The sequence below is a fragment of the Heteronotia binoei genome, chromosome 14 (assembly GCF_032191835.1).
Source record: "Heteronotia binoei isolate CCM8104 ecotype False Entrance Well chromosome 14, APGP_CSIRO_Hbin_v1, whole genome shotgun sequence".
Taxonomy (NCBI): Eukaryota; Metazoa; Chordata; class Lepidosauria; order Squamata; family Gekkonidae; genus Heteronotia; species Heteronotia binoei.
This window is the reverse complement of record NC_083236.1, coordinates 46,262,851-46,330,403: the sequence shown is the minus strand read 5'-3', so window position 1 is coordinate 46,330,403 and position 67,553 is coordinate 46,262,851. Positions and strand designations below refer to the sequence as shown.

Genomic DNA, 67,553 nt, shown 5'->3' with positions numbered 1-67,553 from the left:
TCTGACTGTGCAACCCGTGCCCTGGCCGCTATCGCGTTTGCATTGAAATCAGTGCCCCTGGGATCTGTGCACTACAGCTGCGCACTGCGATTCTGGGCATGTTTCCTCGCAAATATAAGGCCCGCTGCTGCCTATGGACAGATCCAGGTTGTTAGCTAGCGGGACTGAAAGGAAGCAATTGAACAAAGTTTGAGCCCAGGCAGCAGCACTTTAAGACCGCCAAAAGTTCAGTTTTGGGTATAAGTTTTCATCTGCCTAAACACTTCTGCATCTGAAGAAGTGTGCATGCACACAAAAGTTTATACCCAGAATCAATGCCGGATTAAACCCTGCGGAGGCCCCCTAGGCCGTCAAAATCTCAGGGGGGCCTTTGCAAATTATCTCAGAGTTGGAATGCCTGCCCTGCTGCCCGTGCCCCCCCCCCCCCCCCCCAGCCTGCAGGCACCTTTTCAAACGTCTTTGGGCTGACCCTATTTAGGTTCCAAGATCCAATGCAGGGCTGGCCAAACTTGCTTAACATAACAGCCACACAGAATAAACATCAGATGTTTGAGAGCTGCAAGAAATGAACATCAGATGTATGAGAGCCGCAAGACATGAACATGAGATGTTTGAGGAAGGAAGGAAGGAAGGAAGGAAGGAAGGAAGGAAGGAAGGAAGGAAGGAAGGAAGGAAGGAAGGAAGGAAGGAAGGAAGGAAGGAAGGAAGGAAGGAAGGAAGGAAGGAAGGAGCTATGGAGCAGATGGTCTCAGAACCTACCAGGGGTGGGGCGATCCTGGATTTGGTCCTAAGTAATGCCCAAGACTTGGTGAGAGATGTAAAAGTGATTGCGCCGCTTGGGAGCAGTGACCATAATGTTATTGATTTCACCGTTTGTATAAATAGGGAGTTGCCCAAAAAGACCGCCACAACCACGTTTAACTTTAAAAGGGGTAAATTCTCTGAGATGAGGAGGCATGTGAGGAGGAAACTAAAAGGAAAGGTAAATACGGTCAAAACCCTTGGGGAAGCTTGGAGACTATTTAAAACTATAATCCTAGAAGCTCAGATAAAATACTTACCACAAGTTAGGAAAGGCACAAACAGGTATAAGAAGAGGCCAGCATGGTTAACAAACAAAGTAATGGAAGCTGTAAAAGGTAAGTAGGACTCCTTTAAGCAGTAGAAAACCAGTCCAAGTGAGATTAATAAAAGGGAACACAGGCTGTGGCAAATCAAATGCAAGACTGTGATCAGGCAGGCAAAAAGGAACTGTGAGGAGCATATTGCAAAAAACATAAAGACCAACAATAAAAATTTCTTCAAATGTATTAGAAGTAGGAAACCAGCCAGGGAAGCAGTGGGGCCCTTGGATGACCATGGGGTAAAAGGATTACTGAAGGAGGATAGGGAAATGGCTGAGAAGCTGAATGCATTTTCTGCCTCTGTCTTCACCGTGGAAGATGAGGTTTGCCCACCTCAGAACCACTAATGTTGGAAGGGGTGTTGAAAGACCTGAGTCAGATTGAGGTGACAAAAGAGGAGGTCCTACAACTAATAGACGAATTAAAAACTAATAAGTTACCGGGTCCGGATGGCATACATCCGAGAGTTCTGAAAGAACTCAAAGTTGAACTTGTGGATCTTCTAACAAAAATCTGTACTCTTTCATTGAAATCTGCCTCCGTTCCTGAGGACTGGAAGGTAGCAAATGTCACCCCCATCTTTAAAAAGGGTTCCAGAGGAGATCCAGGAAATTACAGGCCAGTCAGTCTGACTTCAATACGGGGAAAGTTGGTAGAAACCATTATCAAGGACAGAATGAGTAGGCACATTGATGAACACGGGTTAGTGAGGAAGACTCAGCATGGGTTCTGTAGGGGAAGATCTTGCCTCACTAACCTGTTACATTTCTTTGAGGGGGTGAACAAACATGTGGACAAAGGAGACCCGATAGATGTTATTTACCTTGACTTCCAGAAAGCTTTTGATAAAGTTCCTCATCAAAGGCTCCTTAGAAAGCTTGAGAGTCATGGAGTAAAAGGACAGGTCCTCTTGTGGATCAAAAACTGGCTGAGTAATAGGAAGCAGAGAGTGAGTATAAATGGGCAGTCTTCGCAGTGGAGGACGGTAAGCAGTGGGGTGCTGCAGGTGCTGGGTCCCATGCTCTTTAACTTGTTCATAAATGATTTAGAGTTGGGAGTTGGGAGTGAGCAGTGAAGTGGCCAAATTTGCGGATGACACTAAATTGTTCAGGGTGGTGAGAACCAGAGAGGATTGTGAGGAACTCCAAAGGGATCTGTTGAGGCTGGGTGAGTGGGCGTCAACGTGGCAGATGCGGTTCAGTGTGGCCAAGTGCAAAGTAATGCACATTGGGGCCATGAATCCCAACTACAAATACAAGTTGATGGGGTGTGAACTGACAGAGACTGACCAAGACAGAGATCTTGGGGTCGTGGTAGATAACTCACTGAAAATGTCAAGACAGTGTGCATTTGCAATAAAAAAGGCCAACGCCATGCTGGGAATTATTAGGAAGGGAATTGAAAACAAAGCAGCCAGTATCATAATGCTCCTGTATAAATCGATGGTGTGGTCTCATTTGGAGTACTGTGTGCAGTTCTGGTCGCCGCACCTCTAAAAGGATATTATAGCATTGGAGAAAGTCCAGAAAAGGGCAACTAGAATGATTAAAGGGCTGGAACACTTTCCCTATGAAGAAAGGTTGAACCGCTTAGGGCTCTTTAGCTTGAAGAAACGTCGACTGCGGGGTGACATGATAGAGGTTTACAAGATAATGCATGGTATGGAGAAAGTAGAGAAAGAAGTACTTTTCTCCCTTTCTCACAATACAAGAACTCGTGGGCATTCGATGAAATTGCTGAGCAGACAGGTTAAAATGGATAAAAGGAAGTACTTCTTCACCCAAAGGGTGATTAACATGTGGAATTCACTGCCACAGGAGGTGGTGGCGGCCACAAGCATAGCCACCTTCAAGAGGGGTTTAGATAAAAATATGGAGCACAGGTCCATCAGTGGCTATTAGCCACAATGTGTGTGTGTGTGTGTGTGTATATATATATATATATATATATATATATATATTTGGCCACTGTGTGACACAGAATGTTGGACTGGATGGGCCATTGGCCTGATCTAACATGGCTTCTCTTATGTTGGAAGGAAGGAAGGAAGGAAGGAAGGAAGGAAGGAAGGAAGGAAGGAAGGAAGGAAGGAAGGAAGGAAGGAAGGAAGGAAGGAAGGAAGGAAGGAAGGAAGGAAGGAAGGAAGGAAGGAAGGAAGGAAGGAAGATAGATTGGGAGTAGGGAGGGATATAGAGGCGGAAAGAAACCAACTTTAACTTTAGCTGCTTGGCTTGGCGAAATGATTTAAAGAGAGAAATGCCTTCTTCAAGCTGGCTGATGGGGTGGTGGAGGCTTCAAGACCCACACAAAGAGCTACCTGATATAGAGTTTGACCTCTGAAGCTGCCATTTTCTCTAGTAGGAACTGATCACTGTATTCTGGAGATCAGTTGTAATTCCAGGAGACCTCCAAAACAACCCTAAAATTGCCCAGAGACTAGGAAGCATAGCAGGGGGGAAAATGGGAATTGTAGATCATCCTCATCCTAGATATCACAAAGAAGCAAATCTTGCCCTGGCACCCCCTCCAGCTTTTAAGCTACCTGGGCACGTGGTCCTTCTGGGTCCTGGCAGGTGGCAAAGATCTGACTGCTTTTCCCCACCAGCTGCCTGGCAGTCTTCAGGCCGATTCCTCAGTTGGACCCCATCACCAAGGCACTCTCTGCTTGCAGCATTTCGGTGCCTTATCTGCGGCTGCCTGGAGAGTTGAGCCGGGCCTGTCTTTTTCACCTGATGGCAGCCCCCAGTTCCCCCTTGCATAAGGAGCTTGGCTCTCTGACAGCTCACATGCTGCTGCTGCTGGCTCAGCTCCCATCTATCGAGCTGCTGCCCACAATACTTCAGAAAAAGAAGTTTCTTGTGAGTTGCATACGCACACTGCCATGTCTGTGTGTGTGTGTGTGTGTATGTGGTGATGATGATGATCCACTTCTTGCCAGTTGAGGAGAGGACAGGAACGTAACAGACCGTGGAGGCAAAGAGAGGAAGAAAAGCTGCCTGGAAGCTATAGGTTAATGATTCCCTTTTCCAGTGTACCCTTTGGACAGAACCCAGCCAAATTAATAAACTCTGGGTAGATGATTGTCTCTGCAGTGCTAAGGGTGGGGGTACAAATAGGTCTTGAACAAAGACAGTTGCTTGATATCATCGGACTACCCCCAAAACACACACACAAACCCCAATATATAAACAAGCCCTGTTAATTCTCAGTAAAGCAACTGCATGGAACCAGTCATGAGTACTGATCGTTCTCCTCTGTTTCATTTTTGTTAATGTGCAGTGCTCAGGGGTAGTATTGGGTGTCAAATGTTAATTGCTCTGAGCCACTTTGGGAGTCGTGTCTGAAAAAGAACAATGTGGGGGGGGGGAGATAAACACACATGCACTAAATAAAAAGGACTAGTTTGCACCTGGCCACAACATGGAAGGCAGAGAGAGATCGGACATTTCAGCAAGTCATGGTAACTTTATTACAGACAAAAGCAGTTAGTTGGACATTCACCTCCCTCATCATCCTCTCTACATATGAGGCACTTCTGCAAGATGTGGCAGGTTGTGGTCTCACCAAGGCAGGATGGCCCCCTCCCAGTTCACAAAAGTCCCATTGTCTTTCTCAGTGAGATGGACAACGGTGTTCAGGATGGCTTTAGGGTTGCCAATCCCCAGGTAGGGGCAGGGGATCCCCCAGTTTGGAGCCCCTCCCTCCGCTTCAGGGTCATCCGAAAGCAGGGGGAGGGGAGGAAATATATGCGGGGAATTCTATTATTCCGTATGGAGACTTATTCCCATAGGAAATAATGGAGAATTAATTCGTGGGTATCTGGGGCTCTGGGGAGGCTGTTTTTTGAGGTAGAGGCACCAAATTTTCAGTATAGCATCCAGTGCCTCTCCTCAAAATACCCAAGTTTCAAAAAGATTGGACTATGGGGTCCAGTTCTATGAGCCCCAAAAGAAGGTGCTCCTGTCCTTCATTATTTCCAATGGAAGGAAGGCATTTTAAAAGGTGTGTGGTCCCTTTAAGTGTGATGGCCAGAACTCCCTTTGGAGTTCAATTATGCTTGTCACATCCTTGCTCCTGGCTCCACCCCCAAAGTCTCCTGGCTGCACCCCCAAAGTCCCCAGATATTTCATGAATTGGACTTGGCAATCCTAGATGGCTTGCATGCCTGTGTCCAAAGCCACTGGCATTTGTCCCTTTGAAAAAAAATAGGGAGTCACCAAGGCTGGCTAGCTTCTATGTGGGACCTGGAGATCTCCAGGAATTATAACTCATCTCCAGACTCCAGAGATTAGTTTCCCTGAAGAAAATGGCAGCTTTGGAAGGTGCACTCTATGGCATTATGCTCTGCTGAGGTCCCTCCCTTCCTCAAAGTTTTCAGTCTCTAGGTTGGGAAATTCCTAGAGAGTAGGGGAACTGATCTCAGTAGTCCGGAGAGGAGTTGTAATTCCAGGAAACCTGCAGGCCCCACCTGGGAGTTGGCACAAGCACTTTCTACGAAAATTGAAGAAGCGGCAGAGAAGACCTTAGCACTTTGAAAGTTGGGAAGATTGTTACATCTTGAAATCTTACAGAATATTTACTTGAGTGCATATTCATTCATATAATGATTTGTGAATAGAGATAATAGAAATTTTGATTTATTGTTATATTGCTATTAGTTATTTCTTCATGGTTGTTTCTCTGCTTTCACCAACCTGGGAGCTGGCAACAACCTGCATCTCGCGTCTTACCCCTCTGATTTTCATGGAGTCTCTTTGAATTCTGAGCATGAAAAAGTCTCTGGAGCTGAGTGAGTATATTCAGAGCTGATTCTTAATCTAATGGTGTTGCTGAGCTGGGAAAGATATACTGAAAATTTTGTTCTGTGGTAGACTATGAACATTTTGAATAAAACCACTTAATGTAAATCTTTAAAGAAACACTAAATGAATCAGCTAGGGTTGTCATCTCCAGATTGAGAAATTCCTGGAGACATTAGGGGTGGAGCCTGGGATGTGAGAGGTTTGGGGAAGAGGGACCTCAGAGTCCACCTTCCAAAGCAGCTATTTTCTCCAGGGGAAGTGATCTCTGTCATCTGGAATTCTGTTGTAATTACAAGATATCTCTTGGTCCCACCTGGGAATTGACAACCATATTCAGACCTATTCAGAGCCTGAAGTTTTTGCCTTGAAGCTGCCAATGCAAAAAGAATTGTCTTTTATGTAACAGCCGGGCCTTGAATTCAGCAGAAGCTCACAGGAGCGCAGCTCCTGATCCTTTCCGAGGGTTCCCCCTCCTCCTCCCCACCTACCTTGTCCATTGAATAGTAGGTGCAGTTGCATAACAATCCCTGGATTAGGAGAGCAGGCAGCCAGCCAGCCCCCAGGAGCTTTGCCACACCCCCAGCAACCCTCATTAACCCCTGGAGAAGCCCACGGCACCCTTTCTCAACTTCTGATGTGATTTTGGGTGGCGGGTGGCTTGCTGGCCTTTTGACAGGGAGGGGGAGTGGCCAAGGAGAGTCCCAGGTGAGCGAGGCCTGCTTGGGCTGACTGGATCTCTAGCCGGCCCAAGCAGACCTCACTCGCCTGGGGCTCTCCTTTCTTGCGTCGAGCTGCTTTTGGCTGGTGGGGGGTGGCATATGCTGAGTTATGCTAATGAGCTCTGCCATCTATTTTTCTACAAAACAACCCCTGGAAGAAGCACATGCACACTAAATAAAAGGGGCTAGTTTGAACCTGGCCTCAGTGTGAAAGAAGAGAGAGATCTGACTTTTCGGCAAGTTATGGTAAATTTATTGCAGACAAAAGCAAAGGAAATCACACATTTGCTTCCCATATTTTCCTTGCATGCAAGATGTTTCCCCTGCAAGGTGGGGGATGGAGGGTCTCACCAAGGCACAGGTGCCCCTTCCCAGTTCACAAAAGTGCCAGTGTCTTTCTCAGTGAGATGGCTGAGGGCTTTCAGGATGCCTTGCACGCTTTCCTCCACTGTCAGTGGGGCCAGTCCCTTTGGAAAGAGAATCAGCGGATCACATGAGGACTTGGCACTGAATGACTGACCAAGAGCGTAAATTGCATAATCTGTGTACAATGCTCAGATACCCAATGCAAAAAGGAAAGCAATATCAAATGCTGCCTCCTGTTGATAGAACTCAGTTCCACTGCAGTTCACTTCAACACATTTGGAAACAGCCTCTGATCTGTGCAACTGGGGCCAGATAGTTCTTGTAGCAAAGTAACTTGTGAAAGTTATTGCTGCAAGGTATGCTGATGCCCACTAGCTTAGATAGTCTTTCAAAAAGGTTAGACAAATTCATTTCACTTAGACCTCTGAATGGCTATTATCTACATAAGTCATGGACGGAAACTTTTGTCATGGATGAATGGGGTGGGGGTAAAATCCTGAGAGCTCACACCACCGCTCCCTGTGTAGATGGTGGCAGGAGATGGCCATGCTCCCCAAGCTGAACTTGCTTCACTATTCTTTCTTTCTCTTCCTTTCCCCCAATTTATCGTCACTATAGGGCTCAGAATACTTGTCATGGGTGATCAGGTGTTCTGGGAATAGAAAACCCATGGCTTTTTTTGAGCAGGAACTCACAGAAATGCAGTTATGCCTGGCTTGGTGTCAGGGGTGTGGCCTAATATGCAAATTAATGGTGATGTCAGGGTGTGGTCTAATATGCAAATGAGTTCATACTGGGCCTTTTCTACCAAAAAAGCCCTGAGAAAACCCAGAAGGAACTCAGTGGGGGATGGGGAAAAGACAGTGTGTGGTACATTCTGAGTATGTAGTTTAGGATTACCAGCCACAAGGTGAGTAGGTTTGCCAGGTCTAACCAGCAGGGAATGTGGAGAGAATTATCAGGAGCTGTGCGGAGGCCCAGCCAACGTACACCAATATGTCTATTTCATTGTCCATGTGACCCAGAAGTGACATCATGCCAAGGATGTCTAGGCAATGTTTTGGTATTTGAGCAAAAATTCTATGGTAAATCTGGCTTCTACCATAGAGTTTTTGCCTGAATACCAGAGTGTCACCCAGACATCCCAGATGTGATGACATAACTTCCAGGTCACATGGGCAATGATGTAAACACATTGCTGCACATTGGATGGATCTCCCTCTTTTTCAGGGCAAATTCTCCCCACCTGTCAGCCAGCAGATTGGCAGCAGAAAGAGAAGGCCTAGCAGTAGGGGAACCCTGCCCCCACCAGGGGCTCTAGCAATCCTGGAGTGAAAACTCTCCTAGAGTTATAACTTACAGCATCTCCATTTGGCAAAGATCAGTGCCTCTGGAGGAAATGGCAGCTGCCTCTATGGCACTACATCCCTGCCGAGCTCCCGCCTCTCTCCAAAATCAACTCACCACTCACAAATCTTCAGGAATTTCCCAACCTAGAGTTGGCAACCTTAAGAGATCTATGCACACCTGCTCATTGAAGTCAGATGTTCTCAGAATAAAATTTTGAGGATGCACTGGGGAGGTGGAGAAGGAAAGAAAGATGGAAAGATGACTCTTCAAGGATTTTCTCTCCCCTTGGCCATCTCCGACCACCAGTGTTGGTCCTCATTAAATGGGAAAGATAAATTGGTGTGGGCTGGCCTGGAAAAGGAAGAGGGGATTCTTCTCTGGCCCATGTTTTCCACAAATGGCCTGGCTACCTGTTAGTATAATTTACTTGTAGCCTCCTTGGGACTAGTACACAGTCTGATATGCACTGCAATTTTCATATTGGGAACTGAAGTATGTAGGGTTGCCAGCTCTGGGTTGGGATACTCCTGCAGTTTTGAGGGCAGAGCTTGGTGAGCACAAGGTTTGGAGGGACCTCAGCAGGGTAGAATGCCATAAAGTTCACCCCCCAAAGCAGTCATTTGATCCAGGGAACTGATCTCTGCAGTCAGGAGAGCAGTTGGAATTCTGGGAAACCTCTAGGGCCACCTGGAGACTGGCAACTGAGGCACACACAGGCATAATTCAGATCAGGACCACACAAATACAAGGAGGACACTAGGAAAATGTACCATGTAGTTAGGCCCTCAGGGCTTTTTTGTAGCAGGAACTCCTTTGCATATTAGGCCACATCCTCCTGATGTAGCCAATCCTCCAAGAACTTACAGGGCTCTTATTACAGGGCCTACTGTAAACTCCAGAAGGATTGGCTACATCAGGGATGTGTGGCCTAATATGCAAAGGAGTTCCTGCTACAAAAAACCCCCCTGTAACTCTTGGAAGGCATCTTTATTAGACTATTGTGGGTGGACTGATATAACATGGATCCATTCTCTTTGATCTTTGGCTTTTTCTCCATGTGTTTTTATGCTTAAAAAGCAAACCCATTCATAAATGGGAACAGGATGGGGCATGAGAATGTCTCCCAGCTGAAATTCTAAAGGAACATGGTAGAAGACATAGCTAACACTTGGGAGGAATTACGCTATACCGGCTGCAACTTAGGTCTGTGAAAACTGGGAATGCATCATTGATAATTCTCATGGTTGAGAGAAAAGGACTCAAGAACATGAAAGGTTAATATACAACTTAAGGGCTAAAATTAAGAGCAAAATATAAAATTAAATATTGAACAAAAATACAAGTATTTATTATAGAAAGTTAAAAACATTTAGGGTTCCATCACTACCCTCCTTCCTTTGTAAAATCTTCAAACAACAATGGTAAACCACTTGACTTGATGCATTTCAACTTGAAATGGGCTTCTTCAGAGATCAAACAAATATGGGAAGGTGACTCAGTGGCAGAGCTTCTGCTTGGTAAGCAGAGGGTCCCAAGTTCAATCCCTGGCATCTCCAATTGAAAAGGGACCAGGCAAAATAGGCATGAAAAACCTCAGCTTGAGATCCTGGAGAGCCGCTGCCAGTCTGAATAGGCAATACTGACTTTGATGGACCGAGGTTCTGATTCAGTATAAGGCAGCTTCATATGTTCATACATGTTCATATACACATACAGACTCAAAATACAAAATACAGTAAATCGATAAATCTGCTGGACCAAAAAGAAAGTTGTTTAATAAAAATGTAATTGAGGCCTCTTATACTGCAGCCTTATGTCCTGGTCAAGGGCATACGTGTTGCATCATGTTGCATCTGTATGTTTCACCAGAATGGTCCAGAATTGATCAAAGTCAGTGCTAGATCAGACCCAGTGTGCCAAGAGTTATGTGTGATTATGGAAATGGATCACACTGCCTTTAGCACTTGCCTCCGGTCCTCCTGACTATATAGGCATGCTTTGTGTTCAATTTAGCAGAATTACAAGAAAACATTATGTCTGGGTCATCCTCAGCTATGAGAACAAAAATCTTCAAATCATTTTGGATGGCTTCGGAATGAATTTGCACTATGAAGCACTTACCTCTGTGTTTCCCATGTCCGTCTGCACCCATCCAGGGTGCAGTGCAATGCATAGGATTCTATCTTCTGCATATCGCAGGGACTGGCACCGGCTAAGCATATTTAGAGCAGCCTAGGAAGGATAAAGTTCGCTTATTTATCTAAACATGTATTAGTTGTCTTCCTTATAAAGCTAAAGGTGGCTTGCTACATAGATAAAATGCATTAAAAATCAAAATCAACATTTAAAATCACAATTCAGGACTGCTTGAAAACTTAACCAAATAGAATCCTAAGTAAAAATGTCTTCAATAGCCTCCTAAAGAACTTAAATTCACACACACATGGAAGGTTTTTTCATAATTGTGGGGCTGCCAGTGAAAAGGCCCTCCCTTCATACCTACCCAATGAGCTTTGATTGATGGGGCAATCAGGAGGGCCTCCCCATATGACATGACAGAGGTAAAGAGACAAATGATGCATTCAGTTCTTACTTTTAGTGACATGAACTGAGTGAGCACTTCCGCCTTTTAATGACATGAACTGAACAAGTTCTTCCACTTTTGCAGAGCATGCATTTCCTTACCTTGCTGCAACGGTAATTAATGACGTGTCCATATTCCCACGCAAGGAGGTTGGTGATGGAACCAGCTTCACTGGACATGTTGACAATGGCAGCTTTGCTACAGCTCATCCCTTTCTGGGGGCTTTTCTGCGACGCCTTCCTCAGCAAAGGCAGGAAAGCCTGGAGAAGGAGAGAGAAGAATCAAGGTCAGCAATGCAACAGAGGCCCGGCTGTCTCTTCAGCAGTGTAGAAGTCCCACCTTCTAGATGGCTCATGGCCTTATTATCAAAACGGTAGATATTTATGATCCTGGTTCACTGAGTACAATTCCCCCCTTCGTCTCCTCCCCTACTCAACCAGAGATGATGCACCAGTTGAATTTCTGTTATCACAATAGAACTTTCAACAGGCAGCATTCAACAACCAAGAACCGCCTGGGTGCATCTAAGTATCTTCCAAGTAGTCTTCCTCCAGCCAGAGGAGATTCCCTGCCACTCTAAGTTGCTCTTCCTACAAAAGAAGATCCACTTCATTTGGAGGACAGCTAGATTCCAGTAGTGCCTTAGAAACCAACTAGATCAGGGGTGTCAAACGTGGCCCAGGAGCTGAATCAGGCCCCCGAAGGGCTCCTATCAGTCCCCCGAGCAACTGGCTGTCATCTGCTTCCTTCTCCCTCTCTCTTCCTTCCTTCTGCATAACAGCTTGCTTTGCAAAGCTTGCTCAATAGCACAGGAGCTATAGAACAAAATCTCTACTTTCTCCATTGACTGAGGCTCCTCCATTGGGGAAGACGAGGGGAGGCAAAGCTTGTTTTGCCAGGATCTCTGAATTGCACAGCAGAGTTAGTGAGACAAGTCTATCTTACTTCTATTGGCTGAGGCTTCTCCCCCTCCTGGAGAACGATGGAAGGAGCCAGAGTTTCCTTAGCCCAGTTCCCTGGATTCCATGGGAGAAATACAAAGAAAGCACCTTTAAGACTGAGTGCTAATGTTTTAAGTATGTTTTAAGTTTTTCAAAAATCTTTAATTGTGTTTATCTGTGTCCTTTATAAAGTTTGTATCTCTGCTACCTATTCTTAAATAAGTACACACACGGCACGGCCCAACAAGGTCTCATTTATGTCAGATTTGGCCCTCATAACAAAATGAGTTCGACACCCCTGAACTAGATTTTGGGGCTTTCAAGAACCAAAGGTCTCTACAGATAACTGATGAAGGGAGCGTTAACTTCATGCCCCCAAAATCTTGTTCATTTCTAAAGTGCTCCTGGACTTGAATCTAGCTGTTCTACTGCAAGCTGACATGAAACTATCTCAGTTTGGAGGAAGGTTCCTTAAGTTGATGGAAGACTTCAAACTTGAGCCAAAAGGAAAGGTGGGATATAAATATTTTAATTAATAAATGTAAAGTACTGGGTTCTGAGACGTACAACAGCAACCATTCTTTATTAGTGATCACATAACAAGAGAACATGGCGGGGCCGGGTCCCCACTGCACCCGGAACAACCCCCTCCCAAGTCCAGTCCAATCCTGACCGATTAAAGTTCGCTCCACAGTTCTTAATAGGCGATCCAGTAAAGTCCCTTCCTAGTCAGGTGCAGTGTTCCCTCTAAACTGAGTTAGCATGAGCTGGCTCACAGAATTTTAGCCTCCAGCTCCCACATTTTTGTCTTAGCTCACGGATGGCCCCCCCAGAGCACACTAATTTATGCAGTAGCTCACAACTTTAATGCCAGGAGCTCACAACTTTAACGCCAGGTTCCCCTGAGTGCGCGAGGCAACGCTGTGTTGTAAATTCAGGGACCAAAATGCAGTACACAACAATAAATGAGGACATTTTGGTCAGTGGAAGAGCAGGACACACACCACTCTCCTTAAGCCATGGGCAATGCAATCCTAAACAGCGTTATGCCTGTCTCAGCCCATTGATTTCAATGGACTTAGACAGCTGAAACTGTGTTTACAGCTGAACTGCTATACAGAATGATGAGGAGAAGAGACCCCAGGATGTCCTTACCTGGGTCACCAGCATGGACCCTATCACGTTGGTTTTGTACACTTCAGACATGTCTTCTGCTGTCTCAGATTCGAGGGTGCCTACCCTTACAATGGCAGCGTTGTTGATGAGGAGATTGAGCCCATTTCCTTGCAGCTTTTCAGTTACTTTGGTGGCAGTGTTCTTGATGCTGGATGGATCATTAGTATCTAAAGCAACAACATTTTATAGGTCAATAAAGGTGAGCCATCACCAGGTAGGAAGCAGTTCAGCAAACCTCCACAGATGCTGCCTTTAGACTAGAGCATATACTCTTTATTTCACACAGTGCTTTGACTTTTCCACACATGTAAAATATTTAATGTAAGAGGCTTGCCAGCCCCCAGGTCTGAGAGGGGGATCCCCTGGTTTTGCAAGCTCCTCCTCACTGCCAGCCAGCTGGCCGGTGGGGAAAGCCCTGCCCCAACAGCCATGATGTGCTTTTAGATCTCAGCAGGTTTAGAAGAAGCTTGCAAACTGCGTTTTGTAATGTGTGTGTGCCTTTAAATCTCAGCAGGACGTGAAAGCTGCATGGGTGGATGAGCAGGAAGAACCATGTGGCTCTTCTTGGCTAGTGTGTGAGAGAGGAAGAAAACATAGTCCCTCTGTTTATTTTGCATTCATTTCAGAAGTTGTGTGGTATAATACAATGACTAGTAAAGAGTTAACTAGAACCTGATTATGCAATGGAGGAAAACTCCACCTTCTAGACCTCTCTCTTCTTTACTTTCATTTCCCTGTGTCTGAAGAAACTGGTTCAAATATAGCAGATTGTTACATTCTGCAACTCCTGTAAGTAATGCAATTTATACCATTGCCCCAGTGAAATCACAAAAGTGTGGCATACTGTTTATTTTGGCTGCTCTCTGTGTGTGTTCTCTTACATTTAGTGGAAGTACAGCTGCTGGGGGACCTTATGAAGGCAAAAAAGATGATAAGGAAATTAAGATTGTATTCAGGGGAACTGTACTACTGTGTGTTTTTGTTTTTGGGGGAATGGGAAAGTCTCCAGGCTCACCCCCAAAGTCCCCAGGTATTTCCTGAGTTGGACCTGGGTACCTTATGTAGACAGATTAAAAATATGTAACATATGTGTGTATAATCAGTCCATAATTGCAAAGCAAAATGGTTAATGGCCATCAGGGCCCAGGATGCTGGTGTCCTGCCTCTAAACTGCAAATGAGGCACAGGAGTTTATTGCTTGGGCAGGTCAAAGATCACACCATAGAAGGGGCTTCTTGCTTGGGAGGAGGAATAGAGCAAGGGGAACTTTACTAATGAAGTATCATCTCTTCTGGATGATTACCCTGAAATATCACACACAGGCCCCTGCACATTTCCTTTATGATGGAGACCACAGAGACTGGGGAAATACCTAGAGCATTGCAGACATAGCAGATGGAAATGACATTGCTCTGTCTATAGCATCTTCCCTTCTGAACATTTTCTCCCTCTTAAGTGCAGGGAAAGGAGGGGGGGATTGCTGGGGGGGGTGGGAGCCTAAGAGCCTTAGACTGATAAGCCTAAACTCAGCTAATTAATATTAACCAGCTCTTTAATCCCCATGTGGTCTTCCTGTGTCTTTATTTGGGGAACAATGCTGAGACAATTATTGTACATGCTGCGGCCTCTGTACCTGCAATGCCAAACACTTTCCCTGCTATGTACTGTGTCCAATTAAAGAAAGAGCTCTGTTGGAAGATATGTAAAATGTTGGTATTTTATAGATGAGATCTAAGCAAGTAGCAGCATAAATTGACTCCATTTGTTCTTATCAACCTTATGCACTTTGAGAGTTGCACTCTTCTAACTCATCGATTTCAGTGGACTTAGAAGGGTGTGACTCTGGACTCCAGAGATTTAGAAGGGTGTGTAACTCTTCTTAGAATGACCCTTCACCATATAGGCCTTGCTTCATTCTTGCATTCTTATCAGTTTTCAGAATTATTGCTTTTTGGTTTGCGTCATAGTCACATAGAGCGATCTCACATCACCTCCATTTGACTCAGCCCTTAACGAGAGTATTTAAAGAACTCCATCAAATTGAGGTAATGAGTGATGAAATTCTAGCACTACTAAGTAAACTGAAAACTTATGAATCTGCAGGGACAGATGGCACACACTCAAGGGTTCTTAAAGAACTAAAATCTGAAATTGTTGGTCTACTAACTTGTTGCTAAAATTAGCCTATATGCCAGAGATGACTAAAAAAATAGCAACCCCCCCCCCCCCACACTTTTTAGTAGGCTTTCCAAGCTTCTGCTGGGGCGGGGGTTCCCCTGGTTTTGAGGCCCCCAACCCGTCGGCTCTAAGCAGGCTGCCGGGGGATCCCCACCCTCAAAGAGCCCTGTCATGCGTGGCAGCGTGCAGCATGATGATATCACCTGGAAGTTATGTATCATGCTGGACATGTAATGTGGGGACGCTCTAGGAATTCGGGGGGGGGGGGGCTCTATGATTGTTTACAGGGGCCACTCTAGCAATTTGTGGGAAACTTCTAGGTGCTATAGCGTCCTCCCCATAGAGTGGCCCCGCATTAAACCATAGTGTTTCCCCAAAGGCCTAGAGCATTCCCATGCTACGTGCCTGGTGTGATATGTCACTTCTGGGTGACATCATCGTGCCAGGCGCACAAAAAGAAAAAGTTCCCCACCAGCAGCCACTGGGGACTTGGCAACCCAACTTTTTAGAAATTGGAACCAGGAAATTACAGGCCTGTTGGACTAGTATCTGGCTAAATTAGTAGTCTGTTGAGGAAAAATAACCATGGCATCTGCAAAGGGAAGTCCTGCCACACCAACCCCTTGGAGTTAATTGATCAGGTTAAAAAGTATGAGGATGAAGGCAAACATGTTCCAGGACAAACTATTAAATCAGCAAACGGAGTACAAAGTCTGAGAACAATATGAGAATCTAACACCAAATATTTCCAGGAAAAAAGAAAGAATGCCATGTAGCTGGGAATGAAGGACTCTGAAAGAAGTAAAACTGGGGCAGAACGCACATTGATGGAGTACTGGAAATGAGGAATGAATGTGCATTTAAACTATAGCACGGCAATCATGTGGAATGGCCCTGAATCTGAAGGAAGAGGGCATTTGAGGGGCTCATCACTTACCCATTTGGAGGATTTTGACACTTTGATATTTGGCAGCCAGGTTCTTCAATTCCTGAAAGAGACCAAAGGCAGAGACTTGAGATGCAATAGCAAGACTGGTGTATTTGAGAGAGTGGAAAGTTTAGGGATGGGTTTTTCATTAAGGAGTAATAACTTTGTATTGAAAGGGTCTTGGAGAAGCAAAAATGTCCTGAGACTGGGAAAGTGTCCAAGCCTGATCAATGAACCTGAAGTTCCAATCCCCTAGGCAGAATATCTTCAGCATCCAGAGGAATCTCTTGTTATGCATCTGTCCCATGGTACACTTAATGCCACCATGGCTCTCACCTGGGCACGTGGTCCCTCTGGGTCCCGGCAGGTGGCAAAGACCCATTCTGGCCCTTTGCTTTTTCCCACCAGCTGCCGGACCAGCTCCAAGCCAATGCCTCGGTTGGACCCCGTCACCAGGACGCTGCGTGCACTTAGCATTTTGGTATTGTGTCTTCTGCTGTTGCTTGAGTAGCAGAGCCAAAGATCAGCTGGTGAATTACAATCCCCACCCAGATTTGTATAAGTCACATGGTTGTTGTGTCAACACATGTCATGCCAATGGCTTCATTCCAGGAAATTGCCTCTGGAGTCCTATATCTCTGCACAGCTGCTGAAGCTATTTAAAAAAAAAAGCAGAGGAAGGATGGGGGGGGGGGGTTTCAGCTGCCTGATACAGCAGCAGCCTATGCTGTGTCTCTAATTATGCTAATTCCTCCAATTAATTAGGAGACATCCCATTTGAGTAAAATTTTATCCTTATGACAATGTGTTAAAAAATCACCTAGTCAATATGACTTTTGCTATTCTCAACTGTAATAAATGGTGCATTTTTCTTCTTGGCCACATTGATCTCTTGTGCCCCTGAATTAGTTGTACAGATTAATTATACAAAATACAGTATTTCCTCCTTTGGGATCTGTCTACAGTTTTCCATGAGGTGTCATGATCTGGGGCCTAGAAGGTAAGGAGAGGCCTGCCTAGTGAGGCCTAGAGGGCCTGAGGAAGCCTTCCTCAATTGGCTAGAGGGTTTACATCTTCCAGGATCCCGTCTCTCCCTCTGATTGGGTGAAAGCAGTTTTGGAGGGAAACTGAACAACAGAAGAATGGGACCTGGGAGGAGAAGATAAATGGACCTGAGCTGGAGGGAGCTTCAGCAAGAGAGTTTTCCCCCTCACCTGGAACTGGGGTGAATTAATATAATGTTACTAGAAGTAAGGAATGCTAAGATGAATGCTAACACAGTCACACTAGGGCTGTTTATTTGCTTTCTACCACCTTTCACCATCTCACCAAAATTATTGTTTATAACTAGGGTTGCCAAGTCCAATTTAAGAAATATCTGGGGACTTGGGGGTGGAGCCAGGAGACTTTGGGGGTGGGGCCAGGAGACATTAGGGGTGGAGCCAAGATCAAGGCTGTGACAAGCATAATTGAACTCCAAGGGAGTTCTGGCCATCACATTTAAAGGGATCGCACATTTTTAAAAATGCCTTCTTTCCATAGGAAATAATGAAGGATAAGAGCACCTTTTTTGGGGGCTCATAGAATTGTATCCCCTGGTCCAATCTTTTTGAAACTTGGGTATTTTGGGGAGAGGCACTGGATGCTATACTGAAAACATAGTGCCTCTACCTCAAAAATAACTCCCCCAGAGCCCCAGATACCTGCGGATCAATTTTCCATTATTTCCTATGGGAATTAGACTCCATACAGAACAACAGAGTTCCCAGCAGACATTTCCCTCCCCTCCCCCCGCTTTCTGACGACCCTGAAGGGGGGGAGGGCCTCCAAACCGGGGGATCCCCTGCCCCCACCTGGGGATTGGCAACCCTATTTATAACCCACAATTTGTGTGAGAGGACATTAAAGACAAGGCTAAGAAATTAACTGTCTGAGGAGAACTTGGAATCACATTATGTTGCTAATAGCTATCCATTGTAAAGGAATTGTTAGATGAATTAGATGTAGAAGCAATTATTGACAGATTCACACAATCTAGTGAATTCAAACAATTGCTCTTAATATAGTGGACTGCATGAAATATGCTTTTGAACTGCCTGTTAATGTGTAAAATGTTCAGTACAAGCAAATACTGAAAAATATCCACCATTTACTTAAAAAATGTTTTTTAAAAATTCAATTATAACAATCTATATTTACATTTATTATCTACTATATACTGCCAGTAATATTTACAATATATGTACACTATAATTACTAAAAAATATACATTTATTTTGCAAACATTTTAATTGTACCTTTTTCCACTTATGTTTTTTTAAAATTTATTTCTTATAAAAAATTAAATTATAGCCTTATAGTCATGGGTGGGCCCTTTGCCTCCTGGCAACCAATATTTTTAAACCCAGTCCAATACTGCCTGGCAACCATAATGCCTGACTGGAGTAAAGTCAGCATTTGTCAAGATAAACCTGGATTTGAGTGATTGTTTGCTAGCCAAATCTTGATTTCACATAAACAAATTGATGTTGAAATAAACCATGGTTTCACATTGTATTTAAACAGAACAGGCATCAAAGGAAAACAGTTCTCTCCCCTTTGAAAGCTATTCCATAGCAAGGTGATTAAGATTTATCAGTAGAGATCTGACAAATACCGCATTAAAACTTATCGCCAAGAAAGGGGAAATTGGTTGCTCCATACATGTGGAATGACTCCTTTGATCTTTGGAAGAACAGCTCTGTTTTATGTGGTTCCACTTTTAAGGAAGGCCTAGAAGCCTTCTTTCACACCCTAACAATATTAAAGATCTGAAACTCTCCAAATCTAGTAAACTCTCCAAATTTGCTCCCTAGGAGAAAACAACAAAATGCCATAAAAGAGGTGACTCTTTGACAGTAAGATGGCTTTTGGTTTCTTGTTGCCACATTCAGTTGTTATTCACTTTACATATATGTGCATGAATTTAATAATCTCTAACATTTTTTTTAACCTGGGTGCAGACTGCTAACCCAAGAACATATCTCTTTGTGGAAGTGGAGGGTTATTGTGAAGAAGAAGACTGCAGATTTATACCCTGCCCTTGTCTCTGAATCAGAGTCTCAGAGCCGCTTACAATCTCCTTTATCTTCTTCCCCCACAACAGACATCCTGTGAGGTGAGTGGGGCTGAGAGAGCTCTCACAGCAGCTGCCCTTTCAGGGACAACCTCTACAAGAGCTATAGCTGACCCAAGGCCATTCCAGCAGCTGCAAGTGGAGGAGTGGGGAATCAAACCTGGTTCTCCCAAACAAGAATCCACTTACTTAAACACTACACCAAACTGACGTTGTGTTGTCATGAAAGACTGTACCTCTCCAGGGCACCTAAAAAACTTTCCTGGAGCAGCATTTTATGTGGTGTTTTTCATACGCCATTACTTTACAGGAACAAGAGTTTAAAAAAACAAACCTACCCCAATGGCAGAATGTGTTCATTTTCTGGGGTGGTTTTTCCTAGTCCAGGTTGTTTTTGTTTTATTTTTCTACAGAAAGAAAACTAAGTGGCTGTACGTTGAGGATGCAGTTTTACTACTATAGATGTGCAAATGTCCTAAGAGAATGCATATGTGCACAAAAGCTCATACCTTGAATAAAACTTTGTTGGTCTTAAAGGTGTCACTGGACTCTAACTTTATCCTAAGAGGAAAAGGTTCTAGATCTACTTTTCTCTGCAGCCTGCCCAAACTGGAACAAGTGGGATATGACAGACCCCTAGTACTTCCCAATTATCAAGCAGGCTTCTCTCCAAAAATTAGTTCCCAGCTGTGACTGATTAGCCCCAAGTAGTGTGGAATTAGTTATTGTTTAAAATGTCTGTCTGTCCCACCCCATCATGAAGCTCTAGTTTGTCTTTTAGCCCAGCTCTGGAATTTAATGGGATAAGCAGGAGCCCTCTTGTTTTTCTCATTCAAATGGCATTTGAGGCCATATGACATTCAAACAGAAGTAACAATTTTATTTAACAGGCAGGGATTGAATTGGTGTAGTCAGGGGTTGGAAATTCTGAGGTAAAAATTATTGCTAATATAGATTATACTTCTTTTAACAATCAAAATAATGTTGTTAAACCTTATTTTCATATATTCTTGGATCTTAACAGTGAGAGGCATTTGGCTGAGCATTTAAGTTAAAATTTTCTTCATATAGGGTGCGGTCATATGTCACATTAAAAGCGGGCATGTAGTGCTCAAATGTGAACCGCTGAATATTGATTTGATGCAGGGCCGATCAGACGAGCATCCAAGAATGCAACTCATCCTATTGTTGAGCGATCAGACATCCAATACTATCACACTCTTTTCTTGGCACATGCATGATCAGATGGTGATTACCGGGGGTGGGGTGGGTGGGTGGGATCCATTGAACATGCACCCAACTGTTTGGAGGTGGCGGCGGGGGGGAAGGGGGGGAAGTTTCCGGAATTAACGTTGCTGATTCAAATCAAGGGACTGCCAGGAACTACTTTCCTGGAAATTAGCAGTGACAATGATATCTGGAAATCCTCTACACTGAAAAAAAATATTTTTTTTCCTTTTCTGAATAGTGGGATAACGTTCCCTCCCCCCTCTGATCCTGTGTTGATCGGAGAAGCAGAAGCGTCACCTCAGATTCCCGGATGATCTGGCAATGCGCATGTCTGCTGTGGCTTTAAAAAAAAAAAAAGGTGGGAGGGGTGGTAAACATTCCAAGGGGCAGTATTGCGTATGAGCTGTCCAAACAGGAAAAAACCGATCATGTGCCACTTCTTTGAAAAAGGTCTGGACTTTCTGCACTATCAAATTAATGTGGCATTGATCTGGAGCAAGCTGGGATGACCCCAGATGATGCTCAATTGCCAGATGTGGATGTCTGGATGAACATATTTAATCCGTCAGCGAGAAAGAGCTGTGTCGCCACTAATGGTACGTCTGAATGCACCCATAGTTTCCTGTGACTCTTCAGGTCTCCTGGAGACCATCTCTTTATTTGTCTACCTAAACTCTCCCCTTTTGGAAACCACAGTTTATTTCAATATCCCAAGGTGTCTACATTTGATTCCCTTCGTGACAGACCAGGGCCTCCTCAGAGCAAAATCCACTGTGTAACTGGGCAGGAATTATTATATAACCCTTTTCTTTTGGCCTGAATAGGAGTTTCAGCATACTACCCAATCACCCTTGCCAAAATCTCAATCCCAGTTCAGGTGTCTGTGTAAAACAGATTTCAGCTTAGAATGAGACATTCAGCTGTGATACTTCTTCCTCAGAATTGATAGAAACAATTAAGGCAAGGAGTTATTTTCCTTCACTCTAAAAGTGAACCTACAACTGACTCTGTCAGACTCACTTCCAACCGACTCTGTCAGAAGCCAACTGACTAACTCTGACTTCCCAAAGACCAACTGGCCAAATGACTCCAAAAAAGACCATGCCCTCAGCTAATCATATAGTTCTCCTCAGCTGGCATTGGTCAATATGAGCAGGGAAGGAAAAAGGGAGCATCCTGTCACTCAGGCTTTCCATTTCACTTAAATCCGAGTTCAGTGGCACCTATAAGACCAACAAAGTTTTACTCAAGTTGCGAGCTTTTGTATGCAAGCTTGCACACGAAAACTCACAACTTGAATAAAACTTTGTTGGTCTTAAAGGTGCCACTGAACTCTAACTTTTGTTCTATTGCTTCAGACCAACATGTCTGCCCACCTTGATCTATTTACCTCCCAGCTCTTGAAAACAGCTACATTAGGAAACCTGTTGTTAAAGGCAGTCCATCATATGGGATATGAAGGAACCAGCGTTCTCTCTAAGCTAGCTCAGTTTTATAGCCTCTGGCTCACTCATTTTTGTCTTAGCTCAGGAAACATGGTCCCAAAGCAAACTAATTTATGCAGTAGCCAGATCGCTCACTCACAACTTTAGTGCCAGTAGCTTACAAGTTAGAATTTTTGCTCACAAGACTCCACAGTTTAGCGGGAGCGTTGGGAGGAACTCCACAGGGTGGTTAGACAGGTAACCCATCATGCCCTATCTATAAACGATAATGTGTTTTTGGTTGTCATGAAGGAGAGGCTTTGGCTCAGTGGTAGAGCATCTGCTGTGAACGCAGAAGGTACTTGGTTCAGGCTCTGGAATCTCCAGTTTAAAAAGGCTCGGGGATTAAGTGAGCTGAAAGAGTACCACAGGAGATCCTGAAAAGCCACTGCCAGTCTAAGTAGACTGTTCTGACACTGATGAACCAATGGGCTAATAATTTAATAGAAGGCAATATGTTCATGTGATCTATCTGGGCTTACATTGACCCCTGGTGATCAACTTGAATTATTTCACATGCTCTACTACTTGGGGTTTTGTACTTTGTTCACTATGTAGTTCATTAATCTTCTGTGGTTTGCATTTACAGATTATGGAACTCATGCCCATCTCTTTTCTTCCTGTTCTCATCTTCTTTTGAAATATTGTGATCTGTAAAGAAGATAAGTAGTAGAAAATCTGAATAGTAATGTTTAAAAATAATACAGAAAACCAGGGCTTTTTTCAGGGAGAACAAGGCAGAACAGAGTTCCAGAACCTGTTTGTAGAAACAAAATTCTCAAAAAAATGTTTAAAAGTTCATGAGAGGCACCCATATGTTTCTCCTTCATTTCCCTCTTGAGAGTTCTGGCACCTCTTTTTCCAGAAAAAAAAGCCCTACAGAAAACGAGAGAGACTAAGAAAAAAGGAAGGACAGAAGGTATAACCTTGACTGAAGAACGGCACACTCCTAGTCCTCTTCTACCAAGTGCATAGCTTCAGGTGCAATTTAGATGGAGAGGTGAGGGAGGCTGAGGATACCTGCCTAGCCAGCCAGATCTGCTGAATCAACCCTGGCAATCAATGGAGTGATAGATGTCGCAGCCAAATTGCCCTTGCATTGATGATTCCTTCTCTACAAAAACCACAATTCCCCTTGCAGATCACAGATACGAGGGGCAAGGGTTCAATGAACATGTGGCAGGCCTTAATGCTCGGGTGGCCAGCGAGACCAGGCCAGAAAACCCCTGCAGGCGAACATCACCTCTCCACTGATCCCCAGCCCCGGACTGCAGCCGGGACCTTCACTTGTGTGCGCCAGCCTACCCTACCCTGCCCTGTCCGCAATGGAGCCATCCACCCCCTACCCCCGCCACCCCACTTGAGGGCCAGAACGGCCTCTTCTTGCAGGCGCCCTCTAGCCCAACATCAGCCCAACGTGGAGCTTAACTTTCAGTCCTGGGCGCTGAAAGTGTCCCCTTGTTTCTGCTTGCTGGGGGGTCAGAGATTTCTTCCAGCCCCTAAGGAAGCAGAAGAAACTCGGAGCTTAACTTTCAGTCCTGGGCGCTGAAACTGCTCCGTTGTTTCTGCTTGCTGAGGGGTCAGAGATTTCTTCCAGCCCCTAAACAAGCAAAAGCAACTCGGAGATTAACTTTCAGTCCTGGGGGCTGAAAGTGCCCTGTTGTTTCTGCTTGCTGTGGGGTCAGAGATTTCTTCCAGGCCCTAAGCAAGCAGAAGCAACAGGGAGCTTAATTTTCAGTCCTGGGCACTGAAAGTGTCCCGTTGTTTCTGCTTGCTGAGGGGTCAGAGATTTCTTCTAGCCCCTAAGCAAGCAGAAGCAACAGGGAGCTTAACTTTCAGTCCTGGGCAGTGAAAGTGTTCCATTGTTCCTGCTTGCTGAGGGGTCAGAGATTTCTTCCAGCCCCTAAACAAGCAGAAGCAACTCGGAGATTAACTTTCAGTCTGGGCTCCAAAAGTGCTCTGTTTTTTCTGCTTGCTGAGGGGTCAGAGATTTCTTCCAGCCCCTAAGCAAACAGAAGCAACTCGGAGCTTAACTTTCAGTCCTGATCTCCCTGTTGTTTCTGCTTGCTGAAATCAGAGAATTCTTCCGGCCCCTAAGCAAGCAGAAGCAACTGTGTATGGTGCCCTAAGCAAGCAGAAGTAGGCTTCCCAATCCCCAGGTCCCAGCGGGGGATCCCCCGTTTTGACAGGCTTCTCCCCGCCCCCAGCCAGTGGCTGGCGGGGGAAGCCCCGCCCCCAGTCACCATGTAGTTTTAGAGCTGCAGATTTAGAAACCTGCAAAGAGGTCTGTTTTTAAAATGTGTGCCCTCAAGGCCGAGCAGGAAACAGGAAGGGCTTCATGGGAAAGGATCAGTAACAGCTTCCTCAGAGAACGGTCCCTCCCTTTCTTTTGCTTTCGTTTTCAGAGTAAGTATCTGCATTGTTCAGATACTGGCTTACTCATAAGTGGTCCTTTTGATAATTATTGTTTTCTTTTTTTCCCCCCTTAAAAAAAACTTACGTAATTTCAATAAACAGATTAACATTCAGGATCATAGTCAAAATAATAATCAAAATTATGATCCAACAAAGTCAGCTAGTCACCAATAAACATATGAACCACAAGTACAAACAGTGCATAATCAGATTAAAACAAATTAATGATACACCAGTATATTATTTGCAGTTGAACCAGAATTCCCACAGGAAAAATAATCCAGAAAAGGGGACCACTTAGCTAAAATAGTTGACCTTCGATGTGAAGTATGCCTCCCTTCTAAACTATGTGTAATTTTGTTCAAAACAAAATACTCTAGCATTTGCTTAACCAGGCCACCAAGGAAGCAATTGAATTCTGTTTCCAATGTAATGCAATAGCATACTTAGCCTTAATTCAGGAAGTTTAAAATCATCCCAAATGTTTAAGAGACAAATTTTAGGGGATAATGGAATCCTTACTCCCATAATATAAAAAATTTCCATAATGACTTGTGACCAAAATGAAGAAATCAGTGGACATGTCCACTACATACGTAAGCCCCTTTTTCACCACATCCCCTCCAACACAGAGAACTGAAAACATTAGGAGTGGAGTACGATAACTGGACAGGTGTCAGATATCACCTAGACAAAATTTTAAAAGCTTGGGCTCTAATATTAAGGGACTTTGTAGAATTGATAATTATCAACACCTGCAGAGCAGTTTTCATTTCCTAGAGATTCGACCTTGGGAGCCAGTTTTATCCTCCCTAGTTTTTTTTCCCCCTCACAGCTGAAGCACAAATTAACCATTTGGTTCTGACTGACAGTTAAGTTGCTGTGTGGGGCATCATTTTTTAGGGAAGAGGGCTTCTCATGACATATAGATTACTCATCTTTTCATTCACCCTGGCATGCCCACATGCTATACCTGTTGAGCGTGGAGAGGCCCTCATATTCTGTAGGATGGGTGACATGGATGACTAAAAGATGCTCTATGTCAATAAAGGTATTTGGACTTGGACTAAAATATGCTATCTGGGATGCTTGAAGATAGTAAGTTTCTTAAATCTTATAGGCAGATTTTTAGATAGGAAGAACTTATTGCCTGAATTTGAGTGATTTATGCTGTGCAACACTCCTTGATCTAATAAACTGGATTTATATTTAAGTTGAGTCTCAAGGCACACCTCAAGGAACCTGAGGGTGGAAAACTGAGGCCTTGGAAGATAAAGCTTTCACTCTCATAAAATTAAAGGGAGTACATCTTGCTTGTCTGACTGCTGGAGCAGCTGTTTTCAACACCCAGAGTAGCAGGCCTAGGGCAGTTTGTCATTATATCCCCACCTTATCCTGACCTTTCCAAAACAGAATTTAGTGCAAGCTTCCTGGCAAGAACTCAAGAAGTCCAAGCATAATAATAATAATAATAATAATAATAATTTTTATTTATATCCCGCCCTCCCCGCCGAGGCAGGCTCAGGGCGGCTTACAGACATGGAAAGTGCCATGATTACAATAAATACATTATACAATAAAATACATTTAAATAATTTAATTAAAACCACGACAGTTAAGGTGCTATAAGCATAATCACACATTGCCATTTTTGAAGGTCCCTTGCATTTTTGAAGGCCTTGCACACCTCAGTTTTGCATCCGTTGCTCATCACCATCATCAGCTTGCTGGCCGTAAAGTGTAGATGACTGGGGAAGACAATGGCAAACTGCCCCATAAGAAAAAATCTGCCAAGAAAACATTGTGATGTGGGTTGGTCCTGATATCACTTTGTTTCATATTTACCACACATGCAAAGTTCTATGCAAGATGGCAGCACAATTTCACCCTGGCCTAGATAACAAGGAGGGCTAGAATCTTCTGCCCTCCCCTCACCAAGCAATTTGACACTTCCTGTGATTCCACCCCAGGCCCTGGAGCCTGCCCAACAGGGACTAGTGCAGAAAGACTTCCCTTTTCTGTCCTATCTTTTCAAGTCGCAAAACAACTGAATGCTAAGTTTTAAAAAAGACATGGAGAAGCAAGTAAATGTCTTGGAATCGACAGACAGACAGACACTTGGCAGGAAAATAAATACAAACGAAGAGAACATATTTTTTATTTCCTTCATTTATACCTCACGTTTCTTCCCAGAGTGGTAAGGTGTAGTACTGCAGTCCAAGCTCCACTCATGACCTGAGTTCAATCCCTGCAGAAGCTGGGTTCAGGTAGCTGACTCAATCTTCCATCCTTCTGCTTGCTAAAATGAGTACCCAGCTTGCTGGGGTAAAGGGTAAATGACTGGAGAAGGCAATGGCAAACCACCCTTTAAAAGTCTGCCAAGAAACCATCATGATGTGACATCTTCCCATGGGTCAGTAACAACTCAGTGCTTGCACAGAGGACTACCTTTGCCTTTTAATTCTGTTTAGGATTGCACTGTCACCGTAGCAGCTGAAGAGTTAATCTTCTATTCTGCAGGAGATACTCCACACTGGGGCGCGGGGGTGGGGCAGGAGAAAGTGTTAAGTAAGGATTAAACTTGGTTCGTAAAAGAAGGTTGCAGCTGGTCTGTATGTCCAAAAACTGTTAGCAAGTTTAGCCCAACTTGTACTACTAGGTTGTTTTTTAAAATTTTGACAACCCCCTGGCTTCCATGGATTTAGGAGGTGTAGCTGTGCTTAGGATTGTATTTAGCCTCTGAATGAGGAATGGATGTGCCTACTGTAGTGGAAATGCTTGCGCATGAAAGGAAAGGAATCATGCCAGACTTCTGAACCTGAACCTCCTGCATGCATGGCTCTGCCATGGACACCTGATGAAGGACTATAAGATCCTTTATTCTAAAATCTCCCCAAGGAGAGGACTGCATAGCGGTCAGACTTGTTTATACAGCTCTGTGCTGATGTAGAAAATGGGAACTGCTAATCGGCTTCATTCTCATATCTTAAACAGCTTACAATGAAGCTTGTTGGATCAGACCAGTGAACCACCTAGTCTAGCATCCTGTTTCTCACTTTGGCTAACCAGTTACTATGGAGGATCACCAGCAGGGCATAGAGGGCAAGACAATCCCATGATTCTGCCTTCTGACACTGGTATTCAGACTGGGACCAATTTCATGCTAGGCTTGTTCTGGGTGGACAGCCATTTTGCCCCCCCCCCCCATTTCTCTCCATTTCCTCACAAGCTGCTGCAGAGCTGCAAGTTGGTGTACTGCTTTTCTGTGGCGAGCAAGATCCTCTTACAAGCAGTTTCTGCTTGCCGTGGGAAAGTGGTGCGCCAACTCACAGCTCCACAGCTGCTTGTGTGAAAATGGAGAGAAGCGCCAGGGGCAAAAGGGCTCTCCACCCAGAATGAGCCCTAGTGTGAAATCGGTCTGGGTTACTGCCTCTGAAGGTAGAGGGTCCCTTATAGCTAGTAGCCGCTTCTTATGCCTTCCTTTCAGAGTCAGCTTGCTGGGACTCTAAGCTGAACAGGATTTGTTCTGTACAATTAGGAGGTGAGAGTTAAACTTTAACTAGAGGTGTTTTCTCTCTAATCTGTTTTACATTGAGCGATTAAAAATCACTTCAGAAGTGGGTAAGAAGCCAGAGAACCAGTTTCTTCAGCACAGAAGCAGCCTTTAATCTGCTTTCTCTTATCTCAGAAGCTAAGCAGGGTCAGCCCTGACTAGTACATAGATGAGAGAAGAAGATATTGGATTTATAGCCCGCCCTATACCCTGAATCTCAGAGCAGCTGACAATCTCCTTTATCTTCCTCTCCCCCACAACAGACAGGCCGTGAGGTAGGTGGGGATGAGAGAGCTCTCACAGCAGCTGTCATTTCAAGGATAACTCCTTCGAGAGCTATGGCTGTCCCAAGACCATTCCAGCAGCTGCAAGTGAAGGAGTGGGGAATCAAACCTGGTTCTCCCAGATAAGAGTCCATGCACTTAACCACAACACCAAACTAGCTCTCTGCACACTACATGCACACTACATAAAAGGGGCTAGTTTGCACCTGGCCTCAGCATGAAAAGAAAAAAGAGATTTGACTTTTCAGCAAGTTATGGTAAATTTATTGCAAACAAAGGCAAAGGATTTCATACATTTGTGTCCTGCACCTTCCTCACGGATGAGATATTGGAGGGGGTGTCTCACCAAGGCAGGACAGCCCCCTCCCAGTTAATGAAAGTGCCGCTGTCTTTCTCAGTGAGACGGCTGAGGGTGCTGAGGATGGCTCCCACACTTGTATCCACTCTCATGGGGGCTTGTACCTTTGAAAGAAGAATCAGCAGATCACATGAGCACTTGGCACCGAATGACAGACCAAGTCTATAAATCGCAGAATCCATGTCCCATGTTCAGATACTCAGTGCAAGTGGGAAAGCAATATCATATGTTTGCCCCCTGCTTACAGAACTCTACTCCACTGCAGTTTCACTTCACCACATTTGGAAGTTGCATATGATCTGTGTAATTGGGGCCAGGTAGTTCTTCCAGCAAAGTAACTTGCGGAATTTACTGCTACAAGATATGCTGGTGCCCACTAGCTTAGATAGGTTGTTCAGAAAGGTTAGACCAATTCATGACACTTAGACCAATGAATGGCTATTATACACAAAGCCATGGATGGAACCTTTTTGTCATGGCAAATCTGGGAGTGAAATCCCAGGAGCTCGCACCACCCCTCCCTGTGCAGGTGGTAGCAAGAGATGGCCATGCTCCCCAAGCTGAACTTGCTTCACTCTTTATTCTTTCAATTCCTTTCCCCCAATTCATTGTGGTTACTGTAGTGCTCAGAACACTTGTCCTGGATGATCAGGTGGTCTAGAAATAGAAAATCCTAAAAGAACTCAGTGGGTGATTGGGGTGGGAAATGACGTGTAGTACATTCTGAGTATGTAGTTTAGGATTAGCGGCCTCAAGGTCGGGCCTGCAGTTCTCTTGGAGTTACAACTCTCTTGGCATTATAACTTACAACATCTCCATATGGCACAGATCAGTGCCTCTACACGAAATGGTACCTGCCTCTATGGCGCTACATTCCCTCTCCAAAATCCACTCGCTCCCAGTCACCACCCACAAATCTCCAGGAATTTCCCAAGATGGAGTTAGCAACCTTAAGAGATCTGTGCACACCTGATCATGAAAGTCTGATGTCAGAAGAGCTCTTCTTACAGGACCTCCTGTAAGCTTTTGGAGGACTGACTACATCAGGGGGTGTGGTCTAATATGCAAATGAACTGCTACAAAAAAAGCCCTGCACAGGCATAATTCAGATCAGGACCTCACAGACTTACTTGTTTATTAGTAACTCTTGGGAGGCATCTTCATCAGATTATGGTGGATGGGCTTACATAACATGTATGCATTCTCTCTGATGTGTATGCATTCTCCATGTGTTTTTACACTTAAAGAGCAAATTCATTCATAAATGGTAATAGGATGGGGCATGGGAATGTCTCCCAGCTGAAATTCTAAAGGAACATGGTAGATGACATAGCTAACTCTTGGGAGGAATTATCCTGTACTGGCTGGAACATAGGAGCAGTCTGTGAAAACTGGGAATGCATCACTGATGATTCTCACTGTTGAGGTAAAAGAACATTTAAAAATGGAACCAAAGGTGAGGATTCTGATACAAATGGACTCTGCTAGGAAAGCCCTGGCACAGAAACACCCAATATCAAGGGTGGCCAACAGTAGCTCTCCAGATGTTTTTTTTTGCCTACAACTCCCAGCAGCCCCAGCCATCAGACATGGTGGCTGGGGCTGATGGGAGCTGTAGGCAAAAAACATCTGGAGAGCTACCATTGGCCACCCCTGCCCAATATGATCCCTAGGTCTGCCAAGTTTCTAGGCCGGGCAGGGGTTCTCCTGCCCAGGAGGTTCCCAACCTGCTGGCCCACATTGGGCCAGCGAGGGGGATCCTCCCCTCAATGTCACTCACAGTGACATCATTGTGCCAGCGACATCATACGCCAGCCGCTCTAGGAGCTTCCAGGAAAACTCTATGGTTTTCCCAGATGCTCTAGCAATTTGAGAGGGAAAACTCTATGGTACAAGAGGCTGTGGGAGACTTGGCAACCCTAATGTTGCCTGTCTACTACTGATCCAGCCAAACCAAAGCCTACTTGAAGATTTAAACTTTGACTCCAGGTATTATTTACCAGCCCCAGATGGCCAAAGCTTCCCTGTTACACTTATTTGTTCTTGTTTCCTTCATGGGAGATGGACAGAGCCCACTGGTATTAGTATGGACATGGCTCACACTGCCTTCAGCACATGCCTCAAGTCCTGCCCATGCAGGCATCCTACTGGGTTCAATTTGGCAAAATTATATGACGATAACAATATTATGTCTGGGTCATCCTCGGCCATGAGAACCAAAACCATCAAATCAGTTTGGATGGCCTCTGTGTAGGAATGAATTTACACTATGAAGCACCTACCACTTCGTTCCCCATGTCAGTCTGCACCCACCCAGGATGCAATGCAATGCACAGGATTCCATCTTCTTCATATCCCAGTGACTGGCACCGAGTGAGCATGTTCAGAGCAGCCTAGGAAGGGAGACATTTTGTTTTCAGGACTGCTTGTAAATTTAACCAAATACATTTGCAAATAAGAATGCTTTCAACTGCCTCCTAAAGAAGAAGAGTGCACTTCCCTTGGTAGGTCATTCCACAATTGTGGGGCTGCCAGTGAAAAGGTCCTGTCTTCTGTACCCACCAAATAAGCTTTGATAGATGGAACAGCCAGGAGGGCCTCCTTGTGTGACATCAGAGGTAAGAAGGCGAATGATGCATTCAGTTCATTTCTTAATTTTAATGACATGCAGGGCTTTTTTTGTAGCAGGAACTCCTTTGCATATTAGGCCATACTTCCCTGATGCAGCCAATCCTCTAAAGAGCTTACAGGACTCTTAGTACAGAACCTACTGTAAGCTCTTGGAGGATTGATTACATCAGGGGTGTGTGGCCTAATAAGCAAAGGAGCTCCTGATACAAAAAAAAACCCTGATGACATGAACTGAGCAAGCACTTCCGCCATCATGCAGTATGCACAGCCCTACCTTGCTGCAATAATAATTAATGGGCTGTCCATGTTCCCAAATAGCATAGCTGGTGATGGAGCCAGCTTCACTGGAGATGTTGACAATGGCAGCTTTAATGCAGCTCATCCCTTTCTGGGGGCTTTCCTGAGATGCCTTCCTCAGCAAGGGCAGGAATGCCTGGAGAAGGAGAGGGAAGAATCAAGCACAGCAGCACAACAGTGATCCCATTATCTCTTCAACAGTGTGGAAGTCCCACCTTCTAGGCGGCCATTTACACTCATGGCCTTATTATCAAAATAGTAGTTAAGATCCTGGTTCACTGAATACAATTTCCCCTTTCATCTCCTCCCTTGCCCAATCAGAGATGGTGCACTGGTTGAATTTCTGCTAATATCACAACAGAACCTTCGCCTGGGGAAACAAGCAGCCATTCAATCACCAAGAACCAACTAGATGCCTCCAAGCACCTTCAAGTAGTCTTCCTCCAGCCAAAGGAGCCTCCCTGCCATTTATGGCTCTTCTTCCAAGAGAAGATCCACTTCCAGACCCGTAGCTACGAGGGGGCCTATGAGGCACAGCCCCCTGACTTGGGGACCCTAACCAGCCTCCAGTGCCTCAGCTGCATCCTTCTCCATTCTGCCGTCATCATACCCCGTTGCTTCTGCTTGCTTAGGGGACGTGATAATACACAGTTGCTTCTGCTTGCTTAGGGGCCGGAAGAATTGTTTGACCCCTCAGCAAGCAGAAACAATGAGACACTTTCGGAGCCCAGGACTGAAACTTAAGCTCCTTAAGCTTCTGCTTGCTAAGGGGCTGGAAGAAATCTCTGACCCCTCAGCAAGCAGAAACAACAGGGAACTTTGGAAGCCCAGGTCTGAAAGTTAAGCTCCCTATTGCTTCTGCTTGCTTAGGGGCTGGAAGAAATCTCTGACCCCCACCCCCACCCCAGCAAGCAGAAGCAACGGGGCACTTTCAGCACCCAGGACTGAAAGTTAAGCTCCACATTGGTCTGACGTTGGGCTAGAGGGCGCCTGCAAGAAGAGGCCGTTCTGGCCCTCAAGTGGGGCGGCGGGGGTAGAGGGTGGATGGCTCCATTGCAGACAGGGCTGGCGCACACAAGTGGAGGTCCCGGCTGCAGTCCGGGGCTATGGATCAGTGAGAGGTGATGTTCGCCTGCAGGGGTTTTCTGGCCTGGTCTCGCTGGCCACGCAAGCGAGGGGGGGAGCTGCAGTTGGGCAGCCTCAGCTTGCCCTCCAACAGGAAGAAATCCGAATTGGAGGTCTTGTAGCCCCAGAAGTCAGTTGCAACTTGGTGGCACCTTCCACTCCCCCCCCTTTGTCCCGCTGGGCTTGCCTAGCTGGATCATGCTACAAGTAAGGGTAGGAGACCGTGCGCACGTATCTAAACCTCTGAGTGGCTCCCCACCAGAGCTGCTGGAAGAGGGGTGGAAAGGGATCACCTTGGGGCAGCTGTGGGGAGGGGGAAGGCTGTATGGCAGCGAGCTGGCAACTTTCCTCCTCAGAGGTGGTAGGAGAGAAGGCCATGGAGGTTGGGGCCACTATGTGCCTCCTGAAAAAAATCAGGGCTCCCCAATTCTTCAAATCCTGGCTACGGGGCTGTCCACTTCATGTGGAGGACAGCTAGATGCAAGTCCAGTAGTGCCTTAGAGACCAACTAGGATTTGGGGCTATAAGCTTTCGAGGGTCAAAGGTTTCTTCAGATCTTTGATGAAGGGAGTGCTCTTGAAAGCTCATAACCCCCAAAATCTTGTTAGTTTCTAAGGCACTCCTGGACTTGAATCTAGCTGTTCTATTGTAGATCAACATTGGCTAACACTCTGAAACCATCTCGATTTGGAGGAAGGTTCCTTGGATTGAATGAAGACTTCAAACTTGAGCAAAAAGAAAAGGTCAGGTATAAATATTTTAATTAATAAACAAGCACTCAATGGAATGGCAGGATAAGGGCAGGATCCACGCCACAGTCCTTCAGCCACGTGCAATACAATCCTAAGCAGAATTACCCATCTCAGCCCACTGATTTCAGTGGACTTAGAAGGCTGAAACTGTGTTTACAGCTGAACTGCTATACAGAATGATGAGGGGAAGAGGCCCCAGGCCGTCCTTACCTGGGTCACCAGCATGGTCCCTATTACGTTGGTTTTGTACACTTCAGACATATTCTCTGCCGTCTCTGTTTCCAGAGTGCTTTGCCTTAGGATTGCAGCATTGTTGATGAGGAGATTCAGCCCGTTTCCTTGCAGCATTTCAGTTACTTTGGCGGCAGCAACCTTGATGCTGGAAGGATCAGTAGTATCTACAGCAATAAAGTGTGCCAGGTAACTAAAGGTGAGCCATCGCCAGGTAGGAAGCAGTTCAGCAGACCTCCACTGCAACTGCCTTTAGATCAGAGGTGTCAAACATGCAGCCCAGCACTTCCTTTGCCCAGTTCCCTGGATCCCATGGGAGAAATACAAAGAAAGCCCATTTGAAACCAATGAGTGCTAACATTTTAAGCATGTTTTAATTTGTGTTTAAAAAAATATCGAATTGTGTTTCTGTGTCCTTTATAAAGTTTATATTTCTGCTACCTAATCTTACATAAGTGCACACACGGCCCGGACTGACATGAACTGGCCCAACAAGGTCTCATTTATGTCAGATCCGGCCCTCATAACAAAATGAGTTCGACACCCCTGTGCTCTTTGTTGCTCCTATAAGGCAGAGAACGAAGGGTCCTTTCACACAGTGCATTGATTTTTCCATGCATGCATGGAAAATATTTCAGGTATAAATATATAATGTATGCGTGTATAATCAGCCCTTAATTGCCAATGCAAATCCATTAATGGCTATCAGGGCTAAGGATGCTGGTGCCCCAGCCTCTTCTAAATCACAAATGAGGCACAGGAGTTTATTACTTAGGAAGCTAATTTACCTAGGGTATAAAGCAGGCCAAGGAGCACACCATAGAAGGGGCTTTTTGCTTGGGGGAGGATAGAGCATGGGAAGGAGGAACTTCACTGATGAAGCATCATCACTTCTGGGTGATTACACTGAAATGACATTACACACAAAAATCTGCACATGCTGCTCTAGGAATTTCTTTTATGGTGGAGACCATAGAGACTGGGAAAATTCCTAGAGTATTGCAGACACGATCTTGCTCTGTCCGTAGCATCTTCCTCCCCCTGCCTGTTTTCTTCCTCTTTCAAATGTAGGGAAAGGGGAGGGGAATAGCTGGCAGGAGTGGGAGCCTAAGAGCCTTAGGCTGATGAGCCTAAGTTCAGCCCATTAATATTAATCAACTAATTAAACTCAAAATGTGGTCTTCCTGTGTCTTTATTTTGGGAGCAGTGTCAGGATAATTATTGTACGTGCTATGGTTTCTGTACATGCAACACCAAATACTTTCCCTGCTATGTACTGTTTAATGAAGGAACCCTGTTGGAACATATGTGAAATATTGGTTTTCTATAGATAGGGTCTTTTTAAAAGTAGCATAATAAACTGAACCCACAGATTGCCCTTTTTGTTCTCATCATCTTTATACACCTTGAGATTGTTTTTAATAATGTAACCCTAAAGATATTAACACTTTTCAAACCCATTGACTTCGGTGGACTTAGAAGGGTATAGTTCTGCTTAGGACAACACTCCACCATACATGTTTTGTTTCACCTTGTGTACTTCTCAGTTTTCTGTCTTGTTACTCTTCAGTTTGTCTCATTGTCATACAGAGTGATCTCTCATCACCGCCATTCGACTAAGTTCTTAGCAGGAATATTTGAAGAACTGCATCAAACTGAGGTGATGAGAGGCGAAATCTAGCGCTACTAAGTAAACTGAAAATGTATGAAGCTGAGAGATAGATGGCACACCCCCATGGGTTCTTTACTAATATTGTTAAAATCAGCCTTTGTGCCAGATGACTGAAAAATAACAAAGTTCAGCCCAATTTTTAGAAAGGAGAACCAGGAAATTACAGGCCCATCAGGCTAATATCTGTTCTGGATAAATCAGTAGAAACTGTTATTAAAGGAAGAATTATTATGCACACTATAGAGCAAGTCTGCTGAGGAAAAATAAGTGTGGCATCAGCAAAGGGAAGTCATGCTGCACCAACCTCTTGGAGTTATCTCAGGAGGTTAAAAGGCATGTAAAAAAAAAAAGGTAAAGGTAGTCCCCTGTCCAAGCACCAGTTGTTTCCGACTCTGGGATGACATCACATCGCGATGTTTTCACGGCAGACTTTTTACAGGGTGGTTTGCCATTGCCTTCCCCAGTCATCTACGCTTTCCCCCCAGCAAGCTGGGTACTCATTTTACTGACCTCGGAAGGCTGAGTCAACCTTGAGCCAGCTACTTGAACCCAGCTTCCACCAGGATCGAACTCAGGTCGTGAGCAGAGAGCTCAGACTGCAGGACTGCAGCTTTACCACTCTGCACCATGGGGCTAAAAGGCATGTGGATAAGGGCAATCCAGTAAAAATATGCCAGGACTAACTATTAAAATCAGCAAATGGATGACAAAGTCCAAGAACAACATTACAATCTAAAATCAAATATTTGGGGGGGGGGGCGGGGGGAAGAATGCAGTGCAATTGGGATTGAAAGACTGAGAGAGAAGTAAAACTGGGGCAGAACACACATTGATGGAGTGTTGGAAATGAGGAATGCATGTGCATTTAAACTACAGCATGGCAATCATATGGAATGGCCCTGAAACTGGAGGAAGAGGGCATTTGAGTAGCCCATCACTTACCCATTGGGAGGATTTTGACACACCGATATTTAGCAGCCAAGTTCTTCAATTCCTGAAAGACACCAAAGGCAGAGACTTGAGATGCAACAGCAAGAACTAGTTTATTGGAGAGGGCAGAGGGTTTAGGAATGGATTATTCATTACATGGTAACAACTTTTGTTTTAAACCTTGGCCAGGGGCTCCATAGTTCCCAGAGAACTAACACGAGATATCGGGATTTACTTATGAGGATAGCTTTAATAACCCATCAAAGTTTATTCGGGGCTAAGTTCCAGCCAACTGGCCTTGAGATGCACACATATCCACAGCAAATCTCAGGAAACCTTGAGTCCAAGAGCATAACAAAAACTATGCATCTTATATCCTAAATGCTGGCTGTGAGTCAAAGAATGATGACTTGCGCTATCGCATACACATGGATGTGTCAGGTCCTCTTGCCCCTGGCTTCCAGTAGGGTGAAGATAAGAAGACTGCAGATTTATACCCTGCCCTTCCCTCTAAATCAGAGACTCAGAGCGGCTTACAATCTCCTATATCTTCTCCCTCCCACAACAGACACGCTGAGAGGTGGGTGGGGCTGAGAGGGCTCTCACAGCTGCTGCCCTTTCAAGGACAACTCCTGCGATAGCTGTGGCTAACCCAAGGCCATTCCAGCAGCTGTAAGTGGAGGAGTGGAGAATCAAACCCGGTTCTCCCAGATAAGAGTCTGTACACTTAACCACTACACTAAACTGGCACTACTAAGCAGGGCTTTTTTTTTGTAGCAGGAACTCCTTTGCATATTAGGTCACACCCTCTGATGCAGCCAATCCTCCAAGAGCTTACAGTAGGTCCTGTAAGAAGAGCCCTGTAAGCTCTTGGAGGATTGCTACAACCTTCCCCCCACCCCCCCTCCGCTAACAAGCACGAAACCGAGAATGTTCCCCTGAGAACAGTTAATACTGTTCTCTCTCAGGATTCAGGGCAACCTTAGCATTAGCTAAGATGGAGTCACCCAGGCTAATACAGGTCAACCTCCAGGACAGTATGGATGCTGTCTGGGGGTGGGATCTTCATGGCCCCACAATTTGACCCATGGGTGATGGCATTCTAGCAAAGCTTCTTGGGATTTCTTATATATGGCATTAATACACTGCAACAATATAGACTCACATACACAAAGCTACATAGGATACATGTTATAATAATATCAATGGCTAAAGTTTATTTTACCACCCACCCACCTCAATTCCAGCCAACCAGTGTGCAAAGGAATCAGAAAGAGGGTTCTCTAAATGATGAAGTTTGGCACTCTGCAGTTATATAAGGCCTCTATGGTATGATCAACTAGGCTCTGTGCATCAAAAGGTATTCTTGAATCTTAAAACAGCTGCTTCCAAATTGCAATGGTGTCTAGGGCAGCTTCCGTGTCTCTTCCAAATATCACATTGCCAGCAGATTGTTCCAGCCTCTATAGATTCCAGTGGGTGGACTCCTCAAAACCTTTACAGCTCCGTGAGGACACCACAATAGCCCCAAATAGCATTGTCCAACTCATAAGCCATGTTGGATAATGACCCATCCAGTCCAACGCTCTGTGTCACACAGTGGCCCAAACCCAGGTGCCATCAGGAGGTCCACCTGCGGGGCCAGAACTCCAGAAGCCCTCTCACAGCCTCCCCCACAAGCACAAAAAAAGAGAGCATCACTGAAGCCAAGAGCCAGGCTCCCCCCCCCCCCCCACACACACACACACAAACCAATAGCTGCTGACCCTTATGTCAGTGTTTGGGCACTGACATAGCTCACTCTCAATCGACTAGAGGCCATAGGCGAGCCCCAATTCTCGGGGCGAGGAATCCATCCTAGCCCCATCATATGACTGTCCACAGAGGCATTGCCCTCAATGTCTTCCTGGACTAATTACCAGATCCACAATACTATGGGATGATAACAACATGCAATAACAAAAACCGGTAAATGAATATAGCATCAAACAATTCAATAATCCAAACGCATCCACTAAAAAAACACAATCCATTAGCATAACAGTTCTACAAGCTAAAAACACAGGCAGCTCTGAAGAGGATGCTTCAGTTTCATTTTCAGATCTTGCGTGGAAACGACAATCCACTAGGGGGTGCGCTGGCCAAACGACTCATCCCCACAGTTGGGGGTTTCCTCCTCCCTGCCCCTTGGGAAGCTCTTTTTATTTACAGTTCATATTCCAGGTGCTAAAACAGCTGCAATTTCATCAGGGGACAGGGCTATTTTCTCAGCATCATTCGTGCAGGGTGCACCTAAATTTAAAAGTTCCCAGCTCAATCTCTGCTGTGCTCTTGTAGCAAATTTGCAGCCTCGTCTGTTTGGTCGTTTTCTCCATCGGTATGAAAGGCTGAGCGCTGGGTTGTTCATTAAGACGCAACACCTTTGTATTGAAAAGATCTTGCAGAAGTAAAAATGTCCCGAGACTGGGAAAGTATGCAAGCCTCAACAAAGAACCTCAATTTCCCCTTAAGCAGAATATTTTTGGCATCCAGAGGAATCTTGTTGCCCTCCTGTCCTAAGCTACACGCAATGCAATCGTTGCTCTCACCTGGGCACGTGGTCCCTCTGGGTCCCGGCAGATGGCAAAGACCCATTCTGGCCCGTTGTTTTTCCCTGCCAGCTGTCGGACCAGCTCCAAGCCAAGCCCTCGGTTGGACCCCGTCACCAGGACGCTGCGAACGTTTAGCATTTTGTGGTTTTCCCGTCTGCTGTTGCCTGACTAGCAAAGTCAAAGATCAGCGGGCGAACTTCAGTCCCCTCCCAGGTTTGCATAACTCACGTGACTGCTGTGTCAAAACATAGCAGGGCAATGGCTCTGTTCCAGGGAATTGCCTGCAGTGCTTTATATCTCTACGCGGCTGCTGAAGCCATTAAAAGGGAAAAAAGAAGGTGGGGCATTTGAGCTGCCTAATTAGGGTTGCCAAGTCTGCATTGGAAAATACCTGGAGACTTTGAGGGTGGATCCAGGACAGGGTGGGGTTTAGGGAGGGGAGGGGCCTCAACATGATACAATGCCATAAAGTCCACCCTTTAAAGAAGCCATTTTCTCCAGGGGAGCTGATCTCTGCTGACTGGAGGTCAGTTGTAAAAGCAGGAGATCTCCAGGCCCCACACTCTGGAGCAAACTGAAATCTTATGAATCTGCAGGGCTAGATGGCACACAGCTAAAGTCCCTTGAGGGCTTTTTCTGTAACAGGAACTCCTTTGCATATTAAGCCACACACACCTGATGTAGCCAATCCTCCTGGAGCTTACAGTAGGCCCTGTACTAAAAGCCTTGTAAGTTTTTGGAGGATTGGCTACATAAGAGGGGTGTGTCCTAATATGCAAAGGAGTTCCTGCTACAAAACAAGCCCTGAAACTGGACTCTGAAAATTATTCATCTAATAACTTGTTACTAAAAGTGGCCTAGTGATGGATGACTGGAAAATACTAAAGGTCAGCCCAATTCTTAGAGCTTGAGAGGGGATCCTGAAAATCACATGCCAGTAAGCTGCTCTGAGTAAATTAGTAGGACTTGTTATTGAAGAGAGAATTCTTAAACACATCAATGAATAAAGTTTGCTGAGGAAGAATCAGTGTGGCTTCTGCAAAGAGAAATACTCTCTCCCCAACTCTTGGAGTATTTGGAGCAGTTTAAAGAGCACGTGGATAAGGACGGACAATCCAGTAGACATATCCTTGAACAAACAATACAGTCAATTAGTAAGCAGATTACAAAGTATGGGGCAAATCTAACAGCAAAGATTTCTAGAAAAATGAATACACTGCATCTGGCATTGAAGAACTGCAGCAGAAATACAACTGAGGCAGAACACATTGATGGAGAGCTAGAAATGGGGAACAAGTATGCATTTAAACTACAATGCTATGATTTTGGGGGACAGCCCTGAATCTGGAGGAAGAGGGCATTTGAGCAGCTCATCACTTATCCATTGGAAGGTTTTTGACACCCTGATATTTGGCAGCCAAGTTCTTCAAGTCCTGAAAGAGGCCAAAGACTTGAGACACAACAGCAAGACTGGTGTATTTGAGAGAGTGGAAGGTTTAGGGATGGGTTTTTCGTTAAGGAGCAATACCTTTGTATTGCAAGGATCTTGCAGAAGCAAAAATGTCCTGATTCTGTGGAAGTGTCCAAGCCTAACCAAAGGACCTGAAGTTCCAAACCCCCTGGGCAGAATATCTTTAGCATCCAGAGGAATCCCCTTGTTGCACACCTGTCCCAAGGTACACTCAATGCCACTCGAATGGCTCTCACCTATACACATGGTCCCTCTGGGTCTCGGTAGGTGGCAAAGACCCTTTCTGGCCCCTTGCTTTTCCCCACCAGCTGCCGGACCAGCTCCAAGTCAATGCCTCGGTAGGACCCCGTCACCAGGATGCTGCGTGCATTTAACATTTCGGTGTTGTGTCTTCTGCCGTTGCCTGACTAGCAAAGCCAAAGATCAGGCAGTGAACTACAGTCACCACCCAGGTTTGCATAAGTCACTTGGCAGTTGTGTCAACGCATAATCATGCCATTGGCTTCATTCCTGAGAATTGCCATTAGTGTCTGATATCTCTGCACAGCTGCCAGACTCACTACAAAAAACAAAAAGGAAGTGGGTGAATTGGGGGTTTCAGCTGCTTTATGCAGTAGTGGCCTTTGTTGCATTTGTAATGTGCACCGTTCTCCACTTTCAGTCTTTACATCTGCATCCATATATCATGGGGAAATTGCATGATCCAACTGTTTCCAACTGGGTTTTCTTAAGGAGGCAAGAACAGTTGCAAACTATTATGACTACGCATACCAGAATCAGTATATCTAATTCTTAACATGGACCTATTTTTGGATATTAAATATGGAGAATGGGGGCATGAACAGACAAGAGAGATCTTTCTACCAAGTGGAGGAAAGCCCTGGGTTTGCCGAAAAAAATCTAAAATAGGGGGCTTTTTTAAAAAAAAAACCCAAATGTTAGAAGCCGCTCTTGTTGCTTTTCGAAACTAATGTATGCCAGCCTTCAAGCCTTGGTTTCTGGCAGTAAAGGGCCAGAGGAAAGACAGAGCATTTTCCAGAGTTTACTTGGCCTTCCAGGGAGAACTAACTGGCCGCAAGGCTGGCAGCAATGCCAGACAACTTGCATGACTCACATATGCCTGCTTGGTTGCTACCTTTCAACATCAACACCCCCAGAAAAGTTATAAAAAAACATAAACCTTCATGGTATCAGGACCAAAGAATTAGTTGTGATCAGGGGTGGATTTCTAGTAAGAGCTCCTTTGCATATTAGGCCACACACCAATGATGCAGCCAATCCTCCAAGAGCGTACAAAAAAGAGCCTTGTAAGCTCTTGGAGGATTGGCTACATCAGGGAGTGTGGCCTAATATGCAAAGGAGCTCCTGCAAGAATTCCACCACTGGTTGTGATCCTTTCGCTGATAAAATATGCTCTGATTTAAATGCTGGCTATAGCATTAGTTCAACAGAAGAACTACCTAATACATCACATGTTCTACTGATGGACAACTTTGACAGTTTTCATGGTGGATGTTGACAAGCTCCTGGGATCTGTGAAGGCCACTGCTTATGTCCTGGATCCCTGCCCATCCTACCTTCTTAAACCAGGTAAAGACTACATCAACAAATCCTTAGTATCTATCTATATAAGATTTAGAACTCTAAAGGAATTAGCCTAATCTGGCTCTCCCATTGGCTGTGGTGTGTACTCCATTAATTATTGGCCCATTAACCACCACTCAAGAGAACTTGCATGCCATTGGCTGGGCCCACTCCTCTCTCCCATCTGCCTACCCAACTTCTGTGGCATTCAGAAGAGGAAGTAGGCATCAGCAGCGAGGAGACAGTGAAAAGACAGGTAATGAAGGTTGTAATGCTACCAGATAGCAAGGCCTGGCCCCGCTGGGAGTGTTTCCTCAGAAGCCATGGCTGCTGTCACTTTCCTGTCATTCTCTCCCTCCTTCCCTCAGCCTTGCCTCAGGATAGATGAGGATTGGGCCACTGGGTAAGCTGTTAGCCAGAGGCTGTTGCTCGGCAAACAAGGTTGATTCTGTCAATAAAGGGAGAGGGCTCAGCGGAATATAATGCCTTAGAGTCCAACCTCCAAAGTAGTTATTTTCTCCAGGTGGAGATAGATCTGTTGTCTGGAGTTCAGTTGCTATCTCAGGCGATCTTCAGGCGCCATCTGGAGGATGGCAACACTAGGCCTGGATGCTTGCTACTGCTGCTGGGAAGGAGATAGGGTTGCCAACTCCAGGTTGGGAAATTCCTGGATGTTTGAAGGGTGAAACCTGGAGAGGGTAGAGTTTGAGGGGGAGTGGGACCTCAGACAGGTACAGAGCTATAGACTCCACCCTCCAAACCAACCTTTTCCTCCTGGGGAACCATGGTTGCCAGTCTCCTGATGAGGGCTGGAGGTCACTCAGAATTACAACTGCTGTCCAGATGGCAGAGATCAACTCCCCTGGAGAAAATGGCTGCTTTGCAGTGTGGATTCTATGGCAGGGGTGGCCAACGGTAGCTCTCCAGATTTTTTTTGCCTACAACTCCCATCAGCCCCAGCCATTGGCCATGCTGGCTGGGGCTGATGGGAGTTGTTGGCAAAAAACATCTGGAGCGCAACCGTTGGCCACCCCTGCTCTATGGCATTGTACCATGCTGAGACCCCTCCCCTCCCCAAACCCCACCCTCTCCCAGATTCACCCCCAAAATCTCCGGGTATTTTCAAACACAGACTTGGCAACCGTAAGCCAAATTGCTCACTCACAACTTTAATCCCTGTAGCTCACAAAATAGAATCTTTGCTCACAAGACTCCACAGCTTAGAGGGAGTACTGGTCGCAATCCTATACCCCTATTCTCTTCAATCTTTATGTAAAGCCCTTTGGCCAAATCATGTATAGTTTTGGCTGTCGTCAACATGCAGACAATACACAGCTATGTATTCACTTATCAAAATCTCCTAATCAGGGCTTTTTTTTGAGCAGGAGCACACAGGAACGCAGTTCCAGCTGGCTCGGTGTCAGGGGGTGTGGCCTAATATGTAAATTAGTTCCTGTTGGGCTTTTTCTCCCAAAAAGTCCTATGTAAAACAACGGTGATGTCAGGGAATGTGGCCTAATATGCAAATGAGTTCCTGCTGGGCTTTTTCTACAAAAAAAGCCCTGCTCCTGATGATGTGGTAGAGGTTGTAAACTGCTTCCTGGCTGCCGTGATTAAATGGCTAAGAGTGAAGAAATGGAAACTAAACTTTGGGAAGACAGAAGTAATGGTATTTGCGAAGGCAAAAGTCTTGAAGGACATTATGCTCCCCACCTCCAATGGAGTTCAGCTGACCATTGCTTACTCAGTTAACAGCCTCAGGGTTGTACTGGACCTAACGTTATTTCTGGAGAAACAAGTTAATGCAGTTGCAAAAAAGGCTTTCTTCCAACTCATCCTAGCTTGAAAAATAGCCCCTTACCTTGAGAAGGCTGATCTGGGCACCTGGATCCATACCACAGTGGCATCAACTAGTAGGCTTGCCAGGTCCGACTGAGGAAATATCAGGGGACTTTGCACTCTTGTTAAATGCCTTCCTTCCACCGGAAATAATGGAGGATAGGGGCACCTTCTTTAGGGGCTCATAGAATTGGACCTCCTGGTCCAAAATTTTTGAAACCTGGAGATACCCATGGGTCAGTTCTCCATTATACCCTATGGAGACCAGTCTCCATAGGGTATAATGAATGCCCAGCAAATATTCAATCTCTCCACACACACACACACGCCCCGCTTTCTGATAGCCCTGAGGCAGTGGAGGGCCTCCAAACCAGGGGATCCCCTGCTGGAGACTGGCAACCCCATTGACTGGTCTGCTGTAATGCAACGTACACTGATCTCTTTTCAAATCAATTTGGAAACTCCAGTTGGTGTAGAATGCCACAGCTCAGCTGTTATCAGGAGCTAGATGAAGCATGCATATTACTCCCCATTCTACCGTCACTCCACTGGCTGCTCGTCAGTTACTGGGCTCAATTTAAGAAGAAGATATTGGATTTATATCCCGCCCTCCATGCCAAAGAACCTCAGAGCGGCTCACAATCTCCTTTATCTTCCTCCCCCACAACAGACACCCTGTGAGGACAACCTCTGCCCGAGCTATGGCTGACCCAAGGCCGTGCTAGCAGGTGCAAGTGGAGGAGGGGAGAATCAAACCCGGTTCTCCCAGATAAGAGTCCGCACACTTAACCACTACACCAAATTGGCTCTTAAAGTTTTGGATATAACATATCTGAAACCCTTCATGGCTTTGGAACCTTACAATCTTAAAATGAGTTAAAAAGCAAGCAGTGGGGCATTACCGACCCATGGGGTGAGATCACATCAGGTCTTTTTCTTGGCAGACTTTATGCTATGGAATGGTTTGCCATTGCCTTCCCCACTCATCTACACTTCCCCCCCAGCATGCTAGGTACTCATTTACTCAGAAGGATGGAAGGCTGAGTCAACTTCAAGCCAGCTACTATAACCCAATGCAAAGGACAATGGCAGCAAATGAGAAATTGAAATGGGCATATGAGAGGAACTTGGCTGGTAATTTCAGTTGGCTTATGAGGAAGCTGCAGGAGCAGTGGAACGCAATAAAAAACCGGTGGTTGTGTGAAGGCAAGCATTTTTCCTTTGGAAGCCGACAAGCAACCGAGGGACTCTTTTGGAGCTTTGTTTTTGAGTCGTAGCACTCTCTTTGTAAAAATAAGAGACTTTGTGGGGTCCTCCCTGAAATAATATATTTGAGACTTTGTGTTGCTAAAACGTTGTGAATTTATGGTAATTTTTGTATTTTTGTATGTTTCTGTACAATATAATATAATTTGTACAAGGTATTTAATAGTGTGATTTGCACAATATTTTTTGGTGTATTTGTAGCTACTTGAACTCAGCTTCCGTCGGGATCGCACTCAGGTCATGAGCTGAGCTTGGACTGCAGTACTGCAGCTTACCACTCTATGCCATGGGGCTCTTTAAAATGAGTTACATCTTTGTAAATCCACTGAGATCCATGGTCTTGTAAGGATGTAACCAGTGGTCATTTTGTAGAAAAAGAGGTGGTGGAGCTCATACTATTCAATGGACAAGGAGGTGGAACTTTCAGACAGAAGAGGTGGAACTCTCAGAAAGGTGCAGGAGCTATGCTCCTGTGAGCTCCCACTGAATCTGAGGCCTGGGTGTAACTCTGTTTAGGATTGCACTATAACGTAAATAACTGAAGTGTTAATCTTCTGCAGTAGATATTCCACCCTGGGGGCAGGAGAATACTAAAGTAAGGATTAAACTGTGTTCATCACAGAAGGTTGGTCTGTGTTCCAAAAGCTGTTGGCAAGTTTTGCCCAGCTTAAGTTACTAACCCACTTTCTAAATTTAGAGAAGCCCTTCTGGAAGGGAATCTGTTCCATTGCCCTCTTCACCTTATTTCTGATGCTCCTCTTTTATCTTTGCCTTTTGCAGAATCTTTGCTAACATTTTTTGTTAGTGTGAGTTGCTAATGATGTCATTATCTGGAGTCACTACACACTATAGTTGAAATCCTAAGTGGAGTTACTCTATTCTGAGCCAACTGGCTTCCATGGATTTAGAAGGGTCTAACTCTATTTAGAAGGAAAGTTCCTACTATGGTTGATTTGACACCTTTAAGACTTGATATGAGAATTTTGTAGTTGTGGCATTTCCAACATTCTTCCAGCTCCAGCTGAAGAAGGCTGTGTAGCAGTAAATGTAGAAGAAATCCAGACGCTACGTTCTGGGACGTGCTGGATCACTCCTGCTGGGAGACCAGAAGATCTGTTCATCAATTCCACTATAACGCCTTTGAAACTTCGGGCATCTTTAGACTTTATTGCATTATAAGAACTGTTGAAAACATCACTTTTGGAACTTTGTGTTCTTTGGACTGTATATAATATAGAATCTGGAGAAGTTTGTTGATTGGAAGTGATGCAATTCTATGTTTTTGTGTATAGGCGACTATATGGCTCTGATGCGACAAACTTTCTTAACTATTGGTAACAATTATATAAGAAAAAAGAGACGGTTGATTGGTGTATACATTTATTGTGCCTTATATCACAGTTTCCTGCCCAAAATGAGGCCGGCTTATCATAATTATGACATGTAAAGACCTTCCCTATGATGCTAACTAGGCATGTCCAGTTCAATTGTCTTTGTCTAAGATATGGAGCATGTGTACTTGCCATCTTGTTGTTCCCTGTGACACATGCGCACAATAACCATACCCGTCAGCACTTTTAAACAATGCCATTTTCACCAACTAGTTATAAAATGTTTCAAACCAGTGTTCCAAAATTATATTCCCAGACTTAGATATCATTCAATAAACAAAACATTATTATAGACCTTGCATTGTTGCTAATGAGCCAAAGAGATCACTTACTTTACGACAGGCTATTTTCATGTCTGCCTACGTCTGTAAAATGTTCTTTACTTGTTATATTTTGGGACAAAGGCTCATTGCTACCTGACCACAGATGTTCCATCTATAATAACATACATCTTTTAAAAACTCAGACTTAGAACATTGAAATGTATCTGCTTTGGTTCACATTGGCCTTTATGTCTCTGGCCTACCCAATAATGGTCAACTTGGTATACAGGCTTATTGTTCTGTTACATTCTATGCCCCCCCCCCTTTTACTCAGGCCTTTATGTTAAAAAGTGCCAATCAATTATATCAGGACAACATTAACATTAATCTGACTAGCTATATGGATAACCGTCCTTTGAATCACTATGAAACAAACATTTTGTACATTAAGGCACTTAACAGCTTATAAGAAATCAGCTAATACACTTTACATCAATAAAATATATCTCTAAGCCTTTTATTAAAGCATTATTTAAAGATTATTTTAAAAAGCAGCTTGAAACATGGTTCTCTGTTAAACAAGCCAGCAACTTCTCTTAAACATCTTTATTGTGAAACTACTGTTATCTGTGTCTCCCTAAATAGCCAGCTTGTTGAGAGAGACAGAAAGTTTTTTAAAATCATGTCTAAATCTTCTCTGTAGGACTTCTTAAAATCTTGACCTAACCACTTACAAACCACAGAGTATAAAACCAGTCATCCTATTCACAGGTTTTTAGCATTAAAACTTTACAACTGTAAAAATATTAGTAGCAAATAGGCTTTCTGCCAAGCAGCCCTAATTCAAAGTTTCTTTGTTCGTTGTCTAATGCTGGTAAGGTTGCAGGTCCAGCTCAGGAAATATCTGGGGACTTTGGAGGTGGAGCCAGGAACATGGCTGTGCTCCTTTTAAACGCCGTCCCTTCATTGGAAATAATGGAGGATAGGGACACCTGCTTTTGGAGCTCATAGAATTGGACTCACTGCTCCAATCCTTTTGAAACTTGGAGGGTGTTTTGAGGAGAAGCATTGGGTGCTATGCTGAAAATGTGGTGCTTCAACCTCAAAAAACAGCCCCTCCCCAGAACCCCAGATAACTGCTGATCAATTCTCCATTATACTCTATGGGAATTGGTGTCCATAGGGAATATTGCACTGCCCAGCAGACATTTTGTCCCCACCCTGCTTTCTGATGACCCTGAAGCAGGGGGAAAGGCCTCCAAACTGGGGGATCCCCTGCCCCTACCTGGGGATTGGCAACCCCAGGCCATGGGAAACCTGGCAACCCAATCACACCTTCACTTCCTTCCTTGTACATTCAGCATTTCTTCTCCAAGTATGCAGGGGCTGGAGTCTCACCAAGACACAATTTCCCCCTCCCAGTTCACGAAAGTGCTGTTGTCTTTCTCAGCTGAGGGTGTTGAGGATGGCTCCCACGCTTACATCCACCATCAGTGGGGCTTGTCCCTTAGGAAAGAGAATCACTGGGTCAGTTGGCACTGAATGACTGACCAACTCTGTAAACTGCAGCATTCATGTCCCATGTTCAGATACCCAATGAAATGGAAATGCATTCTCTAGGGCTGCCAAGTTCCCGCTGGGGGCAGGAGATCCCCTAGTTTGGGGAGGCCCAACCTGCCAGCACAGAGCAGGCTACTAGGGGGACCCCCACCCCCAAACAGCCCCATCATCGCATGACATGCCCTACATGATGGTGGCGTCATTGCATCAGGCACATTGCGCCATGGATGCTCTAGGATTCGCAGTAAAACTCTATGGTACCATAGAGTTTTACCCCAAATCCTAGAGCGTTGCTCCGGGGAGCAGTAGAGGGACTTGGCAACCCTAGCATTCTCAAATGCTATCCCCTCTTTATAGAACTCCATTCCACTGGGCGTTCATCTCAACACATTTGGAAGTAGCGTATGACCTGTGCAACTGGGACCAAATAGTTAAAATATACAATAAAGAATCTTTTCTTCCAGCAAAGGAACATATGGAACTGACTTCCGGGGTTGGAAAATGCTGAGCTGAATTGCTCCTCAGAAGGGGAGCAGGCTGGGGCTTCTGTTTGGGGTAGTGGAGGGCAATTTAATGCCTACTGCCTACTTTTCTCAGTCAGAGATCAGTCCAAGATATGCACAGGAAACTCTGAGGAGATTTACCTTGGCTAAAAGGGAGTCCCGGGGGGGGGCTCCTTTGAGGCTTTGAGGGGTCTCCAGAGAAGAGTTGCATAGTCATCATCTGCAGAAGTTTCCAGAGTCATTTATTTGACATAAGCTCTACAGGATCCTGACCTTCTTTGAGACTGCTAAACATCTAAAGCTATACAAGACTGGTGTTGGATCTGGATAACTGCAGAAAAAGGTACTGATGACTATCTTCATTCTGGTACTATTTAAAGTTAAACAAAATAAAATAAGAAGATGGGAAATAGAGATTCAGAAAGCTTGGAAGAAGAAGGGGAGAAGGGACGAAATTTGAACTTTGTAAATTTAAAGAACAGTGCTAAAAAGTGGAAAGGAATTTATTGTTTTGTCTACTTGTGGTTTTGGTGAAAACCATCGTCACAGATTTGCAGCTCTCACAGTCAACACAGGAAATACGTCAAACATCACAAGATCTTTTTACCAGTGAAAACGGGATTTGGTGGCAAGAAAAGCAGGAAGTGTCGGATGGAAAAGGGAAATCATTGAAGCAGTTAGCCTACTCTAGGACTATAATATCATATAAAAACATCAGCGGCCATTGCTAGGAGGCTAAAATTTAAACAAAGTTTTTAAAGTGTTCGGGACATTAACAATTGGTGAAGCTGACAGAGGTGACAATTATAAGGTAAATACTATTGGACATTATCGCTGATAATTATTTTAGAAGCCTTTTGAAGGAAAATTTTTTTAAAAGGGAAGCAGAAAGTCGCGACCGCCATTTTGGAAGAAATAAAAACTTTAAAAATTAATATTTGAGCCCAGGAGGCTCTGAGGATGGCAGAATTAGGCTTATTGAAAAGGGCAAGCCTTACTCTATCAAACCTGATAGGTTACATTTATTTTGGAGATGTCAAAAATTTTGGTGTTTTTTTAAATCAGAGCGTAAGTTAACCCGTGCAAGGACTGCCTCAATGGAGAAAATGCAAGAGCAATTAGAAGCAATGGAAGCCAGGATGATGAAAGGGGTGAGAGACATGATAACTGCGTCTAAAAAAGAAATTAGAAAAGACATTGAAGAGCTAAGGAAAGATATAGAAGATCTCAGAAATGAGATTGTGGTAACATCAAAGAAAGTGCAAGAGGTGGAATACAGAGTGAAAGTACATGATTCCACCTTGTTAAAAATGCAAGAAAAGGTGGCAATTCATGACTGCAAATTGATGGAAACCCAGATACGTCTGAGAGGAGTACCTGAGGATAAAGAGACTGACTTGAAAGGATATATAATAAGAATAATTGCAGAATTTTTGGAGGAATATCCTGAAGGAACTAGAAGCATGTATGACTATATGCCAAGAAAAATAATCTACCAAGAGATGTGGTTATAAGATATATGACAAAAGAAATGGTGGGAAAAATCTTGAATAAACATTTTGAAAAGACATTGATAGTGGGAGGCAGCATAGTAAGAATTATGAAAGAACTGCCAAGACAAGTGATAAATGACAGAAAAGCATATAAAAAATTGACAGAAAAACTACGTGACAATGAAATGAGGTATAGATGGATAAAACCTGAAGGTCTGAGCTTTGAGCTGCAAGGAAAAAGGATTACAATGACTTCTGGTGTCTCTGATTCCAGAGTGCTCAGCCTCAGAATCCCAGCATTGTGTCAGGATTTGGATGAACTTCAGTCGAGCCCAATACTTGTTACAAGTTAAGACTTTTATTGAAGAACTACAGTACCAGAGTAACGAAATAACAGTAATGGCGACTCTTGGCAGTTGGTTACATTTTATGCCCGCAGCAAAGCACAATAAAGCAATTATTCACACGGTCTCAAGCAGTTGTCGGTATTCCCAGAGTTCGTTATCAGAAGGGAGGATGCTCCCTTGGTGCGAAGGCCAAACGGCCTGTCTTCAAAGGGCACCTGTGGATGTTAAGCAGAGACTATCTGTCGCCTACCCCACTGCCCTAAATAGTTGGCATAGCAATGGGGCCAGGGTTAATGACCGCTGTCAACCACTCTAAATTACAACATGGAGCCAGTATGGCTAAAGCAAGCAAAGCAAAAGTTACAAGTCCTGACACATTGTTGATTCAGCCCGGCTCCTAAAGGTGCTCCGTGACTCTAGCTGAAGCGGCCGGGATGCTGGATGGATCACTGGCATCTACAGCAGTGAAGGTTCACAGATAACCAATGGTGAGTCACCACCACCACCTAGGAAGCAGGTCAGCAGCCTCTTATGAAACTGCTTTTAGATCACGCACTCTTCTTGTTCTCTGCAGGGTGGAGAACTAAGGGTTTTTTCACACAGTGAAATCTCTCAGAGTCCGTTGTAGATGCTGCTCTAGGAATTTCCTCTGTGGTGAGAACCATAAAGATAGTGGACATTCCTAGAATGTTACAGAAACAGCAGATTTAAAATATCCTATGTATAGAAATAAGGAATATGCAACATACATGTAGATAATAAATTAATGTCCATTGAGGTTATGGATGCTGGTGCATCAGGCCCTCCTAAATTGCAAATGAGGCATAGGAGTTTATTGGCTGGGCAGCTAATTGCCTAGCCTATGAGACAGGCCAAAGGGGACACCATAGAAGGAGGTGGAGATGGAGCATGGGGAGGGGAAACTTTGCAAGTGGAGTGACATCCCTTCTGGGTAATTACACACAGAGTCCGTTGTACATGCTGCTCTAGGAATTTCCTCTGTGGTGTGAACCATAAAGATAGTGGACATTCCTAGAATGTTACAGACACAGCAGATTTATTTTATTTTATTTATAGCCTGCCCTTCCTATAGAACAGGCTCAGGGTGGGTTACATCATAGAAAAAGACAATCAACAGTTAAAACCAAATTAAAATATATAAAATCTAAAATTACAGACTAAACATTGGAAGTTAAAATGACAAATTCAGCCTCACAGGCAGGGCCTATTGCCCAGGTCCAGCTGGTCCTACAGCACTGAGATGGAATGGAAGGGGGGAGACCAATAACATCTGCTGCCTCAGCTGAAAGCCTGGTGAAAGAGCTCAGTTTTACAGGCCCTGCGGAATTGGAGTAGGTCCCGCAGGGCCCAAATCTCCAGGGGGAGGTCATTCCACCAGGCAGGGGCCAGGGCTGAAAAGGTGGAAGATGGAAATAGCATTGCTGTGTCTGTAGCATCTCTCCCCCCACCCTTGTTTTCTTCCTCTTTCAAGAGCAGGGGAAAGCGTGGGAATAGCTGACAGGGGTGACATTTGACTACAGGACAGCAGGAGCTACCGTCTGCTAAACCAGAATTTCCTGAGGGTACTTTTAAAAAACCAGGACATTAGCAGAGTCTCAATTAGTCTCAAAGAGCAGTGGAGAAAGGCCCTGACTTAATTGGCTATAGGGTTGCCAGGTCTCTGTTGGAAAATACCTGGAGATTTTGGGGGTGGGTCTGGGAGAGGGCAGGGTTTGGGGAGGGGCCCCAGCATGGTACAATGCCATAGAGCCCACCCTTCCAAGCAGCCATTTCAGCCGTTTTCTCCAGGGGAGTTGATCTTTGCCAGCTGGAGATCAGTTATAAAAGCGGGAGATCTCCAGGCCCCACCTGGAGGCTGGCAACCCTAATTGGCCAACACGTCTTCAGACTCTGGATCTTTGGTTTGGGAAAGGAAAGGAGTATTGGGGATGGAGAGTATCATACCCTGTGGTGCAAACTGTATTTTCCCCATTGTAATAAATACAGTTATTTGCTCAAGCCAAGGTTTGTGAGTAGGGAATGGGGGGGAGGGTCTTTGAGAAAGGAGGCTCTAAGTTTGGAACTTGAGTTCCAATGTCTGAGTTCCATTAACTTGTTGCTAAAATCAGCCTAGGTGCCAGATGACTGGGAAAAAGCAAAGGTTAGCCCAATTTTTAGAAAGGGGTCCAGAGGGGATCCAGAAAACTACAGATCAGTAGACCTAAAAGCTACTCTGGGTAAATTAGTAGAAACTGTTATTAAAGAGTTACGGTAATTCTTAAGCACATCAATGAACAAATTCTGCTGAGGAAGAATCAGTGCAGCTTCTGCAACGGAACTCCTGCCACATTAGTCTCTTGGAATTCTTTGAGCAGAACAGAAATAAGAGTTGTTTTTTATATCTCACTTTTCTCTACCCTAAGTTTCAAAGTGGCTTACAATCTCCTTTCCCCACAACAGGCACTTTGTGAGGTAGGTGGAGCTGAGAGAGTTCTGAGAGAACTGTGACTAGCCCAAGATCGTGGGAAGAAGCAGGGAATCAAATCCAGTTCTCCAGTTTAGAGTCTTACTTTAACCACTACACCACACTGAACAGGTTTACAAGAATGTGGGCGACAACCCAATAGATATACATTTGGACAAATTATTCCGTCAATCAGCCAGCAGTTTAACAAAGTATGACAATAAAACTGCAAAGATTTCTGGGAAAACAAAAGAATACAGTGTAGCTGGGATTGAAGAACTTAAAGAAAGTACAGCTGGGGCAGGAAACTCATGGGGCGTTTTCGCACTCACCTTCAGCCGGCGTGACCCCCCTCTTCACCCGGCGTGACCCCCCTCTTCACCGCGCAGGATCTGCGCGGATTTTGCACTAAACGCCGCGGAAGAGCCGGAAACTCCCGGCGCAAAAGCCGCTCAAACGGAAACCGCCAAAAAGCAGTTCTAGAAATGGGGAACTCATGCATTTTAAAGTACAATTCAGTGATCTTGCAAAATGGCCTCAAATCTGTAGGAAGAGGGTGTTTGAGCAAGCCATCATTTACCCATTCGGAGGACTGTGACACACCGATATTTGGCAGCCAAGTTCTTCAACTCCTGAAAGAGACCAAAGGCAGAGGCCGTTTTCGCACTCACGTTTTACTGGCGCCACGACCCTCCTGACGCCGGCGAATCTGCCTGGATTTCGCATCAGAAGCTCCGGCGCTCCCAGAAGCGCCGGCTACTTCCGTCGCTAAGCCAGCGCAAACGGAAATCGCAAAGATGCAGGAAAACGTTTGCGCTGGCTTAGCGACGGAAAGCGCCGGCGCTTCTGGGAGCGCCGGCGCTTCTGTTGCGAAATCCAGGCAGATTCGCCGGCGTCAGGATGGTCGTGGCGCCAGTAAAACGTGAGTGGGAAAACGGCCAGAGAGATTTGTGATGCAACAGCAAGACATAGTTTATTTGAGAGGGCAGAAGGTTTAGGGATGGGTTATCACTTTTGTGTTGAAAGGATTTTGCAGAAGCAAAAATGCCCTGAGACTCAGGAAAGTATGCAAGCCTACCAAAGAAACAGAAGTGACAACCCACTGGGCGGAGTATCTTCAGCATCCAGAGGAATCCCCTTCTTGCACACCTTGTACCAAGATATACCAAATCCTACCAGTGTAACCTCTAAGCTGAGCTAGCTCACAGATCTTTAGCTTCGAGCTCACACATTTTTGTCTTAGCTCAGGAAAAATGGCCTCAGAGCAAACTAATTTATGTAGGAGCTCACAACATTAATGCCAGTAGCTCACCTGGTAGAATTTTTGCTCACAAGACTCTGCAGCTTAGAGGGAACATTGAATCCTACCACAACTCTCACCTGGGCACGTGGTCCCTCCGGGTCCCGGCAGGTGGCAAAGACCCATTATGGCCCGTCGTTTTTCCCGGCCAGTTGCCGGACCAGCTACAAGCCAATGCCTCGGTTGGATCCCGTCACCAGAACGCTGTGTGCATTTAGCATTTTGGCGTTGTGCCGTCTGCTGTTGTTGTCCGACTAGTAAAGCCAAAGATCAGCCAGCATACTAGTCCCCTCCCAAGTTTACATAAGTGACTTGGCTGCTGCGTTGCTACATAATCATGCCATTGGCTTTGTTCCTGGGAATCAGCCCCCTCTGCGTAGCTGCCAATTCATTACAAAAAAAGAAAGGAAGGAAGAAAAGGCAATCTTGATGCAACAAAAGCTTGTACTGTGTTTGTAATATGTACTGTTCTCCACTTTCACTCTCTACATTTGCATCGATATGTCGTGGGGAAATTGCATAGGGCTGGCAGGTCCAACTCAAGAAATATCTGGGTACTTTGGGGGTGGAGCCAGGAGACTTTGGGGGTGGAACCAGGAGCAAGGTTCTGACAAGCATGATTGAAGTCTGAAGGGAGTTCCAGCCATCACATTTAAAGGGTTGTTTTGGCCTTATAGGGAAAACCAATTGGGGACAGGCTTAGCAGTAACCCCAGACAGTATGACTTGAGCTCCAGTGCTGAACAGTGTCCCAGCTCCAGTGACAAAATTTCTGGAACAATTGAGGGTGTGACATGATAGAGGTCTACAAAATTATGCATGGGATGGAGAAGGCAGATAAGAAGTATTTTCTCCCTTTCTCACAACACAAGAACTCCTGGGCACTCAATGAAATGAATGAGCAGTGGTCTTTGAACAGATAAAAGGAAGTACTTCTTCACCCAAAGAGTAATTAACATGTGGAATTCCCTGTGCCACAGGAAATGATGGGTGCTACAAACACAGACAGCTTCAAAAGGGGATTAGATAAACATATGAAGCACAGGTTCATCTGTGGCTATTAGCCACAAGGCATAGAGGGAACATTATGTCAGTGGCAGTAATACTCTGTATTCTTGGTGCTTGGGGGTCAACAGTGGGAGGGCTTCTGGAGTTCTAGCCCCTCTGGTGGACCTCCTGATGGCACCTGGGTTTTGGCCACTGTGTGACACAGAGTGTTGGACTAGGTGGGCCATTTACCTGATCCAATATGGCTTCTCTTAGATTCGTATGACCCACCTAGACCTTCCTGCTTGCTACTGTTCAGCATCAGCCACCCCACAAATGGACAAAAAACTGAGCCAATTAGTTGTGATACTTGTGCAGAGTTTTTTGCTGATAAAATGTCAAGAATACACTCTGATTTAGATGCTGACTGTTAACATGGGCCCAACAGAACAACTGCCTAATGCACCACAGATTCTATTGATGGACCACTTTGGCATATTCCACGATGGATGTTACAGGATTTTGTTGTAGCAGGAACTCCTTTGCATATTAGGCCACACACCCCTGATGTAGCCAATCCTCGAAGAGCTTATAGGGCTCTTCTTACAGGGCCTACTGTAAGCTTGTGGAGGATTGGCTACATCAGGGGTGTGTGGCCTAATATGCAAAGGAGTTCCTGCTACAAAACAAGCCCTGGTCACTATGGCTAATAGCCACTTCTTATGCCTTCCTTAAGAGCCCAGTGGCGCAGAGTGGTAAAGCTGCAGTACTGCAGTTGGAGCCCTCTGCTCATGACCTGAGTTCAATCCCAGTGAAAGCTGGTTCAGATAGCCAGCTCCAGGTTGACTCAGCCTTCCATCCTTCCGGGGTCGGTAAAATGAGTACCCAGCTTGCTGGGGGGAAAGTGTAGATGACTGGGGAAGGCAATGGCAAACCACCCCATAAAAAGTCTGCCGTGAAAATGTTGTGAAAGCAACGTCACCCCAGAGTCGAAAACGACCGGTGCTTGCACAGGGGACTACCTTTACGTTTTTATGCCTTCCTTCCAGAGCCAGCCTGCTGGAGCTCTAAGCTAAATAAAGTTTGTTTGGTACAGTTAGAAGGCAAGAGTTAAACTTTGACCAAAGCTGTACACCTCTAATTCATTTTACATTGGGAGATAAACTTCAATTCAGAAGTAGGTAAGGAGCCGAAGAACCAGTTTCTTTGGCAGGGTAAACAGCCTTTCATCTGCTTTCTAATCTCTCACACGCTAAGCACCATTGGCCCTGGTTATTATGTAGACAGGATAAACCTGCAAACACTAAAAAAAAATGTGGTACTTTGCACCCAGCCTTATCATGGAAGGAAAAGAAAGATTTGACTTTTGAGGAAATTATAGCAACTTTATTGCAGATGAAGGTACAGTCCGTCACGCTTTCACATCCCGAATCCTCCTTGCATGTGAGGCCTTTCTCCTGCAAGGGGTGAGGTTGGCCCTCTTCACCAAGGCACGACTTTCCCTTCCCAGCTCACGAAAGTGCTGTTGTCTTTCTCAGTGAGACGGCCGAGGGTACTCAGGATGGCTCCCACGCTTGCGTCCACCGTCAGCGGGGCTAGTCCCTTTGGAAAGAGGAACAGTGGGTCACACGAGGACTTGGCACTGAATGACAGACCAATTCTGTAAATCTTTAGGGAAGCAGTTCACAGGTTCAACCTTACATTGGTGGTTGAGAGGCTGTATCAGGGAGGCCTATAAAGTTGAAAATTTAGATCCTCCCCAAAGTTTTACAGCTCACCCTTTGAGGGGAATAGCCACCCTGGCAGCCTATAGTTCCTTTCATTCACTGGAAGTAATTTGTAAGGCAGCCACATGGAAGTTAATTCATTCCTGTACCAGGCATTACAGGCTAGATAAGCTGGCCTCAGCAGAGGTTGCTTTCAGTAGCATGCTGTCTGCCTGGGGAAGCTGCTAAACCCACCCTGGGATGCACTGCTTTGTTATGTCTGATGAAGTGTGCTTAGAGAGCACACGAAAGCTTACGTTCTGAAGAAAACTTGGTTGGTCTTAAAAGTGCAACTTGACTCCTGCTTTGTTCAACTACTTCAGGCCAACATGGCTGCCCACTTGGATCAATTCTGTAAACATGTACCACGTTTGGATAAAAAGGTAAAGGTAGTCCCCTGTGCAAGCACCAGTAGTTTCCGACTCTGGGGTGACGTTGCTTTCACAACGTTTTCACAGCAGACTTTTTACAGGGTGGTTTGCCATTGCCTTCCCCAGTCATCTACACTTTCCCCCCAGCAAGCTGGGTACTCATTTTACCGACCTCGGAAGGATGGAAGGCTGAGTCAACCTCAAGCCGGCTACCTGAACCCAGCTTTCACCAGAACTGAACTCAGGTCGTGAGCAGAGTGTTGACTGCAGTACTGCAGTGTTACCACTCTGCGCCACGGGGCTCTTTGCAACCCACGTTCAGATACCCAATGGTAACAGAAGAGTATAATCATATGCTGCCCCCTCTTTATAGAACTTCGTGCTTTTTACAGGGTGCCCCAAAACTGAGGGAACGCCTACTTGGACCTGGCAACCTTAGTATGACACCTGTCTACTGATGAACTGGCCACATCAAAGCATATTTGAAGACTTCTATTTGTCCTTAGCTACTTGTCCTTTCAAGAGAAGTGTGGAGCTGTGCTTGATCCCTGGAGACAAGCAGAGCAGTGCCAAATTGAAATTGTATTCCTTGGTGAGCTGCCTGAAGAAAGATTATCTGAAAGTGGACGGAAGCAGCAGCCCAGTTGCAGCCACACCAGTATGGGAACTGCGATCACACCTGCATTGGTGCATTGGACTTCAGGAAGTCCTACAAATGAAGAAAACCGTTGTATATTGTAAAATGGACTGTAAAATAATTCCAAATTAATATGTGGAAAGTACTGTGGTTTAAAATTTTGTTTTAAATATATGTATTAGTTAAAACTATCACAGAGTGTTCTAAGTTATAAACTTCCAGGGGATCTCCTGGAATCAGGGGTGGAATTCTAGCAGGAGCTCCTTTGCATATTAGGCCACACACCCCTGATGTAGCCAATCCTCCTGGAACTTACAGTAGGCCTTGTACTAAGAGCCCTGTAAGCTCCAGGAGGATTGGCTACATCAGGGGTATGTGGCCTAATATGGAAAGGAGCTCCTGCTAGAATTCCACCCCTGCCTGGAATACAACAGATCTCCAGGTGACAGAAATCAGTTCTCCTGGAGAAAATGGCAACTTTGGAAGGTTAGACTCTATGGCATTGAAGCCCTCCCCTCTCCAAACTCCACCCTCCTCAGGTTTCACCCCCCCCCCATCCAGGAGCTGGCACCCCTACCTCCCTGTGAGATGGGTGGAGCCCACTGTGATTAATATGGAAATGGCTCCCACTGCCTTCAGCACTTGCCTCCAGGCCTGACCCTACAGGCATGCTGCTGTGTTCAATTTGCCAGAATTCCATGACAGATAATATTATCCACTCTGGATCAGCCTTGTCTGTGAGCCCCAAATCAGCAAATCAGTTTGGACGGCCTCCATGTAGGAATGAGTCTGCACACTGAAGCACCTACCGTTACGTTCCCCAAGTCTGTCTGCACCCATCCAGGGTGTAACGCAATGCACAGGATCCCGTCTTCTGCAAATCCCAGGCCCTGGCACCGGCTGAGCATGTTCAGAGCAGCCTGGGAGGGAGACATGTCAGGAACAAGGAGATGCATTGAGAGTTCAGTTCTGAATTTTAAAGACATGAATTCAGCTAAGGCTTTCCACCTTTGCATACTATGCACGTCCCTACCTTGCTGCAGCGGTAATTAGTTATTTGCCCATTTTTCCACCCGTCGACGTTCGCAATGGAGCCTCCTTCACTGGACACGTTGACAATGGCAGCTTTGCTGCAACTCAGCCCTTTCTGGGGGCTTTCCTGAGATGCCTTCTTCAGCAAGGGCAGGAAAGCCTGGAGAGGGAAGAATCAAGGACAAGAATGCAGCAGTCCATAGGAAGGCAAGGGCCGGTCTTCACTGGAGTGGAAGTCCCAGAAGTCACTCATCTTCTGGACCGCCATGTTCTCTCATGGCCTTAGTATCAAGATGGCAGTTATTTCTTATCCTGGTTTAATGGATACAATTCCACCCCCCCCCCTTCATCGCCTCCCCAGCAGAAGCAGGGCTGGTGCACCGATCGAATTTCTGTTCTGATATGCTGCTGCTCACATTGCAGCAGAAAAACAACCGACATTACGTACAAAACATTCAATAAAGATCAATAATATAAAATCTCTCTTTGTTATTTCAGTAAGTGTAAAGATGATACCAAATACACAGCTTATAAAAAGTCACACAGGAACAAGATCCACCATTGCAACAGACCCTTTGCCTGGGCAAACAGGAAGCTTCGAACCACCGATAGGATATTGCCAGATGGGGCTTTTTTGGTAGAACATATGAAGCTGCCTTATACTGAATCAGACCCTTGGTCCATCAAAGTCAGTAGTGTCTACTCAGAAAAAGCCCAGCAGGAACTCATTTGCATATTGTCAGACATTGAACGTTGAAATAAGCCCGAATCATTCTGTTGCAAAATTAATTCGTTTATTCAAGAACTAGTGGTCTGGGATACAAGCAGATTGAGTTTGATGCGTTCCAAGGTTACACTTGGATTTTTGTAGCAGAGGATAACATAACAAAGAATGCATTCTCACACCCTGAGAGACAGTTGTCTGTTCCCACATTCCCTTATCTCATTCCCAGGAAGGCTCCCCGCTGGTTACCTTGAAGCTTGGCATCTTCAAAGGCTTGGAGAGCCCATAGATGCCAAGTGAGAAATTCCTCCCATAGGATTTACAACCTTCCCTCCCTGTTTGAAATGCACAGTCGCAGGCTCTTGGTTAGTAACAGCAAACAAGATGGCGTTAGTCAGGTCAATAGGCTAACAGTGAGTTAAAGCAGGTACAATGTCTGACACATATTAGGCCACACTCACTGATGTCACCCTTGTTTTGCGCAGGGCTTTTTGCAGAAAAGGCCCAGCAGGGACTCATTTGCATATTAGGCCACACACCCCTGGCACCAAGGCAGCCAGAACTGCGTTCCTACTAAAAAAAAAGCCCTGCTGCCAGAATGCACCCCACTGTCATCAAGCCATACACAGTGCAATCCTAAGCAGAGCTACACTGTTCTGAAACCAGTGGCTTCAATAGACTTTGAAAGGTGTAACTGTGGTTAGGGCTGCACTGTTTGTCTGCAAATGTTAATGGCTCTTCGAAATGAGGAAGATAATAGGCCTCAGAATGTCCTTACCTGGCTCACCAGCATGGGCCCTATCACGTTGGTATTGTACACCTCGGCCATGTCCTCTGCCGTCTCCGATTCCAGAGTGCTTCCCTTTACAGTCCCAGCATTGTTGATCAGGAGATTCAGCCCAGCTCCTTGCAGCATTTCAGTTACTTTGGCAGCAGCTGTCTTGATGCTGGACGGATCACTAATATCTGCAGCAGCAAAGGTTTACAGGTAACTAAAACTGAGTCATCACACCACCTGTTTCAAGGCATTTCTGCGGACACCCTGTCCCCCCCCCCCCCCCGGCAGTGCAACTGTTTTTAGCGCATGCACTCTTGTAGCTGTCCCAAGATAAACTGCAGGTTTTAGAAAGGGGTCCAAAGAAGATCCAGGAATTTTAAGGACAGTAAACCAAACTGCTCTGGGTAAATTGGTAGAAAGTGTTATTAAAGAGAGGATTCTTGAGTGCATTGTTCAACAAAAACTGCTGAGGAAGAATCAGTGTGGCTTCTCCAAAGGAAAGTCAACCTCTTGGAGTTCTTGGAGCAGGTTAAATAAGCATTGGGATAAGGGCAGTCTAGTAGACATACACCTGGATAACCTATTCAGTCAATGAGCAAGCAGATTGCAAACTATGAAAACAACATTAGAATCTAACAGCAAAAATTTATAATACAACAAAAGAGTGCAGCATACCTGGAATTCAAGAACTGTAACAATAGAACAATCAGGGCAAAACACACATTGATAGAGAGCTTGAAGCGAGGAGCCCTGTACATTTAAACAGCAATATCACGATCTTGTGGAATGGCCCTGAATCTGCCGCCCATCACTTACCCATTGGGAGGATTTTGACACTCTGATATTTGGCAGCCAATTTCTTCAACTCCTGAAAGAGGCCAAAGGAAGAGACTTGCAATGCAAGAGCATGACTGGTTTGTTTCAGAGGGTGGAGGGTTTAGGGACAGGTTGTTCATTAAGGGCCTTTGTATTGAAAAGATCTTGCAGAAACAAAAATGCCAAGACCGGGAAAGTATGTAAGCCTCACCAAAGATCCTGATGCTCCAACACCCGGCATAGAATATCGTCAGCGTTCAAATAAATCCCCTTGTTACACAACTGTCCCAAGGTACACTCAATGCCACTCACCTGGGCACGTGGTCCCTCTGGGTCCCGGCAGGTGGCAAAGACCCATTCTGGCCCCTTGCTTTTCCCCGCCAGCTGCCGGACCAGCTCCAAGCCAATGCCTCGGTTGGACCCCGTCACCAGGATGCTGCGTGCACTTAGCATTTTGGTGTTGTGTCGTCCGCTGTTGCTTGACTAGCAAAGTCAAAGATCAGACAGCAAAATATAGTATTTGCATACATGTGACTGCTGTATCAACAACAGGTATTATAGCATTGGCTTTATTGCCTTCAGCCTCCTAAATCTTCACAGTATAAAATGCAAAAAATAAAAATTGTGGAGTGACACACATAAGGCCCTTAAGGGTATACTGTATAATTATTTAAATTTAAAGTTCTTGTTATATTATAATAAAGATGAATTTAATTTAAAGTGACTCTGTGCTCCTTAATTCTTAATAAATCCACTCTAATATTCAGTATTAATATAGTAACCCAGTTGTAGTCACAATCAAAACACACTTTGTTTCCACCTTTCCTGAAAAATATGAAACAAATCTCTAGTCCTAAAATTCTCTTTCCTGGAAGATTTAGGACAAAAGAGTCCAAATTGTCTGTTGTTAGTCACTCCAGATGCCTTGCACACACTCCAAATTCAATCCAAAAACTTCACAATGGTGCAGGTCATTTTGTGGGTTTCCAACCTGGTCCAAACTCTTCACAGCTGCACAAGGTTTTTTTTTCCCGTTAGAAAAATTAGGAATTTCGCCTGCTTGATTCAGCAGCAGCCTGTGCTGTGTTTGTGAAATGCACCCATCTCTGCTGTCCCTGTCTAAATCTGCATCCATATGTCCATATGTCATGAGCCCAATGTTCACAACTGGGTTTTCCTGCAAAGACAATACCGGTTATAAATGACAGTGGCAGCACAACATGGCATCAGCATTCTCAATATGGCCCCATCTACGGATACTTAAATCTGGAGGATGGGGCCAGTGGTAGCCAGGAGCAGAGAAATAATGTGGGGAGAAGGAGACAGGGGAAAGTAAGGTGCTATGGGTTCCCTACTGTGCAATATCCCACAAGGAGCACCTTAGGGTTCCCCCCCCCCCTTGTGCGTGTGTGTGTGTGTGGAGAAATAACTAAACATTATTTTTCTTTCAATAATTCCCCCCCCCCCAAAAAAAGTTCAGGGTATTGCCATAGGGTGTTCTGTGACACTGAAGATTGCTAATTTATATATGGGCAGTTTTGAAGAGAAATTTGTATATTCAGAGAGAAATCCTTTTCAAAAATGTATATGCATATGGCAGAGATATATTGATGATTTAAACCTTGGAAAGGCAGTTGTACCCAATTGCAAGAATTCTATAGGTGGCTTATAATACCAGGATAATAATAACAAATCCGAAATACATTTCAATGAACAACACATCAGTTTCAAGGATGTCATAATTAATAAAAAGTGTAACAGGATTCGGATGAATATATATACAAAAACTACAGACAGAGTTTGCTTTTTAAGTTTCGACAGCATTCACCTGGTTCATATAAAAATTAATGTACTTTATAGCAGGGCTTTTTTGAGCAGGAACACAGTTCCAGCTGGCTTGGCATCAGGGGGTGTGGCCTACTATGCAAATGAGTTTCTGCTGTGCTTTTTCTGCAAAAATAGCCCTGCATTATAGTCAATTTTTGAGGGTTAAAAGGAGCTGTACAGAAACTGAAGATTACAAAAGTGCCTTACTTAAAAGACAGGCTGTTTCATAGTGTTGGGAAAGGCAACGTGTAGTGTACAAAGAAGAAGTGAAGAAGACCCTGCAGGGGACAAGAAGACAATTAGGAGAGTGAGGTCAGCACCTTCCATCCATTTCAATGTCATTCCTTGTCTGTCTCCAGATTGCTACTCTCAGGGCAATTTCCCCCTTCTTCTCTGCTTTTGCTCTCCCGGTGTTTCAATGAAGCATTTCAGAAGCAGGTTTGCCTAAAAGCCACTTTAAATGTGGACACTGTGACTGTGGTTACCTTAACAGGGTTTTTTTCCCCCAGGAACAAGGGGTGACAGTAGGGTTGCCAAGTCTAATTAAAGAAAAATCTGGGGACTTTGGGGGCGGAGCCAGGAGATTTTGGGGGTGGAGCCAGGAGACATTGGGGGTGGAGCCAGGAACAAGGATGTGACAAGCATAACTGAACTCCAAGGGAGTTCTGGCCATCACATATAAAGGGACAGCACGCCTTTTTAAATGCCTTCCTTCCATAGGAAATAATGAAGGATAGGGGCACCATCTTTTGGGGCTCATAGAATTGGACCCCCTGGTCCAATCGTTTTGAAACTTGGGGGTATTTTGGGGAGAGACACTAGATGCTATACTAAAAATCTGGTGCCTCTACCTCAAAAAATAGCCCCCCCCCCCAGAGCCCCCAATACCTACGGATCAATTCCCTATTATTCCCTATGGGAATCGTTCTCCATAGGGAATAATAGAGTGCCTAGTAGACATTTCCCTCCCCCCCCCCGCTTTCTAAAGGGGGGGAGGGCCTCCATACCAGGGAATCCCCCCTCCCTGCCCCCTCCCTTTCTCACACACACACACAAACACTTACCGTACTTGGTCTTCTTCCAGCAGAATGTGCTTGCTGTGAAAACGAAAGGAAGGCTGCACAGGAAAAGAAAGGGAGGGACCGTTCTCCATGGAAACTGTTACTTTCCCATGAAGCCCTTCCTGTTTCCTGTTTCCTGTGCAGCCTTAAAGGGACACATTTTAAAATGGATCAGAAGCTCTACAACATGATGCCTAGAGGTATGTTTTCTCTCTTCCCCCCCCCGCCCCCAGATTTTTTGAGAGCAGGGGAGGAGGATGCAATTTCGGGGGTCCCCTGCCAGGGCGGAGGGGTTAGGAAGCCTAGGTGCCAGAATTCTCAAGAGGGAAATGAAGGAGAAATACATGGGTGCCCCTCAAGAACTTGTAAACAGTTTTTGAGAATTTTGTTTCCACAAAGAGGTTCTGGAACTCCATTCCAACTGTCTTCCCCCAGGGGAAAAAGCTCGGGTTACCTAACTAAAAAATCAAAAGTTTCATTAACCCCTTTGACAAAAAAAGAGAGAAAAAGACAGGGTTATTTATGCCATCAGATCTTCATGTGGTAAATTATATGTAGGAAGCCCTCTAGAAAATTAAGAATATGAATAACTGAACATAGAAGCAATACACATTGCAGTACAGTTGGTGTTCCTTTGGTACAGCCCACACACAATAGGCACCAGCACACTTCCTGCCAGCCCTGCCAGCCACCGCCGCTGCTCCAGAGCTGCTGTTGAGCCCCGGGTGGCCGGGCCAGGCAGCAGCAGTGGGAAGGCGAGCTTAGCCCTGGGTCCCCGACAGCACCCCGGGTCCCTGTTGGTGCAGGTACTGTCAGCCCTGTCTCTGTTTGTGCAGGCACAGCAGCACAGTTTAGGGGGAATGCAAAGCAGGCCACCAGCAGCAAACCTCGTCATCACACATGCTGCCCATGATCTGTGCAGTGGCGTGACATCACTGAGTTATGTGGGGGTACCAATTCAGTGTCCCCAGAAGGCCAGCACCCTAAACAATCACCTAGTTTGCCTAGTGGCAGGGCTGCCCCTATTCCCAACACTGGAGAAAGTCTGGTGTTTACAGAACCTACCGGATTCACGCACGTATCGGGATGTCTGCTAGCTCTCTTTTGCAATCAAGCCATTTGGGAAATCACGAACTTCTGTTTTCACTGCCACTTTTTTCTTACAAGTTGGTGATGTGTGCATATGTGGCTACTCACCCATGGGTCGTTAATTACTGCTCAAGTAGAATTTGCAAGAAAAGAAACAGTGGCAGCAACAGCAGCAGACCAGGAAAGTTTGCTTGGTCTTTGACAGAGGCGAAGGGAACAAGATGCCGTGAGAAGGCAAAACATGCCTCCTTGCTTTGCAATTTGCCAGAGCAGAGAAAAGACCCTTTTCCACCACATCCGGCTCAAGCATCACTGGTTTGGGGGGAGCTTTTAAGTGCAGGCGAAATAGCCACCTAGTTACGAATCCAGCACAGACTGCAGAGACAGTCCCCACCCCGCATCTCCAGCACCTCTTGCCTTACATCCCCTTCCTGGGTGAGAATGAAAATGCTTTGCTGCAATATGGCTTTGTGGCTGGCTGGGGTAACACCTGGTGTTATCACCCCAAGAAAAAAACCACCCCAAGAAAAAAAATCCCAATCAAAACAGAAATGTGGCCACAACACAATAAGCACCCTGTCTGGCCGCAGCCAGTGGTGTCCCTTAGCATCTTTTTTCCTTTTTTGGTTTGCTGACAGGTTGCTTGGCATAGCCCTAATTTTCTTTCTCCTTTGGAAGGCACAAATGGAACAGGCTTTGCCTTGAGAGCAGCTGCCAGGGAGCTGAAGAAAGAGGGGCAAATCAAAGTGGGTTGGCTGGTTAGTGGGAAGAAGAGAAGGAAGCAGGAAAAGAGGAGAGGCTTTGAGACTTTCGGGACAGGGAAAGAGGAATGTGTGTGTTGGGGGGGTGAGATTTTACATAGATGCAGCCTAACAATTAGGCTTGCCAATCCCCAGGTCCCAGAGGGGGTTCTTCCGCTTTCCCAGGCTCCTTCCCACCCCCAGTCAGCTGGCTGGTGGGGGGAAGCCCCGCCCCCAGAGGACCATGTGCCTTTCTCCCTCCGGAGGCTTCAGTCTCCGATTGAAAGGCTTCCTCTTGGGCTGCTTGCTCTGTGTTACTTTGGAGAAGTTGGCAGCAACTCGTGAGTAGAGAGGCCAATCCCTTGCTTCACAGTCGCCAGAAACGGAGTGGTGGGGGAGGGAAACGTCTCCTGAGCACTTCATTATTCCCTATGTGGAGATAGATTCTCATAGGGTATAATGGGGAATTGATCTGGAGGTTTCGGGGGCTCTGGGGGGGCTGTTTTTTGAGGTAGAGGCACCAAATTTTCAGTATAGTATCTAATGCTTCTCCCAAAAGTACCCCCCAAGTTTCAAAACGATTGGACCAGGGGCCCAATTCTACGAGCCCCCCAGAAAGGTGCCCCCATCCTTCATTATTTCCTATGGAAGGAAGACATTTAAAAAGGTGTGCTGTCCCTTTAAATGTGATGGCCAGAACTCCCTTAGAGTTCAATTATGCTTGTCACACCCTTGTTCCTGGCTCCGCCCCCAAAGTATCCTGGCTCCGCCCCCAAAGTCCCCAGATATTTCTTGAATTGGACTTGGCAACCCTACTAACGATACAATTTCAACCTGAGATACACCCTTCTATATAGATTGATTTCCATGGGCTTGGAAAGGCACAACTTTTTTAGGAATGGCACCGTAAGAACCATCTCTTCTACTCTGCAGGAGATATTGCAGACAGGGCCCAGGAGGGGAGGAGGAGAGGGTGTTAAGTAAGGATTAAATTTACCTTGCAACAGCAGGTTGTGGCTGGTCTGTGTGTTCCCAAAGCTCTTGGCAAGCTTGGCCCAGTTTGAATTACTAACCCACTTCCTGAATTTAGGCAAACCCTTTGTCTATGAGAGGGGGCCTGTAAAATCCACAAGGAGGCTGGCCCCATGGGGCACTACAGGCCTGCTTATACTCCTCTTTTATCCTTGCCTTTTGAAGAGGCTTTGCAAACATTTTTTGTTAGTATGAGTTGCTAATGGCATCATTTTCTGGAGTCACAAGACTGTATTCATGTGGTCCAAAGGAGAGTTACACTGTTCTGAGCCAATTGACTTCCGTGAATTTAGAATGGTGTAACTCTGTTTAGGATTGCGCTTAACCTCTGAATTTGAGACAGATATGTCTCGAGTCTAATGCAAGTGTTTGCTGGG

At 45.2% G+C, this 67,553-nt stretch overlaps 2 protein-coding genes and 1 pseudogene across 3 annotated transcripts; all 3 read right to left on the bottom strand.

Moving 5' to 3' along the window:
* The window catches only part of LOC132582550 (C-signal-like), a 13,727-nt pseudogene extending 9,929 nt beyond the window's left edge, over positions 1-3,798 (bottom strand).
* Positions 3,799-6,884: 3,086 nt separating this feature from the next.
* LOC132582545 (C-signal-like) lies at positions 6,885-16,749 on the bottom strand. Its single transcript, XM_060254165.1, has 6 exons — positions 16,505-16,749; positions 16,178-16,229; positions 13,042-13,229; positions 11,047-11,205; positions 10,483-10,593; positions 6,885-7,112 (listed from the first exon to the last, which is right to left on the bottom strand). Exons 1-6 carry the CDS (start codon positions 16,643-16,645, stop codon positions 6,993-6,995), a joined length of 771 nt encoding a protein of 256 aa, XP_060110148.1. The 5' UTR covers positions 16,646-16,749; the 3' UTR covers positions 6,885-6,992.
* An 11,741-nt stretch (positions 16,750-28,490) lies between these two features.
* On the bottom strand, positions 28,491-61,939 carry LOC132582543 (C-signal-like). Of its 2 annotated transcripts, none has more exons than XM_060254164.1 (6): positions 38,834-39,134; positions 36,258-36,309; positions 33,623-33,810; positions 31,513-31,671; positions 30,890-31,000; positions 28,491-28,711 (listed from the first exon to the last, which is right to left on the bottom strand). In XM_060254164.1, exons 1-6 carry the CDS (start codon positions 38,972-38,974, stop codon positions 28,592-28,594), a joined length of 771 nt encoding a protein of 256 aa, XP_060110147.1. In that variant the 5' UTR covers positions 38,975-39,134; the 3' UTR covers positions 28,491-28,591. The 2 variants fall into 2 exon arrangements, with proteins under 2 accessions (XP_060110147.1, XP_060110146.1); XM_060254163.1 differs by lacking the exons at positions 28,491-28,711; positions 30,890-31,000; positions 31,513-31,671; ... (1 more) ...; positions 36,258-36,309; positions 38,834-39,134 and adding exons at positions 56,786-56,905; positions 58,887-58,997; positions 59,111-59,269; ... (1 more) ...; positions 61,428-61,479; positions 61,740-61,939.
* Positions 61,940-67,553: the final 5,614 nt, after the last annotated feature.

What these genes read in the sequence shown, in the direction of transcription:
- LOC132582543 (XM_060254163.1), bottom strand. Translation starts at nt 61,880, where the DNA reads ATGCTAAGTGCACGCAGCATCCTGGTGACGGGGTCCAACCGAGGCATT. An exon ending in CAGAGGGACCACGTGCCCAG is followed by an intron (nt 61,480 to 61,739) that starts GTGAGTGGCATT and finishes GGCCTCTTTCAG; the next exon opens with GAGTTGAAGAAATTGGCTGC. An exon ending in CTAATTACCGCTGCAGCAAG is followed by an intron (nt 58,998 to 59,110) that starts GTAGGGACGTGC and finishes TCTCCCTCCCAG; the next exon opens with GCTGCTCTGAACATGCTCAG.
- LOC132582545 (XM_060254165.1), bottom strand. Translation starts at nt 16,645, where the DNA reads ATGCTAAGTGCACGCAGCGTCCTGGTGACGGGGTCCAACCGAGGCATT. An exon ending in TTAATTACCGTTGCAGCAAG is followed by an intron (nt 10,594 to 11,046) that starts GTAAGGAAATGC and finishes TATCCTTCCTAG; the next exon opens with GCTGCTCTAAATATGCTTAG. An exon ending in CGGACATGGGAAACACAGAG is followed by an intron (nt 7,113 to 10,482) that starts GTAAGTGCTTCA and finishes CTCTTTCCAAAG; the next exon opens with GGACTGGCCCCACTGACAGT.